The 69,369-nt window shown below is 41.0% G+C and overlaps 6 protein-coding genes across 11 annotated transcripts; all 6 read left to right on the top strand.

Annotated features, from left to right (window-relative positions):
• Positions 1–16,414: 16,414 nt before the first annotated feature.
• On the top strand, positions 16,415–18,801 carry LOC125016544. Of its 2 annotated transcripts, XM_047599085.1 has the most exons (5): positions 16,415–16,547; positions 16,646–16,704; positions 16,848–17,558; positions 17,922–17,997; positions 18,082–18,801. In XM_047599085.1, exons 1-5 carry the CDS (start codon positions 16,519–16,521, stop codon positions 18,137–18,139), a joined length of 933 nt encoding a protein of 310 aa, XP_047455041.1. In that variant the 5' UTR covers positions 16,415–16,518; the 3' UTR covers positions 18,140–18,801. The 2 variants fall into 2 exon arrangements, with proteins under 2 accessions (XP_047455041.1, XP_047455040.1); XM_047599084.1 differs by having other exon boundaries at positions 17,922–18,801.
• Positions 18,802–24,006: 5,205 nt separating this feature from the next.
• Positions 24,007–33,948, top strand: csf3r (colony stimulating factor 3 receptor (granulocyte)). Of its 3 annotated transcripts, none has more exons than XR_007113794.1 (17): positions 24,007–24,165; positions 26,687–26,786; positions 27,545–27,610; positions 27,764–28,060; positions 28,561–28,693; positions 28,830–28,996; positions 30,127–30,290; positions 30,379–30,520; positions 30,806–30,888; positions 31,008–31,215; positions 31,323–31,511; positions 31,716–31,817; positions 32,083–32,229; positions 32,312–32,452; positions 32,549–32,649; positions 32,770–32,851; positions 33,235–33,308. XR_007113794.1 is itself a non-coding variant. In XM_047599713.1 (17 exons), exons 3-17 carry the CDS (start codon positions 27,556–27,558, stop codon positions 33,715–33,717), a joined length of 2,493 nt encoding a protein of 830 aa, XP_047455669.1. In that variant the 5' UTR covers positions 24,008–24,165; positions 26,687–26,786; positions 27,545–27,555; the 3' UTR covers positions 33,718–33,948. The 3 variants fall into 3 exon arrangements, 2 of the variants coding, with proteins under 2 accessions (XP_047455669.1, XP_047455671.1); XM_047599713.1 differs by having other exon boundaries at positions 24,008–24,165; positions 32,549–32,651; positions 32,773–32,851; positions 33,235–33,948; XM_047599715.1 differs by lacking the exon at positions 24,007–24,165 and adding an exon at positions 24,836–24,880 and having other exon boundaries at positions 32,549–32,651; positions 32,773–32,851; positions 33,235–33,948.
• Positions 33,949–34,362: 414 nt separating this feature from the next.
• On the top strand, positions 34,363–39,421 carry mrps15 (mitochondrial ribosomal protein S15). The gene is made up of 8 exons (XM_047599642.1): positions 34,363–34,607; positions 36,845–36,913; positions 37,001–37,070; positions 37,176–37,224; positions 38,003–38,087; positions 38,176–38,234; positions 38,679–38,870; positions 39,106–39,421. Exons 1-8 carry the CDS (start codon positions 34,475–34,477, stop codon positions 39,205–39,207), a joined length of 759 nt encoding a protein of 252 aa, XP_047455598.1. The 5' UTR covers positions 34,363–34,474; the 3' UTR covers positions 39,208–39,421.
• A 1,355-nt stretch (positions 39,422–40,776) lies between these two features.
• LOC125016887 (cornifelin-like) lies at positions 40,777–42,689 on the top strand. Its single transcript, XM_047599643.1, has 4 exons — positions 40,777–40,928; positions 41,802–41,954; positions 42,061–42,197; positions 42,410–42,689. Exons 2-4 carry the CDS (start codon positions 41,843–41,845, stop codon positions 42,512–42,514), a joined length of 354 nt encoding a protein of 117 aa, XP_047455599.1. The 5' UTR covers positions 40,777–40,928; positions 41,802–41,842; the 3' UTR covers positions 42,515–42,689.
• Positions 42,690–43,974: 1,285 nt separating this feature from the next.
• On the top strand, positions 43,975–50,362 carry oscp1b (organic solute carrier partner 1b). 2 transcript variants are annotated; one of them, XR_007113635.1, is made up of 10 exons: positions 43,975–44,320; positions 45,708–45,862; positions 46,251–46,418; positions 46,994–47,074; positions 47,193–47,296; positions 47,667–47,795; positions 48,337–48,406; positions 48,573–48,716; positions 48,795–48,858; positions 49,398–49,482. XR_007113635.1 is itself a non-coding variant. In XM_047597586.1 (10 exons), exons 1-10 carry the CDS (start codon positions 44,209–44,211, stop codon positions 49,515–49,517), a joined length of 1,143 nt encoding a protein of 380 aa, XP_047453542.1. In that variant the 5' UTR covers positions 43,981–44,208; the 3' UTR covers positions 49,518–50,362. The 2 variants fall into 2 exon arrangements, 1 of the variants encoding a protein (XP_047453542.1); XM_047597586.1 differs by having other exon boundaries at positions 43,981–44,320; positions 48,573–48,712; positions 49,398–50,362.
• A 1,993-nt stretch (positions 50,363–52,355) lies between these two features.
• stk40 (serine/threonine kinase 40) lies at positions 52,356–68,764 on the top strand. 2 transcript variants are annotated; one of them, XM_047598266.1, is made up of 11 exons: positions 52,356–52,582; positions 55,831–55,957; positions 56,438–56,523; positions 57,159–57,302; positions 58,358–58,582; positions 58,913–58,965; positions 62,659–62,774; positions 64,389–64,533; positions 64,688–64,807; positions 64,968–65,052; positions 65,264–68,764. In XM_047598266.1, exons 2-11 carry the CDS (start codon positions 55,840–55,842, stop codon positions 65,480–65,482), a joined length of 1,311 nt encoding a protein of 436 aa, XP_047454222.1. In that variant the 5' UTR covers positions 52,356–52,582; positions 55,831–55,839; the 3' UTR covers positions 65,483–68,764. The 2 variants fall into 2 exon arrangements, with proteins under 2 accessions (XP_047454222.1, XP_047454223.1); XM_047598267.1 differs by lacking the exon at positions 52,356–52,582 and adding an exon at positions 52,609–52,893.
• The last annotated feature ends 605 nt before the right edge of the window (positions 68,765–69,369 follow it).

Below are 69,369 nucleotides of genomic sequence, written 5' to 3'. Positions count from 1 at the left end.
AAATTTCTCCAGATTAATCAATTTAGCCAATTAATTCTCAAATTCTCAAAATAAAAATGTTGTGCAATAACCCCCGTACCTATTCCCCAGTCCAAATGCCCTCTATAGACTGTTGACTGTTTTAAAATGCTTCTATACCAGTTCACTGTCGATTTCTGTGCCACTTTCATTCACCACTGTACTAATTACATTTGTGTGCTTTTGTGTACTTTTACTGTATATATTGATAGATGTAATAGTATTTTTTACATTTATGCTGCTGAACCAGCAAGCTGCTAACCTGTATTACGATTTCTACCAAATAATGACAATGAATCTTCTTATTCTTACTATCAGTGATGCCCAGCACTCTGATAATGTAGATTATACTTACTATGATTTTTTGTTTATTATATTGTATTTGACATGCCATTTACTTGCATTTGAATTTATTTGTTAAAAAAATACTTTTACGTTTTGCTTTGAATGTACTCCAGTGCAGCTACTGTTGAGGAAAGACCACCTGCCTGAAAGTCAGTTAGGTTCAGATAGGACCCTTATCAATAATGCCCACCACCGTCTACATGACACTGTACTCAGGTACAGTAGCTCGTCTCAGTCTGTATGTCCATTTATAAATCTGGTTTGGATTCCAACATTTTCATAAAATTTACACACTTTGGAGCATACATGAACACGTATATTTACTCATGCATCGCTCGCTGTACATATGGGTGTGAGGTACTTCTGCTTTACTTGAGTATTACCAATTTATGTATTCTAGATGTTCAGAGATTTTTGTTGTATTCCACAGCATTCATGTGATTGTTTGAATTATTTTTCACAAACCCCTTAGAAATCCCCATGCACAACAGAAGTATTCATATACAGTATATCCTGTCCAGACTCGTGCTTTCACAGCCGAGCCAGAGATCATGTCAGGTTAATTCCACACAGGGCAGAAAGTCACAGGACATGACATGACATGACAGAACAAGGTAGGTAGACAAGAAGAACCGGACACAACATGTTGTGATGACGCAAGACACGACTGGGACATGGCAAAGCTGCGACGCTATTGCCTAAGGTCAGCGTGTACCTACCACGGCTTCGCGGTTGTGAGCTTCCCTACTTACCACTGTTTAATTGACCACTTAAGATGATTTTAGTAATAGCTGTGTTGGCAGACTGCTTATATTGAGCCACAGCAAGCTCAACAACAGTCTGTAAAAGTGAGTTTGCACTGATGCTGCTACAATGGATGTGTGCCAGTGTTTGCTTTTCTCAGAGGTTTGTGTTCTCCAATTTGTGTGTTTCTTTAGCTGCCATGTCGTGCATGCTGATGGATCTCCCCTCATCCTGTAGGACACACAAGGGTGGTTCCGATCTAAACTTAGCAGGATGATATTTTCATTAACAAAACAAAAAAAGCATGATGCTTTGATGATCATTATACAGTATGTGACTCAGAATCCAGACGCACACTTATGTGTCGTCATAGCATTGTTCTTTGATTCACTTTCTCTGTCTGTTGTGTTCAAGTTTTTTTTTTTTTTTTGCATTATGGGTACCGCTCTGTTCCCACTTGGTGTAATTTAATTACAGTGGACCTTGGCATGCCCAGGCAGAGCCCACGCAGAGTGGTGCAGAATGCCAGCCGGGAACATCCTGTCTTAGGCGACAGGAACATCAGATGCGACAGATGGCTCATAAATCATGGAGGTGCGTGCACAGTGTCGATGGGAAGCCTTCCTCTGGAGAGCACGCTGTGAGCAGGTGGGCAGTGGGAGCATCAGCTCAGCAACATGAGCCCTGGATGCATTACCATTGCAACTGGGTAACTGCTTGGTGTCACAGAGGCAGAGTCAGAGAGAAAACACAGAGGACTGCTTCCACTGTGTCACACTGTTCACTTTCAGTCAGCTTGCATCTCAGCATTTTAAAGTGTGATTTCACAGTGTGTAAGATTTTTTATTTTTTTTTTACTTGCAGCGTATCTGATCAAATTATAGCCACAACAACTTAGGATGTAAAAAACAAAGCTACAGTCTCACTTTCAGCGTGCACCATATGGCAGAGTTCACACTTAACAAACCGAGCATAATTGTCGCAGATCAAAAATCATGCAGCATCTATTTAAGAGAGATGTGTTTCCCTTGTACTGTATGACCCCTCAAGCTCTTTATTAGTTTTTGTTTAGTAAAATCTCTGCAGATCTATTCAGTACTGAAAATATGTGGTGCAGAGGCATTGTTTAGTTTAACAATCTGCTGTTTTAAGCATTCATTCATATTTTTGGAGACAATTTTTCTCTTCTTCTGACCTCATCTATTGCATCAGGTGTAGAGTCATCTTCAGACTACTCTTTGGCTGCAGAAAACAGTTTAAATGTAGGTGAAAATATGTGATATTGTTCTCCTTATAAGAAAATTTTACATTTAAATTATGACTTAGACACAGAGTAAAATGGAAGCTTCACAAAGTCACAGCTGGCGAAATTTACCAATTTCAAAACTCAACATTTAAGAAGAAACTGGTCCTGCTGATGTAATCAAATAACCTTGTACTCACTTCTCCACCCGTTCCCGCTAAAGCGCTCGTCTCCGCACGTATTAGGTTTCCCCCGCGCCGCATTTATTTATTCCTCATGTGTACTGAGTTAATTAAGACACCAGAGCATTAATTGATCCTGATATGCAATTCATTCACAGGAAAAGTAATTTCCTTTCTGATTGCTAACTGCCTTGGCTCCTAATCAACGCTTTACTTTGCATTCGCTCACATGAAAGAGTTGCTGCTCCTGCAAGTGTGAGGCGGGGAGCAGCAGGTGACAATATGCTACATCAATAAATCACAGCCCTCTTTTGAATCGGAGCCTGTTTATTTCTCTTTGAGTTTGCACGGGAATTATGCCTGACGGACTCTGGACAAAGCCGCGCTGTTCAAGGCTATTATGTGCATTTCATCTGGATTTCGATTTTCCTTGATAAAATATATATAACTTTAACCAACTTGATCTCGTTCAGCTCTCACAACTGCACCCAGAATCCAAGGGAACGGCACAGAAAATTGGTAATGTGGCGCAGTGCAACATAATGTATGTAATCATATTTTTGGTTGGTGTGAACACGTGTTGCCATGTCAGTTATTTATTCATAGCGGCCGAAGGTTAGGTTTTTCTTCCAAAATAAATGCGTTTTAAAAGCCAGACATCGCCGGCTGACAGCCTTGCAGATGTTTTACGGGCATTGTATTCTATCAGACAATAAATATCTTGGTTATTGCGCCTTTAAGCAAGGGAGGCTTTATGAATATGTATGCAGCGTGGCATGTTAATTATACTCGGGTCAAAAAGCATTTGCATACTATTAGTGTTTTGGAGGTTTGAACTCGCTCAGAGTAGAGGTTTCCTGAATCGGATTTTCCAGCGTCAAATAAGCTGGCAGCAAGTGAAGAATAAATTATTTTGGCATGGTGAATAATTTAGGGTATTGACTGTTTTGCTGGCGTGCCAGACAATGATGTCAGATGTTAGTCAGTAAGGTAAGCACGGGACTTTAGGTGCTGTTACCGAAATTAAAATGTATGAAATATGTCATTGTTTTCGTTATCTTCGAGCCGCTGTAATTTTCTGCACGGCAAGCTCGTGAAGGCTACAGTTTCGCCCGACAATGAGGAGACGAGCCTTCAGAAAGGTTATCACCCCCCTATGTTACACCTGCGTGATCAGTGGGGTCACCAAACAAAGAAGAGAGCGGCAAATGAAAAATTAAAGATGATTTCAATTAGGGAGGCCCTTTGATAAGCGGATGTGTGGCTGGATAAACACACTGGCAGATGACCTGATGAATAATACACTAATAGACTTTATGAGTGAGACTGATTCCTTCTCAGATCAATACTTCTCATACTTACCTTGATGTGAAAGTGTGTGTATCGTCATTCTGAATCAGAGCACATCACAGCACTCTCCGGGGAACCTTCGGTCTAAAAAGACTAGCTGAAATATTCAGCATTAACTCCACTTGAAGCCAGTGTCACTAGTTCTCCCTTCTCCAGCTGGCTCGTGGCACACGCACTCACCCTACTCTGTTTGCATACTAATTCCAGTGCGCTAAAAACTTTCCGTCATTCCTCTGATGAAATCTCCCGGCGACCAGATCCACAGTTGTTTGAATTGTTTGTTTGGAGTTTGTTATTCGCTTGTTAATGACACACAAACACACGCGGCATCTTGAAGAGTGGCACGCCGCCTTTCTCAGGCTGTAAACCAGAATAGTAACATCAGGACTGCAAAATCTCCAATGACAGCTTTTCACTTTGAAAGGCGAATGAGGACTGAAATTGTGTAAAGCAAAAAAAAAAAAAGAAAAAAGAAAAAAAGCATGTGGAATGATTTTCAGCGCCAGTTTAAAAAGATTACTCACTTAGACGCCTGGCTCCGGGGCTGCCAGTGACAGCTGGTCTGTCTTATGGTCCGTCCAGCACCACGGTCCAGATTGACATATCTCAAGAATGATGGATGGTTTGCTGTGAATTTTTGTGCAGCCATTTTTGATCGAGGAAGAATCCCTTCTCACTTCAGAAAGGCATCCTCTGACTATTCATCCAGCACCACTTTGTGGTTTCAAATGAAATGTCACAATATATGACACAACTATTTGGTGGGTGGAAAATTTGAGGAGAAGGAATTGCATTTTGCCATTTACTCATAAAAAAATGTCTTTAATAACCAAATGCTTCCAGATCTAATGGCATTCCCATGAGCTGCAGCTGTTTGTGCTTGATGAAACTGTGAATGAGTAGTAAACTGTACCACGTTGTACCACACGGCATGTTTACATTGTATGATAGAGAAAAACTAAAGTAGCGGAGGAAAGTGGACAGTAATTGAAACAGCTGGTGTTTGCATATCATTGAGTACATGTAAAATCTCCCAAAATCTGGTGGACTCGACACTCGACTAGCCAGTAAAATGCCAGAGCAGATTGCTGAAGATTGTTAAAGTTTGCCTTGTAACATGTCCCTTTTAAACATCAAGCTGAGCAGGAGTCCGAGCAACACTGAGGCAGACTACCAGCCTACGACACCCATCTGCTCTACATCATTTTAAGCCTTAATATCATTTAAATGAGAGGGTTACATAGTAAATTCACCTGCGTATTGAAGGAATTAAGAGGTTAAACCATTGTGTATACCAGATGGTAAACATGTTTAATTCTAGCTGGGCACTGAAATGTGGATGTCTAAGGGGAGTAGCTTGGTTTTGGAGCCAGACTCAAGGAGACTTTTTTTCCCCCCCACACTTTTTAGAGTTTTAACCAAGCAGTTTAATTTCCTAAATTTGACCAAATCACGACTAAAATTTGGTATAATGTCTCAGCTACAGGAAAAAGTAAGAAATCATTGCTGCAAAGACTCAATTTTATAAACTCTCCTTCAGCATAGACACAATTACAGCACCAGACATGCTATTGGAGGAAGTAAAAATAAAGAGCATTAAAACGGAGCAAACAGAAACAGAAAAGGTTGTAATAATATTGTATTATTTATATTGTGTATTGTGTTACGAGAGATACAACCGATATTTTATTTTTCTTCTTTTTTTTTCTTTTTACTTTCATTAATTTTCCTGTGCGTTTATGAGAGTGTATATGTATAAGTACAGGTGTACACATGAAACTGTATTTTTGCGTGTTCACATGAATAAGTTGGTGCGTGTGATTATATGTATGGGTATTTACGCTCATTTGCCACTTTATTAGGTACACCTGTTCAATTGCTTGTTAACACAAATAGCTAATCAGCCAATCACATGACTGCAGTTCAGTGCATTTAGGCATGTAGAGGTGATCAAGACCAGAAGGATGAAGAAAGGGGATTTAAGTGACTTTAAACGTGGTATGGTTGTTGGTGCCAGATGGGCTGGTCTGAGTATTTCAGAAACTACTGATCTACTGGGATTTTCACACACAACCATCTCTAGGGTTTACAGAGAATTGTCCAAAAAAGAGAAAATATCCAGTGAGCAGCAGTTGTGTGGACGAAAATGTCTTGTTGATGTGAGAGGTCAGAGGAGAATGGGCAGACTGGTTGGAGATGATAGAAAGGCAACAAACTCAAATAACCACTGGTTACAACCAAGGAAGCAGAATAACATCCCTGAACACACAACACATCCGACCTTGAAGAAGATGGGCTACAGCAGCAGAAGACCACACCGAAGAACAGGAACAGGAAACTGAGACTACAGTTCAGACAGACTCACCAAAACTGGACAATAGTTGCCTGGTCTGACGAGTCTCGATTTCAGCTGTGACATTTGGATAGCAGGGTCAGAGCCTGGCGTAAACAACATGAAAGCATGGATCCATCCTGCCTTGTATCAACGGTTCAGGCTGGTGGTGGTGGTGTGATGGTGTGGGGGATATTTTCTTGGCGCACTTTGGGCCTAATTAACATCCCCACCTCCACCTCTAAATATGGCTATGTTGCTTTTTATATTACCTCACCTGCCACCTCCAAATTTGGGTGGGGTCACACATGCATTTCTCCAACAAACAGTGATATACAGTGACCACTTTGTCACTGGCAGTTATGTTAATATGTTGTTTAGGTATAAAGACTAGTTGGAGACTGCTGAAAGGAGGCTAAGGGATCTTCTGCTTTCTTGAGTGCCACTAACATGAAATACCAGACTTTACTGAACTCTCCAATCACATCTTGAGGTGAATAGAAAAGAGGATGTTCCCAAAACAGACAATTTGCACCATATACAGTAATCCGCAATGTATTTTGTGGAACAGTGGAAGAGTGGAATTGAACACTGATCAGTCACAACATTATGACCACTGACAGCACAAAAAAAAAAAAAAGTTTAGGAACAACTCAAAAAAAAAATTAAAAACAGCACAAGGTGGTGAGATTTCCTCCAACCTACACAATATCAGAATGGTGGTTATAATGTTATACCAGATTGGTGTATGTTGTAGAGCAGTAACACAGTAATGCTGAAGATACACAGTTTGGGGTAGCACTGTAAAAGATTCCTTCCAAATAGGAGATAAGTGTATGATCTTTTGATATTCAGGCAAACCTATATGAGAACAACTAAGATAAGAATCATCACTAAAACTCAAATTGAAAATCTACTTTGCAAATGAACAACCCTCCTCCACTTCCATTCTTTTCAATAAATGTATGTTTTGTTTTTTTTTTAAGAATTAATATTTGAAGTGAGGTAGCAAAGCAAAGCCCAAATTGTAAGCTTCACATCAAGTCCCCTCCTGAAGTCACTCTTGTAATGATTTCTGAATACAGGGAGGAATAACTTTTCATTCTCAGCCCATTCAAGGCACCTAGCGCAATTTTAGCTTTGCTTGAATAGATCTGTGCGATACTGCTGAATGCTGAAAGGCAATTGACGGTTCTCTTTTTGCATTTGAGGATAATTTGATTTTTTTTTTTTATACAGGGACTATGTGGCAGCTGTGATTAGACACCACTTCAAGGCATCATACATACAGTGTTCACTCAGCAATCAAGGTCTGCTCTCTGTCTGCTGTGATATTTTCTTCTTTTTTTTTTTTTTTACCCCACTTAGTTTCTTTTGTTTGTTTCTACAAACATGAGGTTTTGCTGAGCGAGATAGCACACAGAATGTATTATTTTAAAGCCTTTTTTTTCTGTAAGGGATTTTGCACTTTTAACGGTGAATCTATTTAACGCAACAAACAACCTGATTACAAATGAATGATGTGTGGGAGTATTGTAGTAGAGTGCCTTGTTTCACCCATTTAGATTTTAATTAATGTCATTATTTTTCCAGCACTTTCATTGCACTGTACCCTAAATGCATTACTGTCAGCAGTGAAAGGAGGGACTCTGTGCACTTGCATACTATTAGTGTTCTGTGTCATTTTTGTCTCTCAGATCAGATTTCACTTTCCCAGCGTCTTTGTCTATGGTAATTTAAACCGAGTCAATTAAACGCTTCAGTAAACAAGGCAGTGTGATATTTCAAACTTTGCATATGAAAGGAAGCCACAACAAGTGTTGTAACCACATTGGTAAGCCGCATAAGACCAGTAAGATCAGACTATTATATTAAAATGTATAAGTCATCTCCTGATGTCATCCAACAGTCACACAATCACCAAGACGTTTGTGCCTCCAAGGCATCAAGGCACTAGATATATTCCTTTGTTGAGATGACCTCATGGCCAGCTTTCCTGACCAGACCATGTCTCACACATTGTGGATGACCTTGCACTTGCTGTCTCACCTGGAGGGGAGCTTCTCGTCTCCCAGCCGGTCGACATTATACCAAAGTGGGGGTTGAGCTGAACTGCTGTGCTGCAAGCTGGAGGCACCAAAAAAAACAATATGTAAGCTATAACATTGTCCATCCAACCCTACGCATGCATTCCTGTTGCCAATCGCCTCTTCTGTTTGACTTTTCCCGTAGATATATAGCACATTTGGTTTATGCTCAAGACGAGTGGTTGGTTTGGTGGTGTTGTTTTTAATCTGTCCATCAGTGCGACTTCTTAGCGCGGGTCTCAAGGCAGCATTGGCTTTTCTTGTCAGCACAGATAAGGCATTGCCTCCATGGAGCCATGCTTGTTGCTGGAGTGGATTTCCGCTGTATTAGCAGTACTGTCTGCCTTCACCGCAAGGATGCTGGCCAATTAAAAACTCAAAATCTGTGTTATTCAGCACAACCAAATGACTGTTGACTGCTGTGCAGAAACATGCAGTGTGGAGGACTGAACTTCTTAGGAAAAGTTGAGGCGGTTGGCTTCCATGTGGTCGACAGATCTGTTTGAGGCAGCTTAAGAAAGGATGTGACTACTGCTGAAATTACTAGTCATATATGACATTAAGCACTCACTACTATACTTTGGATTAGTTGCACGACTTAAATGATGATGATTTAAAAATAAGTGGTCCTAGGTTGATTTTAAGCATAAGCAGGAGCAAAGTACTGCTGGATATATAAAAAGAAATATAACAATTGTTGGTTTTTCTGAGGAAGATTGTGAGCGTCATCACTTAATTGGGGTTAGCGTTGAGGCCACTGACTGTGTATTGAAAACGTCGTCCAAAGATTTCCTGTAGAGCGGTTTTGAATCTTGGTGTGATGCTCGCCCTCTTGTGCCTACTTCAGAATGAAAGGCGGAGCGTGATTGCAGTTTAGGCAGGCGGATGACGTCTAGGCACATCTAGAAACTTTCAAGGGCGCCCACTCGTCACTCAGAGCCTTTATGTAATTGAAATGAGTGAGTTTTATGCCGATAGTCATGAATGTGTAAATTAGCTTTTGGCTTTTGGAGGCTACCTCAAGCGGCCAAGCGAGGACGTATATCTTTAATTTTTAGGCTGGAAGTTTCTTCTCCGTTGAAGACTACAAGTTAAAAAAAAATAGTGGAGTTAAGCTAGATTTACAATGCCTCGTCATTGGATATACGGCGTTGACTGATTTGCACCTTCTCAGAAATGTAACTATGAGTCGGTACAACCCCAAGAACCTTTTGCTTCTAACACTTCATCTTCTCTGTTTCCTTCATTACAGTGATTTCAATAAAAGTAGTAAATGTTCAACACCCATTAGCTCCAGCATGAACCGCTCAATTCCATTTGCCTTTGTATGACATACACAGAGAAACTTACTAGCCACTAATTAGAATTTTAACGGTGTAATGTAGAATGATGCCCACACACCAGCATGGAAGGATAAATGCCTACAGTGGCATAGACCACTCATAAACCAAGCTGCAGAAAGAGGCTCCCAGTGAGATGTTACATAAGGTGCTACTAGCTAACACATCCAAGTTTCTGATCCTATTATCAGTAGTCGGAAGGAAGAGGAACGTGTTACCGTGATCGTCTGGTTCTTCTACATCAATTACTTTCTCGTAAAATGCCTGTCATGAATCCCACTGAGCTGCAGCAGAACTAAGAAATGAAATTCAGTGCATGTGCATGACAAAATTTCTACATGACCAGTAGCATCATTGGGAAATTCCGCTCATTTCCCTTTCATGGTGTCTTAAGCGGTAAAACAGCGTGTTGTGCCAGGTCTAGAGGCAGAGGGGCAGGTGGGTGCTGACAGAGACGGGTGCACAGGCACCATGTGAAGAGGAAGAGAGCCAAGACCTGCCAAGCATACACAGACACCAGCAAGGCCCCAAATGACACAACATATGGAGTGCAGCTGAAAAATCCCTCCACCCTTCTCCACCCGCCATCACCTCACCCTCTTTTCCTGCCACACAGCAGCTCTGAGAAAAACAGGCACGGAAGCTGTGATAGCAAGCGGAGAATTTGAATATCTATTTTCGTAACAATGGTAACCATGTTCGGCATTCTCAGAAGACATGATAAATCGTATCCTGATTCATACAGAGAGCCCCTCAGTCGAAAACATCTAATTCTGTATAATAAGGGAATCAGTGAAGCTTGTTAGCAATAACATTTTTCCCTGCAGTATCAAAGGCAGTCGTGGGATACCTGTACGCTGCCTTCCTGTTGAGACAGAAATTATAAGAGGAGAGCAGAATGTGAATGGTATAAGGTTTATTTGTGGAGCATGTTTCCAGTGATTCGATCAATAGCATCAATGTTCACCCTCGATAACAGCTGTCCGCCCCTCATTAATGAAGCAGAGGCCAATTACCACTCAGATTGCCTTCCACCCTTTCATTATAGACACACTCGTTGTCTGCAGGCCACGAAAGCAGACAATGGAAGCCGTGGTTGACCTTGACTTGCTGTCACTCCACTTTTGTAAAGGCACCTCCCAAGGAGGAAAAACTTTCCGCAACGTCTTTGCCAATCTGCCGGGTTTCAATGAGATAGGGAGCTGATGGAGGAATCGAGGCATGGCGCTGTCTCTGGGATCTTCCATCACTGCCCAAGAGCACTCTGTCTTTTTCAGTTTTCTCTCTTCCCTTCAAGGCCAGTTCCCACCATCTGCTCGCCCTTTCTCTTTCTGTAACATTTGGCGCGGCGCAGGTTGTAAAAGCCTCCAGAACTTAACCACCAACCACACCTGCAGCTTTGCTATCACTGCGGGCTGCGTCCAGATGTGCAGTGGATCTCCACACCCACAGACATTTAGCTGATTCACCGGCTGTCGCAGCCAGCAAATACATGCTACCTCCTGGCTTGCCAGTGTTGAGGCAACCAAACCTGATCGAGAGCCAAGCTTCGAAACTTCAACGCTGACAGAACCCCGACCTGAACTGAGTTTCAGTGATTTGTACAGATGGTACATTACATAACTATGATAGTACCCCTGTCTGCAGTTGATCTATTCTGTGCTAAAATGTGACACCACAATGCCCAACTTCAGTATTCATGTGTTTTGTGCTAGAGAAATGCCCGTCGCCATCTGTTATCGCCTCCAAAACACATGGATCAAATGCCTTACAGTGGCTACGCAGAGAACATGGACAGAGTTTAAAGTACTGGACTGTGCTGACAATGCAACGAAGCTTATGAGCTGTGTTAGTTCTGTGACAGTCTGGCAGACATTCATTGGAGGTATGCTGGTTAATTGTGGCTTTGTTTTAATGAAAGTGCTGTTTGAAGTTGAAGTTGCTCTCACTGTCTCCATTGTTTTAAGTACACTACACTCTCATGAATGTCTGTTATTTTTTTATTTTTTTTTTTTTTTTACCTGCTCCTGAAGCTCACATTTACCATAGCAACCAGAGAGTCCATAATGATGAACTGAAGGACACAAAAACTGACTTCACTGATACCTTCAACTTAGGCTTGTGGTGCAACAGCAGTTTCAAGTTTGATTCCTAATTCTTCTACAATGTGCTCAGATATAAGCTGCTGGATTCATTTGTGCAACGTGGTGAAATGCTGCAGACAGCAACAGCTGCCTGCGGTGCATGGAGCAGGAACAGGGAAGGAAGATAGATACAGACAGGTAGATTAACATGAGCATAGGTTACGGACGACCATGACTGAACAAGCTTTTTATACACCATGGAGCGCCAGTGCTACAAGTTTGTGCTAAAATCCTTTAATGCATTACAAGTTGTAAAACTGATGCTTGATACCTATCTTGCCATTCCTCCAGAGCAAATCAGATTTTGTTAATTTTACCTCACTGTACTGCTGCTAAGATGATTGCTACGCTATGAGACAATCGTCGGCAAGACTCCAAGGGTAAAGTGACATTTCCCAGTGGAACCATTAATCTGTTTCTGTGGCAGCTACTGTACAAATCAAGGTAGTTGCCATTAAATCAAAGGTTAACCTCCTTAAATTTATTATGGTTGAGTGTTATATACTTTGTTTTAGCACATAATATACAGTATGAAAATTACAAAATTTAAAATGCTTCAGTAAAGGTGTAGCTCATAAAACTTTATGTGAAAAAAGTGAAAAATAAAATGAATTAAAAAATAAATCCCGAAGTTGTGTAGAAAGGAAAGGCAAAATAAACAAAATTCAACAAATGCAAAATTGTTCTGACGCTTCTTAAGATGTGAAAATAACATTGCTGTATGGAGTTGCAGCTTTTTTAGGTGTGGATCTCCAATGCATAATATGTGTAGTGGGAAAAACCTCAACACAACATGGAGAATGTACAGATACTGGGCAGATGAGAGACTTGAACTGAAGAAAGTTTGCAGGGAAGAATTTATAAAACTATGAACTGACTCAAATAATTAGTTCCTCACACTTAAACCATGCACCAGGGATGCATGTGGATGCATTCTCCTCATACAGTTCATCTTGTCAGAATGTGCTGCTGAGCATTATGCGAATTGCTTGGAGTGCTTCGATTGCAAAAACAAGGAGACACCATTGTTGATTCATTATTACTCTTCCCCATGCTTTCTTTTGAATTGCTTGTTTGTGCTTCTTGGCCCATGTAGAAAGAGACATAGCTAATTAATCCCTGACGCAGGGCTGAGCCTAAAGAGATTGTTTGGGGCGGCGACATGCAAAAAGACATCAACAACGCTGAAATGAAGCCTGACAGGTGACAGCGTCCCCAGTACAAGTGGTGACTGCATGCATGCTGGAACCACCCAGAAGGGGCATTTGTTTGGGACATCACAGGCAATATTTGCTGACTGTTCCCTTTTCCTAATTGGTGTGGAACCTGAAGGAGCCATCCCACTCGTGTCATTGTTAATTGTACTTTAGGCCTTACAGTATCTTGTTGTCACATTTTTTTTTTCTCTTCTAATTTTGGAAAGCCTGGAGATGTTGTGAGCAACAGTCTGTATTCAGTTTGGTAAAAGATGATAAAGGCAGGCTGCAGAAAAGGCTAAATTAATTGTTGTCTCAAATCGCAGGCTCAGATTGTTGCAGGCAAGTCTCTAATGGATGCTGTATGAACAGGAGATGAATTGGAGGAGCTGCTCATTTGGTAACAGAAACTAATGCTTTGCTTTGTCTTGTACACAGTCTGCCAGTTTTTGTGGATGGCTCACACAGTGTATATTCTGACCATTTCTTGGATTTTAAACATGGTGGGGGGCATCTTTGATCTCATTATTTTTACGCCAAGGCTCTCAGAACTTACATTCAGTCTAAATATTCTTAGTCATTATTGTGTGTTTCTGGGTTACTTGCATGTGAGCTTCAGTAACATGCTGCATCTCAGTTATTCAGGCTTTTCATCCCTCACAGCTTGAGCACCGTACATGCAACAGAAAGCTGGGATGCGCCAATCTGACGATCTGGGTAGAGCTGCTGTGGGTAATCTATGAGCTAGTTTCGTCGCGGGTGACTCGGATCCCTGTTAGCATGTTGAATGTCTGGCAGAGGGCGTTGGTGTGAGGTGGCTGACCTAAGCTGATTGGTTCAGTCAACCAGAGCATGTGGAGAGGAAGCAAGATGACGAAATTAAACACACTGATAAAAAAACTGCAGGAATTCAGATTCAGATTCAGAGAACCTTATTCATTCAATCGATTTAATAAATAAACAAGCGAGCCAAAGAAACAATAAGTGCATTGGCACATGATAATCGATCATAAAAATCAGTGCTCCTTAAGATCAATAAAATAAGTGGTAAAAATCCAATAAACAATAAACAAATCCTGTCGATAAATAGAATAAATAAATAGATAAAACCTTGAAAGTTTAATTTTAAATGAGTGGGGTCTGTGTTTAAAAGCTTTACAGCAGAAGGCACGATCATCTAGAATCAATGAACTCGAGAGACCAGATGATCAGCATGATTCACTTCTACCATTTCAGCCTTTGGACGGATGAACACCAACTACTGCCACCTGCTGGTATGAGGAGTCCACTGCAGAGGCCCCAGAGCTTAAACGTTAGTTGGCTGTATGCAACTTTTTGGACGCAGGCGGCCCCTCAGTCACCTGTCAGTCCACTGATGTCCACGCCTTATTGTACCACTAACTTCCCTCCTTTGTGTTAGTCATGGCACACATGCACTGGGATCAATGCACTACTTTGTCCTCAGCTGTTTTTGTCAACAAGAGAATTTGCTTTAAGTCTATTACACACATTAAAATAAGAGAACGCCTGCAACTCTCAGCTACCTATTCTCTGTCAGAAAGGCAGCCTCAGTAATTGGGACAGATTCTTCAAGATATGCTAATGTGCGAACGCACAAACCCCGTAGATTAAAAGGTGGCATGTATCCCTGTTCTTTATCTCTCCCTCTCTCTTGACTCATACATGTGAACATGCGAGCACGCACGCATACACCTACACACACGCCCACTGGAAAAGGCACTCTGGCAAATACTGTTTACTGATATGCGGATTGGGTTTAAGAGCGGAACAGTGAGCATTTCAATCTAAACAGTAAACACTCTTAATTGGATTGTGTGCTTATGTGCTTTGATGTGAATCCTCTAAGGATGGTATATTATTAGGCCTAATTGATTCTGATACATATTTACACGAGTTTGGAAAATTAGTGGAAAACAAATGCGAGGGGGTTTCATCATGAGCCTAATTGCTGAAGCGCTACATGCCACCTTTAGGTCGAAACAAACCATTACCGGAGCGCTGTGTCAGAGTTGGCCTGGCAGTCCGGCGGGGCTGCTCTGTCTGTGTCAACATCTTGTGGAAATGACACTGCAGACCTCCCGCTCGTCACAAATGAGGCCCAGAGGAGGCGATGGGAGAAGAGGAGGGGCGCCAGCCGTCACCCCCGGGGTTGAAAGGTGGACCACTGTTCCTCTATTGGTGACCTTGTACAGCAGCACCTGCCTCCAGAGGGTGTGTGTCAACCGATTCAACCCCTTCCACGAGAGTCTCCTTTAGTCGCCAGTGCAGTCGCCTTGCTGATGGACACAGTGTTTATTAGACGGTGTTTATCCGACCTGTGGACTCCACATAAATCCACAAGTCAAATACCAAAGTTCAAGGCAAGTGTAGTCCATCTTAAACAACAGACAGATGCTTTTTGAAGTGTAGGGGCGGAGGATTAGGTCCAGGGGTCTGCTTGAGGGTTGGTGCCACTTTTTAGCGTTGCCTTCCTCTGTGAGGATACTGTGGTGGGAAAATAACTTGATCTCCTTGTGGCCGAGGAGCGGGCGTTCACATCTCTGGTTTCACATCACCTGCAATTTGAATTCCATTACATCCCATGGCACACTTGAAATAAAGCTCCGGGCTATTAATTACCAAAACTACAGGTTCAGGGTAAAGGTGAATGTGCAATTACAGAATTAAATCAAGCCCCTGTTTAGCTTGTCAGTCCTGACAGAAATAATTTGGGTGAATTATTAAAGGCTTCCGCTGCTCTCACCTGCTTCATTGTGGCCTCAGACGTTCCTTGAAGCAAGAGTCGGAGCTCAGATATTTTCTCTCTAAAAAAAAGAGCTAATATTGCCTATTTAAAAGTTTTAAAATGTTTTTGCGTCACTTGTACTGGGGACGCCGTCACCTGTCAGTGTTTCAGATTTCTCTGAAGTCAACAATAGTTACAGAACCTTGTAATGGTCAAGCCCACTTAGATCTTCTCAACTTTGTGGAGGTTGTAATAATCATGCGGAAATTTTACATCATTATTATTATTATTTATTTATTTTTTTCAGTTTTAATGACACAACTTCTGATGTGGCGTTAGAGTTGTACTAGGATCGCAAATTACACAACCCAGATTTTCTTCCAGCCCAACTTACGCAAACTTCTGCTGCCGTGTGTAAATAAAGGATTACAGAAATACAAGCCTGTACAAAATTGCAGCGAACCATGTTGTTTGCGTGACTCACGCTGCCATCTTTAAATGCGTGTTTCACTTCTCTAAAATGAATGAAAAAAAAAAATGTAATGTCTTGTGATGTCGAATTCTGCTGCTGGCAAGCATTTTAACTAATTTCCTATAATGAAGCAATTTGCCAGCGGCTGACTGGATGTTGTGGTGGAGTTCTGGTCTCTATGACAACCAGCTGTCTGTAATTAGTAAATCAAGCCAGGATGAGGTTTTAAGCAGTCCGAGTGGCTGCAAAATAAAGGCAAGAGTGACAAGTGTTTCAGTAATTTTGCTGTCGTGAAATTTATGCTGACATAACTTCAGGAATGTGTACACTACTGGTGCTTTTTCTCAGGTACTTTAAACCCTGTGGTTAAAAACAATCCTTGCTGCTCTGAGCTTCTCCTGTTTGGCTTACAGAATTTTTTTTGTTTTTTTTCCTGTCTTTTGCAGCACTATTGTGCTGGGCTCCGTGTCAGCTGGAGGTGTGTATTGCGCAAAAACAGCAAGAGGTATGTAGTGTGCTTTGATTGATCTTACTGCTTTCTTATAATTAGCAATTAGCGGGTACGTTTGACATTTCAAAACAATGAAACTGCAAACGGAGAATAACCGCAGCCTAATAACATTCCTGCATGTTGCTCTGTTGCTGCAGCCCGTGCAGCTGCGTTGGGTTTGCCTTATCCTGGAGTCCACGGAGCCCCTGATCTCCACACACCAGCTCACCACGAAATGCATCCCCAATCTTATTATAAGAATGATCACGAATTGGCAGAGACTGAACCTAACATGGCCACCTACCTACAACATCAGCCAGGAGGAAGCCCCTTCGACGAGGCAATGCATAAACGAGCTCACCCCAGGAGTCCTGACAGATTCCTGCTGAGCCACGGTTCTTACAGTCCAAGTGAATACATCACGGACCGAGAGCTCGTCTTTCCTAGAGGACAGTGGGATAGTGACCTCACGCCCACTTTTGAGGAAGTCAAGCGTGTTGCCCTGTCAACACCGGCTGAAGCCCCCAGCCAGGCTGACCTTGTGAATTGGGATCCTCAAGGTCGCTACAAGCCGTTCTCATTTGTCTACAATGAACATGACCTTGCAGTTGATGAGTCTGGCCCAAATAGACATGGCATGTCTCTGAGTCGGCTCCGGCTGCCCCAAAGCATGGCAAGCAGGGGTCACGGCGCTCACCAGAAGGATCCGAGCCGATATGTCCTTGGTTCGCCGCATTTTATCAACAAAGGAAGCGGCGGAGCGACGCCCGGCCGAGGTCCCGCGTTTGGTCCTGGGGGGAGAATCGGATTTAGCAGCCAACTTGCTCAGCATCCACACAGAAGCCTCAATGTCAAACCGTTTGTTCAAGGTAAACCCCCTCTCAGACATCTGATGAAACCAAAATCGAGCCCAGTTTAGAAAAAGTCAGCGGACTAAAAGTCCTGGCATATAGCTCAGCTGTCTTGTCAGATAGTGTCACTGTGTCCTTAAAGTTAACAGCCAAGCACTTTGTGTAAGGGAGAAATAAAAACAGTCTGATTTCAATGACTGAGGTTTTCTTTTTAGCTTCACTGGGGGTGAGTGGGGGGAAATAACAAAAATTAAAAATAAATAATAAATGTCCATGTCCAATGTATCTGTGTACAAGGAAGACTCTTCTCAGCCGCTCTCTTTTTTTTTTTTTTTTTTCTCCTTTATCATAAACGACTCACCGTGGCCTGGATGTTACCAGAGTGCCATCTGTTGGCTGTGGCCGGTAGAGGACACTTTGGCTCACACTGCTTCACACAGGTGCTGCTTAACAGAAGGTCAGCCTTTGACAAATCCCATAATCTGTTTACAGTCTGTTGTTTGCAAGGACTACTAGTGGCTATGCTAATTTCTCCAAATAGCCTTCCCCGGACTCTTGGTGGTGGCCTGGAAATTCCAATGGAGAGAAAGAGTCGCTAAAATACGGATTTGGATCTTGAAATTGGTCTGAATAACACCTTTTATCATGAAGTGATTCTTTTTGTAATGCAGAGCACGAGCTCGAAGAACAAGTGCATTTTCTGCCCAAGATTAATTGAAGAAAAGCTTCACATTTTAGCCTCGGGCTTTGATTGCTTCCTAAGTGTTTTAGCACATGAAACGGTAGGCGGGTAAGGTTATACACTGATTGACCCATAAATCAATCAATCAGTGGCTGGAGAGTTGGGAGAGGCGGTTAGGAGCGCTCATCCAGAACGGGAATAAGGAAATGAGTGACGGAACAAAGTGAAGCAATCAACTGTTTATGGGGAGGAGGAAGGAGGCAGTCAGGTCGCAGCCATACATCATAAAGGACTTTACATTGGGCAGGAAAAAGTGGGCCGTTCAGTGGCAGCAGGCGCTTAGTCTGATGCCTGTTTAGAGACCACACATTTGGTGGTCGCACCTTGCGTGTTGGAACACGCAACGAGAATTCATTCAGAATGTTTCAAATGTCGTACAGCCACCCTGTAATTGTTTGCCTCTTTACCCTCGATCAATGACTTAATGACCCCTAGTAGAGTTTCTCAGTGCACACAGAACTATCAGCTGTATTTCACGTCACTTACTCCACGACCTGTTAATAAAGTTACTGACAAATACATGTGACTCCTTGAATGTCTTTACGTTAAAACAGTGCTTCAACTTTTGGTCATGGTCAGAAAACATGACTGATATCCAGCCTAGAGAATTAATACGATTAATGTAGTAGATGAATCATGGTTGTAGTTTATGTTGAGGATGAAAAGAACAAAGTGAAGCGCCTCCATTAGTCCATCGCTGTGACACTGTGAGATGTTAAGGCCCTAATACAGACTTGGATCAACACCTCCGTGACGGTCTCAACAACAGTTTAACAGGTATCGAGTTATATTTCACACATTTTCATCTCTGCACACGGTTTAATTATCTGCACTACTGAATTCACACACTCCCTTTAACTTCCTCTATTGTGCGTGAGGCCAAGTACTGCAAACCATTCGAGCCCAGCTTGGAAAAATGGCTCTATGCCCTGTATCATGTCTGCTATAGAAAGCCACTCTGCTTTTGTGTTTTTTATGAAATGAAACCATGAGTGTCTTGGTAGTATTATGGCTATGTTAGCTGCTATACAGGGAACCTTTAGCAATGAGCAGCAGCACGTAATCAATAACTGCAGACCACACAAGACACAACAGCAGACCTATTTCCTGTTTCTTTCAGTTTATCTAAAAGTTTTCTGGTTTCCACACAGTTACTCCTAGCAATCAGTGGAGCCTGCTCATGTTGCAGCATTAGGCGACCGGGTTTTGATGTGATTAACCGTTAACTAATACAGACGCTGGTTTGCGGTGGTGCTGTCACATCTGTGTCACATTGTTTTTGACAATTCTTTATCATCTACATTCACAACTGAAATTACATTAGCCTGTGGTGAAAGCCGTTTCTTGCATAATGTCAAGTTAAGCAAAATCAGCTGTTTTTGTGGCCCTGTGTATCAGTGTTAGCTTGTTTACTCAAGCACAGTCTTTTAGGTCCACATTCAGTGTGATCTGACACTTAAGTGTGATATGACATGCACTATATGTAACTCGAACACCCAAATCTTTATTATATTCTAATTTCTAATTTCCTGGAATATTATTTAAAAATGCTGATGACTCATTCTGCCCTCACAGATGTGTTGGATTTGCATGTCCCTCACACCACCTGCATCTGTCCTTCACCAGCATCATTGCTGCCTTCAGCTATCAGCTCAGCTCAGCTGGTAACAGTACTGAGCTGACTGCTCATGCCACAGGAACTGACCAGTCAGAGCAAACGGAGAAAACCGGGGAGGGGTGCAGCCTTCCTAGATCTGTGTTTACTGTATAAATAGTAAAAATGAAGTGAAGGTAAAAAATTATTCTAATCAGGTCATGACTGAAGGTATTTATCTCATTTGTTGCCATCTGAAATACTGCAGTTTATCTATACTGTAGACGACACAGATTCTATCTATCTATCTGTCTGTCTGTCTGTACTATCTTTATAAACACCTGACCTCAAGCTGTTACTAGCGATTTCTGCTAAACAAAATTTCATTGTAACTTGTTTGCAATAACAATTAAAGTTTTCAAATCTTAATATTTCCTTGTTTTTGTTTTTTTTGTTCTTCAAACCAGTTCCACCACAGTTTACACTTTGAATGTTATAAAGCAAACCTCTTTCAAACCAATGCTGATTGTCCTCCGTTAGCCAAGCTTAGAGGCGATGGTGGTTAATAAGAACGTGTATATGTGCTTGCGTTTCTTGTGAGGTGTGTATTTCCTTCTCGTGTTACTTCTTCGCTCCTCTTGTTGTCCCACGTCAGGCTCTCGGTGAGCCCACTATAGCCTGCCAACACAACTGACCTGCGGAAAAGGGGAAATCAATAGTCAATTCCATTTTGCAGCCAGCGTGTGACAGGTACTAGATAGGAGTGGATTGGGTGCATGTAAGGAGCAGGAGCGTGAGTCGGAGCTTGTCTGACCCTCTCCTCTCTCGGTCTCTCTCACCAGCGGTGTCTCACAGACACACTCGACCAGACCTCATGGTGGACACAGCAGTGAAGTGCAAGAGGTTACACTCCTTGGTGTACAACACCTTGGTAACTTGTAGACACATTAGGCAGTGTGTAATGTTTATTATGCTCATAATTGATCTTCTATAGCAAGTAACCCTAATGCACAGGGAATCTACGTATGCCATCTGAATACATGCAGGATTCCAGCTATACTTTCTATTACAGTAATGACACAATCTGAAGGTCATGCATCTCCTACAATAGATAACCTCCCAATCTCCTGACTTTTCTTTCAGTGGACATTAGACAATCAGTCATATCCCAGGTGAATTAAAACATTTGGTGAAACACACTCAGATTCATAGTCTGATCAATTTGAAGTTAAACTATGACGGAATCAATTGAGTCGAGAAGCTAACAGGACAGTCAAGGTTGGCGTGGTGAAGAGGGTAAGGTAAATATATGGGTATCATTGTACACATAACCTACAAGTGCTAGCATGGCTAACAGCCAACAGTCCACAGACCTGTAACTTATACAGCAAAATGTTTGTGTAATTAATTTCTGTCTTGTTGTTTCCCATTCAAATTAATGGGAAGTGCATCATAAAATGTGGTTTTATCAGGTTACAGAGCCCGCCCCGGTGCACCGTCAGGTTTCAACAGCGCCCCAGAATGGACAAACAAAATGCTCGAGACAGCCTTTTTTGCACTTTCACATTGAAATGGTGATAACCATAAGTTTTCCTTCACACTTGGGAAGGGAGGCACAAGGGACGCAGTGTTGGCTGTAGTCTACAAACTCACCATTACTAAATTACTAAATCCCACAAACTGGTCCTTTAAATTAAACACCCGTACAATTGAACCATGATTCCATGGGCTTGAGCATTTTCTCCATTGTCAGCTTATCATTAATAATAATTTTATTTCTGACACACAAAAATACTCGATATATCTGCCTAAATACATGAAACAACAACAACATGAACAAAAAAAATTCTTTGCCCACCCGTGAGTTCTTTCCAGAGCGTTTTAGGTTGACGTCGGCACAGCTGTCCTAGGAATTGATAAGATTTGATGGTTTAAAATTAAATTTAGATAAATAAAGTATGTCTAAAGCAACAGAATCACTGTGAAATACATTTATAGGCAAATTAATATGTGGTAATTTTAGGGGTCACATGGTTTCCTTATTCAAATTATTTTCCATAACACACTCTATTGCCCAGTTGATACTTTTAGTTTTTACCTCATATATTCCAGATCTGAAACTATGATCAGTACAAATCAGCTTTTGTTTGCTTTATCTTGTTAAATTCTCTAATATTCTTCACAAGAGTAACCATCAACACTTATCTTATACATTCAATAGCAAACACGTGACCATTTCTAGCAGGTCTGGCATCAGTTCTAGGTAGGTAGGTAGGTATTAAGTGTTTAACCCTTAATGGGTCAAGGGACCATATTTGGTAACTTCAGCACATATTTTAAATTGCGTCCCTGTGCCTCTCACTGAGGGTTAAAAGAATGTGGATTTCATCCAGTCAACCAGAGAAGATCAAGGAAACATTGTCAGGTCAAATGTGATCCGCTAGGTCCACCTCTGCATGAACACTGAGCCTAAACGCTTTATTAGGTACCACAAAGAAGTGACCTAATGTTGTCTAATGTGATAATGTGTATGTTGACAAGTCCCTAAATCAGCACTTGTATTCTAATGGTTTAAATACAAATTTACATTTGTTTACCTCTTAAGGGTAAGGGACCATATATTGTAATGATCCATTAATTTTGATTTTCTTCATGAAAAGTACAAAATAAAAAATAAAAAATCACAAAAGTAAAAAAGTCTTCTGATGTCCTACAGTGTCCTAAGTATTTCAGTGAATGCCCTATAGAGGGTTAATATGAAATAAATATACCATAAAAAAACTCACATAAAGATGATATTTTTTCAGTTATTGATTTTTTTATTTTAAATTGGTGCAATCAGTATTTTACTTGACTGCACTGTAGCCTCATTTCCCTTTATGTGGTTGAGTGTAGTAGTCAGAGGACATCGTCTGAGCTAAAGGCACTTATATTTTTGGCCTTGAATATAAGCATTTGTGATTAGCAGAAGCCCTGATTACAACCGTTGTGGCTGTATAGGGGCTGACAACAGTGAGATGATATTTCCAGCGGTGACTAATTTGGGGTTCATCGCATCGTTAATGTGAATAAGAATCTAAAGATGAGACAGCATTCTATTAAGTATAGTACAAGAACCATAATCAAACCTAGCAAAGCTTCATCAGTTCAACTTAGCTTCGGGGCCCTCAGCTAATTTTACTGCTCACTGAGACGTAGCATGTAATACCCAGTGGATGGAGAACACTTCGTTCATTACTGCTGATTAGGAAAAAAGATCAAGCAAAATATGTCAACTCATGATAACCAGTTAATGTATTTTTAATTAGTGCCCGCTTTTCTTTTCTCCCGTTGGTTCTTACTCAAAAACCTACCGCTGCGTGCATTTAATTCCTCCTCCAGCGGCCTCTTGATTAACAGTTAGCTTCTATTATGCTTTTGAGGGCAGCAGAGTGACCGAGCAGGGATGCAGCTGTTAGATTAAAAGTTGAGTGGGTGAGTGCTCATCGACTCACCTCGCGCACCATTTGAAATGAGTTCTCAGCCGCGGAATCATTTTACGATATAATAAGCTAATAAACGTGATACGGCAACTAGTTTCAAGTGCCCTTGGGGGGGTCAAGGCGCAGCTTACAATCTCATTTAAGAGCTTGTTCTATTACCACGCTGACAAAGGCTTAGACAGGCTCCGAGAGGGAGATGGCAGAATTTTGAAGCAGCCCTGGTAATACAGAAGATCTGGTACTTCAAAAGGTCACACTCGGCACTGAATGGTCAGTCTGAACCAGAAATACGTCATTCTTAATGCAAGAAAGCCCTCAAATTGCAGTTTTTTTGACAGCTGTGAGGAAACCATTGAATAAGCTTGAAATACCTCCGTCATATCATACAAGCAGCAAGGCTACCCCACATGTTGAAGCGTAATGACCGTTATTACTCCATCCACAATCAGAGCGCAGTGTGGTATGACAGAAAATAAAAACAACAAACCACTTGCAGAGAATTATGGATTTGGTTGTAGAGTTTAATATTTCTCTTGTTGGGCAATTTAACTCCTTTCTTTCTAAACTGAATTTAAAAACACCCCGCTTTTCCTTCCCACAGCAGGGCCCCATCAGTCATGTGTCTCTTCCTGGAAAACAGTGAAGTTTCACAAATGCAAAACAAGGATGTTGCTGCCGCCGCCACTTGGCTAACACACACACATATGTTCCCCAATCTGAGCCGCTTTGAGCCTCACTGTTTCATCTGGTGCTATCAGGGCTGATGAGAGCCTCTTGTCTTTCTGGGTCTGCTGCAGCTGCTGTGTGGTGAGTGGCAAGCCTCTCTGATGGCTCTCCTTTATCTTCACATCAAGCAATTTGCCGCTCTTTTCATTCCGATACTTGTGCCAGATTTTTCAAAAAACAACAAAGGCAAAAAATGGGAAAACTTAACAAAACTTGTTTTCTGAGTGGAACATGTTTGATCTAGATAGCTGCAAACTCATCCAAGATAGGGACCACTCAACTTAATTTCAAATAAAACACACATTTGATCATATTTTCTGGCCAGTCTGTATTGTACTTGTGCCATTTATCACTCTTTAATGCTTTATAACATCAGTATACTCTTGAAATAATGTGACGGTAGAGATTTTTAAATATATACAGTTTGATTAAAGGAGAAAAACCAAGATAAGATAATCACATTAAAGTGGATGTATTTTAAACTGGATGCTCAAAGTGTATAAAAAAGTATTTTCAACCGGACAATATTTTGTGTATAACTGTTCAGTAAACAATAATTTTGACTGATTTCTTTTCAGTTGTTTTGTCATTGCGATATTCTCCAGGGCGCAGTGTTAGCAAGTCAACGTATAGAAAACACATTTATGTTCTGGTCGTCCATTAGAAAAACAGGATGTGAAACAGATTGCTTTCTTCCTTCTTAGATTTTGGGATTTTCTGACGTGCTGACACGTAAGGTCGCTGTGCCTGAGACCGAGGGAACTGTTCCAAAGTCCAGATAAAATTATTTACAACGGTAACAGAGATTGGTCTTTTTAACGCGCAAGGCCTGGTGTGAGAAAAAAGACCAAAAAGGGGAAATAGTGGGAAGTGTGTCATAGAGCTGTGTGTGAAGGATATTGCCAAACCCTGAGAGTGTGGGTGTTTTGTAACCCATAACAGCAACGGGAAAGGAAATGTACGGAGGCTAGAGCAAAACATCCCTTTACACATAGAGACTCGGCTATCTAAAAAAATAATAATAAGTATCCAGATAGCATATTTTCATCTGCATGTTAGGACTGTAATCGACCAACACACAAAGCCAGACTTAATTTATGCTGTCTTTAAGTATGTCACATTGCATTTGTTGACAAAATACACTCCAAATTTAATGCACTTTTCTGCTCCCCCCCTTCTCTCTCCCTCTCTTTCTCTGAATTGCCTTTTGTCAGAGCCAGAGGCAATTACCTATTAGTAGTAAGCAGAAATTCTAAAAAGGAAAGCGAAAATGGAAAAAGGAGGCCTTTTTGCAAACTGCTGATAAGGAACAGGGAGAAATTCCATTTCTCACTCATTGGGGAAACGCTGCACGGTTATTATAAACTGAGGGCAGTAATCTGACAGTTTGAGCGATAGTAATAAATTATTCAAATTATAAGTAATGCTTCCTCGTCGTTTGGGGTCGTTGCAATTTGACAGTCTAGACGTAAAATTTCTGCCCAAAGGTAGAATGTTGTCCTGCGCCAAGACTCTTAGAAAACTTGCTAAATGGAAACATAATAACAAATAATTTCAGTTTTAAAATCTCAACATTTCCAGTGTTCGCAGTTCGCCTGGGGTACACCAGAGTTCAACTGCTGTAGTTTATCACAACAATCGGGCAGGGAGACAAACGGGGAGGATTACGAGACCACAGGAAGTTTCTCAATGCTGTGCTGTGGTCTCATTTACTGGTTCTGTATGCATGTTGGCGTGTGACACACGTTTGGGTACGTGTCTTTGTGAAATGACTCTGATGGAGAAATGAATCAGGGTGATCTGCCCCCAGTCACATAACACGTGAGATCGTCCCTCTTAGTAGTATTTAATGATTATGCTTCTAAAATTTCTAAAAATGGGATGATTCACCAATAACTGATTTAATGTGAATTAATAATACCTGACTTTACACTTTAAATTGTACTTAAAGTGTTGGCTGTGACAAATTTTGCCTGCGATATTGTATTGATGTAGTTGCAACTCACTTTCCTAACAGTGTAATGTGATGGCTATTTTTGCCCTTAACCAAATACTTTAAATGTTTCTCAGAGGAGAAACTGATTCGCACAGCATTCAGATTCAAAGTTACAACTTCAAATCCGACGGAACCAGAAGGAGGTTTTGGTTTTGTTTGAAACAATGACCAGATCTTGCAAATCTGTGATGATGACGAGAAGAAAAAAAACGTTTTGAAATGTCTAAAAACCACATGTACGTACTCGTTTCGTGATAATGAATTTCCATGAAGATGTGTCCATGTGTAAATGACGCACATAAAATTTGTAAATTTGAGAAGCTGGAACCAGTAGAAGATTTTAGGTCTTTTCTGATAAATCAGTGAAACAATGAACAAACAATAGATAGAAAAAATTGTTACACATCAAAATGTGATAATGCATGTGTGATTCACTGGAGGCTTGCACCATTTATAAAGCCTAATGCTCCTCCATTCATTTGAAGTAGCTACTTTGCGTGTGCTTTTATTGTCAGGGTGAAACTGGATTCCGTAGTTTTTCCTCTTACTCAGTTAATTGTTGAAAGTTCAACTCTTTCAAACTGCTTTGCTTTCTCCTCCATGTAGCACATCGAGTCTCAGTCATGCTGTGAAGGCATGTTTGGCTCTTGTCCGTGAGCCAGCAACCAGATTTGTGTGAATTTTAAACTTCCAGGCTTGTGTTATGGTGAGTATTTCAAAAACACAAGACTTGAAATTCATTTCAAGTTTTCCGACACCTGTGCTGGTAATGTGAAGTCCCAAATGATTCTTGCATTTAAGAAGCAGATTGTTGACTTAATATCAGAAGTACAATATGTTGGAGAATTGCTACCATCTGCTTAGCCTACAATCTCAGCTGAACATTGCTGCTAATTACACATGACCAGTCAACTATGGAGTGTGTGCCCAACAAGGCACGTTACCTTCAAACAACTGGCGATCACAGTTTCCAAGAATTCTCTCTCCGGAGTTTTAACTTTCTAATTTAACAGTGTCAGAGGAGAAATATAGCATGTACAGAGAGCTGCTATCAATACCAATTTATTCTGTCTGCAGGGAATTTAAATTTGATTTTATCACCTAGCAGAGCTTTAAATGTTAAATCTTCAGTGTGATCGTGCTGCGTCAATGTGGACCCAAGCTGCCACGAATGTTGATTTTTAGTATTCCTGAGTGTGTCATGTGTCAGTGCTCGGATTTGTTCCGTGTGCGCTCTACAAACACAGACAGTGCTGCAGAATTTTCATCGCTAGAGTTGTGGGAGGCAGCAAATGCATATATGCGTTTACACTGAAATATTGTGTTTCACAGAGATCACTTGAAACGCCACACTGATGATTTCTCTCGAAGCGACACTCCTTTGGAGAGGAATGGCCGTTCAAAATATTGTTTTGAAAGTTTGCAATTTAGGACTAACGCATTCCATTTTTTGCTGCCTAACAGGTTTTGTCATCATGATATCCACAGTGATTGTTGTGCTGCTGGCATTTGTGAGTGAGGCGAAGAATGGTGAGCACTGCTGTCAACAGCAAATCTAAATGGAAATACCAAACCAGCAGTTACAAAAACAAGTGTCATTGAACCTCTTCTCTGCTTGCCTTGAAGACCCTGCCCATTAAAAGGCTTGTCAGCATGCTGTACTTAAAATCTTCTCCTTTTCAGAGGATGACATACAGCCATGTGCCAAAGTCCAGACATCCAGCTCAGTGGTGCTTCTGGGGTCACCTGTTACAGCCACATGTGTCGTCAGAGGGGACTGCCCTCTGGTGGCCGGACAAGCTGTTCATATAGAGTGGCGCCTCGGCAACCGCTTTATTCCCAGCAACTCCACGGTCAATGGGAGTGACACTGTTTCTGAAGCCGTAATATCAAACTTCAATCAGACCAGGGAACTTCTCACTTGCTACATCCAGAACCCTACTCCCCAGGCTGTTGCTGGAGTGGTGATTCGAGCAGGATGTAAGAGAGCTTTAAAGTTCCTTTACATATTTGGCAAAATTAGAAATTAAAATTGTTATTTTAATGTATTTGTTTAAGCTAAATGAGACCACAAAATTCAACATCGTTAGCCTAATAGTTAGGCTTAAGTTGCTCATAGTTGCTTAAGTCATTTGACTTCCTGTTACAACATCAATAAAAATGCCAATGTGCATACAAGAAATTTATTTTTTTCTTGTTTAACAAAAACATTCAAATATGACTTAGACAATTATGCTACTAGGGTAACAATACATGTGCAATATATGTATTCCTACTTAATTCCCATGCAATGCACAGGTCCTCTTATAGTGAAATTTTTATTCAACTATAGATCCACCACTAGCCTCCCTGAAGCTCAGGTGCCAATGGATTAAATCCCCAAGTCAGCTGATCAGACATTGGTGTGGACTGTAGGACCTTAACAGCTCACCGGAAAAAATAAAAATAAAATTACTTCACTTTGTTTTTTTTACCTTTAGATCCACCAGAAGCCCCGCAAAACCTCAGCTGTCTGACAAACCTCACCAAACCTAACACAATGACCTGTAGCTGGGACCCTGGCCAGCGGGAGACACACCTGCTCACTAACTACAGCCTCCACACAAACATATGGTAATACCCTGCCTGGAAATGTGCTGAAACAGCAGCGACAAAGTGGTCCTCATTTTAGTGTCAGACAGTCATTTACAAAATATGCCTGCAACATTGCACCACTGCGTTTCTCCACATTGTGATTTCGTCATTTCAGGGATTTGAACATAAACCGTGTTTATGAGCTGCCGTCAGGAATCCACCACTACACCATTCCTCGCTCTGGCTTTAGTCTGTCCGCTGAAATGAAAATACAAGTGAAGGCTGTCAATGAGCTGGGAGAGGCATCTTCAGGAGCTCTGATTTTGGAACCCCTTGGTGCAAGTAAGAAATTTATATAAAAAAATTAAACATACTTATAGACAAGTAGTGACTACAGTCAAAACAACATAAACTGAGTTTATAGACACCTTCATGGCGTACGTCACTGTGACGTTGCGATGTTAGCTGGAGGTAAAACAGAGGGAAGCTTGAGAAAAAACATGAAAATGTCGTTTTGCTATATTTTTGCCTGCAAAAACACTAAAATACCAGTCACTGCCAGTTGTAGACAACTTTGGTTTGGCTTTGGTGATAAAAAGGGAATTAGAGACAATCAACAATGCGCAGACTTCATATCAGATCAGATTAATATGTAATGCATCATCAGTTTCAGTCTGAATAATGTTATTTGTTAGACTAAATCGTGACTGAAATTTCTTTAAGTTAATGCTTATTTAGGGGATTATGTTACTCGTTAATGCTAATGCTAACCGCTTGGTAACGCAATGTTAGTTGCGTGTTTCAGAGGGGTCCAAGCAGAAGTTGCATTTGCCAAGTTACCCTCCGCAGTGGTTCTGCCTACTTCTTGTAATATCTTTGTATGAGAGGCTTCACTTGATAAAGACAGACCAGATTGCATTCCCTATGTGTCCTCCTTTGGTCAAATTGTCCATCCAGTGAGTGAGAGTGTAGGGGTCGATGAATATAGTCCCATCAGTCAGAGTCAACTTTTTAAAATAATACTTACGGTCTCAGGAGTGTATTAGTATATTCTCTAAAATATGCGTTTTCCTTGTCCATTCTTGCCAAAAAGGTCCATTCAAATGTGCTAACCGACATTTACAGGATATAGTGTTTGAGATGTTTGGCCTCCGGCTAAACCCCGCCCCTCGAAAAACCTTGCATTGTTTACAAACCATGAAGGGGCCTTTAGTCCTTACCCCAGTGATGCTGGTTTGGATCCAGCCTGTGCCCTTTCCCACATGTCGTTCCTTCACTCTCCCCCTTCATTTCCTGTCCTTCTCCACAAATAAAACCATCAAATAAAGTCCACCACTTAAAGTCCTCAAACCATTCTACTCTCAAATAACAGTGTGTCTTTACAATGGAACTGAAATATTTTGAAGAAAATTAAATTCCATGTGAACATTTGTTCTCCTAACTGTTTTTTTGTTTTGTTTTACTTTTTACAGCTAAGTTTGACCCACCTGAGATTCTGAATATGGAAGCGGTGGCTAAAAAGTACGGCTGCCTGAGGCTGAGATGGAGTATGTCCAAGGACCAGGCCTGGATACAGGATAGTCTGAACCTACAAGTTCGGTTTAAGACAGTTGACAGTAGCCAGTGGAGTGAACAAGTGAGTTTGAATCAGTTAAGTGTTGACATCCAGATAGAAGGAAATCCTGCTTAAAGTTATACAATATGTGTGTCTTGGGACGTGTCAGATCTTTGAGAGCCGTGTCAGAGCTGTGAACCTGTGTCAACTCCTTCATGGGACTCAGTATTTGGCCCAGATTAGAGTGAGGTACAAGCAGAGCCCCTGGAGTGATTGGAGCGGCAGCCAGTCCGGAGTCACCTTGGAGACTGGTATGGCTGTGATCAATTCATAGTGACACAATCAGTCACTAACATTTTCTAATCTATTGCCTTTTCTTCCATTTCCTGCTCTTTTCAATATATGCTAATGTCATGTCCTGCATCTCCCATTGCTTTGCTCTACAGTGGAGGCTGAATTGATGTATTGAGTTCTGTCGCACACTCTGGCAGCGAATCCATAGGCCTGTCTAGTAAAGAAAAGTTTTACTTTCTAAAGAGTGAGAAGTGCAGACTTTTGAGGAGTTGCCATGCTGACAGACATCTCTTTCTTTTCAGCTCCCACTGGACGCCTCGACTGGTGGATGAAGGTGTCAGGGGATCAGATGCCCAAACAACTTAACGTACAATTGTTTTGGAAGGTACACACATTCCACTGTTTGCTTGACACTTGTCACAGATCGGTGTGTATGGGGTCTGCTTTTAAAACCTGCTCACTTGTTTTTTTTTCTTTCCCTTTTCTGTTTTTGTGCTGCTTTAGCCATCAAAACAATTCCGTGCCAATGGTCAAAATGTGTCATATATCGTCACAGCGCAAAAAACGCCGGGAGAAAAGGGAAAGTTGTGCTTTACAAGAGAGAGTTATTGTTCTCTTCGGGTTCCTGGAAGAGCAAAGAAAGTGTATCTGAGAGCTGTAAATGCAGCAGGGAAATCCCCACCCACTGAGGTTCGGATTTATCAACCCAAAGGTAACTGAGTTCCTTTTTGTTCCTTTTTATGGTTTAAGAATATACAATTTTTTTTTGTTTGTTTGTTTTACAGCAAAATGTACAATTCTATCTTGTTTTGTGTGTAGCGTATACTGCAGTATCAGAAGTCACGGCTGTTCCTTATGATGACACATCACTGCTGGTCTGGTGGAAAAGTGGCGTTACTCCTGGCCTCATTGGTTACGTGGTGGAATGGATCCCTTTGTTAGAAACAGGCCCCTCCCACTCCCAGTTTGAAATCGCTGACAAAAACCAATCCAGCCTTGTTATAACGGGTATGTGTTATAGTAGTTGTATTACACATTTTCAGATCCATTCTTATTTAAACACCTTTCATTTGGTTTTCTTAATCGGGTGATCATCTTTTACAACGAGAATTCAAGCAGTCACAAGCAAAGCAAGATCTTTTTTTTTCCTTCCTGTGCACACTTGCGCTCGCGGGCACTGATCCACTCTAACCTCTTCACTCTCATCAATAGGCAGCTTTGAGCCCTACAAGCCCTATGGGATCTCTGTATATCCTAGATTTAAGGATGGGATAGGCCTTCCACAGACTGTTAATGCCTACTTGAGACAAAAGGGTAAGTCGCCAAAGACACAAAGAGGATCACACAAAGAGCAAGCAGAGGTGTGAGAGTAAGGCAGCTTCAACTTTGAAGAAGTGGGAACAGAGTTGGGACATGGGTTAAATACATATATGCTGTATACTGCAATGTCTCGGGAACAGCTGATACATGATGGAATCATGCCCCCTTGTGGAGAGAAATATTTAATGTTTTTTTTTCTGGCTTGAAGAATTCCAACAGCTTGCTAACTGTTCACCTCTGCTGATATTTCTTTTTGAAGCTCCATCCATGGTTCCAAAAATGAAAATGAAAAAGTCTTGGAAGCCATATATTGAGGTTACCTGGGATGAAATACCGTTAGACCAAAGGAATGGATTTATCCAGAACTACCAAATCTTCTACTGGGAAGAGGAAGGACCCATCAACAGTTAGTTAAAAGCCATAAGTTTTACAGTGTTAAGCATTTTTTCATACCCTTGAGTCTATCTAATGTCTGACTCCTCTTTCAGTTGTGAATGCAGATCCAGATGAGAGGAAGGTGACCCTGAAAAACATCAACACCATGCATCTGTATAAAGCTTTCATGATGGTTAGCACGTCTGGTGGGAGCATAAATGGATCGACATTTGAATTTCAGTTTGAGTCTTTTGGTAGGTATTATCATTTGACTGTGGCTTCCTAGAGAAATTGATTAATTGAATGTTTTCTCAAACACAACATCACATCATGTGCTTCTCTTTTCTCAGATGCAGTTACTGTTGAGTTTATTGCAACTGGAGCTGGTGGACTGATATTTGTTATGATCATTGTCATTTTTCTGGTGCTGACTTGTTTCTCCAAACAAAAAAGGTGAGACTGCCAACATGCTGTCTTATGCTGTTAACCTACGTTGTCTTTTCTTTCTCATATGACAAATATCACTTTTTTTTCTCCTCTCTTTCTTTTGTTTTTGTTGTTCTTTTACTTTAAGGATTAAGGGTCATTTCTGGCCAGCTGTTCCAGATCCAGCAAACAGCAGTGTCAAACGATGGACATCAGAATCAACTCAGGTGTGGAGAGTTTACATCCAGCTGTGCAAGATCAAATGTCTTTATGCATTCTATCTTATCCAGGTTAAAGCTAGTCAAGTCAATATCTTCCTATTATAAATAGATGAGTCTAACAACAGAGTCAACAGCAAAGTGGATAAAGGACAAATACAAATAAATCAAATGAATGTTTTTTGAGCGTGTAAGGAATAAACTGTGTACTGTACAACATAATTCTGGTTGTCAATCTTGGATGTTCACAGCTTATTTCACTGCCCCAAATGACATCAAAAATTAATACAGCTAGGTTTAGCATTAGGTTTAGCTAGCAGAGCCTATATGTTGACATTTACTGATCAAAACTAGTTAAATACATTCATGACTAATTTATTTTCCTTTTACAGGATTCCTATCCTTCCTGGGACAACGAGGAGCCCAATCCAATATACCTGTCCCACCTCAGCTTCCTGGACCTCCCTATGAAGTCAGACAAAGAAGAGGATGATCTTTGGTTAAACAATGCAGAGGACACCAGTGACCTGGGGGAGTCCATCTGTGGCTCACCATTCATCCCTGGATACTCTGGGTCAAATAGTGACTCTATTCCCTATGCTACTGTGATCTTCTCTAGTCCATGTAACAGCCCACCACCCAAAGAACCTCATGTGTACTTGCGCTCTGAATCCACACAGCCCCTCTTGGAGGCAGAAGAACCCTTCAGCCCGAAGTGCTACCAGAACATGACGCCTGTTGGGATGTCAGGGGAGCAGTGTTTATTTGGACCGTCCCATGATGGTGTACCTGAAGAAGGGCCAGACCCTGTTGCTCTCTGGGATGACTTTCCTTTTCTGCGAGCATTAGCCATGAATGATACTCAAAATGACTGAATGTATTCTGCTGATTATAAGAGTAGCCGTTCTGCAAGATGTTTATGAAAAGCTGAGTTTTGTGTAATGAGCTTTGTCTAACAGGTTGCATAGCACCAATCTGTAAATGCAAACGTGATTTTATGCTTTTCATTTTTAAAATTAACGATTATTATGGCCATGCTTTGTTTGTACCACAATTTGTGTAAAAATCATCTTTTTGGAAAATAAAGTTTTTTTAACCATAAAAAAGTCTGTTAATATATTTACTGTCATGCCATTATTTCTTTACCAACATTGTTTGCCTTTTTGCCTTTTTATATGATAAATGATGTTAAAAACGGAAGCAGGGTAATGTAATACAGAGACCACCTATTAACGTGCCTACAGCAAAACATATAGCAAAAAATTGTATATAACCAAAACTTCAGGTTAACTCTCAATGAACTTGCCTTAGTAGAATGGTGAAGTTTTAAAAGTTATTAAATAACTAAAAGCAGAGCAAAATGCTGAAATGGTCTGTTTATTATTATTATTTTGTGAAAGATCAAAATCATAGACTATAAAAAGACCAAAATCCATTGCCTCTATCGGAGTCGTCCTATCGATGTGTTCTGAGATCGTTAGCGTAGCCTAGTAAATTATTCCTCTACAGTCGCTCATCAGCTACTTTGGTCTAACCAAAATGGCGATCCTTATGTAGGGGTCGAGTGTGGATACATGCCATATTTTCTTTACTTTTAGGCAGCGTATTAACGTATTAACGAGTCTGAGAGCCATGCTCACTAACCTAGGACTGCGGGCCGCTCTGCGGTGGTCGGCTGGGGCTCTCCGTCAAAGCTCCGCTCTGTGCTCGGCTGTGTCGCTCCAAACGCGAACATGCAGCCCATCAGGACCGACAGTGAGCCGTGGTAAGTGCTAGGAAGCAAGAAAACGGTACAAACTTTCCAGCTGTGTTGAGGAACTGGCTGTCAAACATGCTGTATTGTTAACTGTGTCTGCCAGTGCCTTGGAGTGGCCTTAACAATAGATGGTAACAACAAGATCAAACACAACGGGGTTGAGACAGAAATAATGCCTGCTGTCAAATCACAATCCGCTGTGCTAAAAAAACAAAACAAAACATCCATTCAAATTCATAAGCGTTTTACAGGGGGCGTTGTTATGATATAATGAACTGTTTGTTGTTGATTTTTTGAACTTAAGTCATTAGGCCCAATATATGATTGGAGTAAGTGCTACATGTACACCCAGAAAACACATACCAGTGCCTCTAGCATTAGTGTTAACGTTGAAAAGTGCTGTTGATAGTATTAGACTTAGATCGACTTTAATTATCCACAAAGGAAGTTGCATGGTCGCAGTAGCTTAGTTTGACATAAAAGTAACACTCTTATATAACCACAAGTAAAAAGACAGATACATAAAATAAGTTTAAAATAAAATAAAAGAAATTAATATCTAATATCTAAAAGTAATATACATAGTACATGTATTTATTACAGAGTACGTCAGAGTACAAGAGTTATCATGCTCATCAGTTAGCGCAATGGAAATTAGCATTTGTTGTATTAGCATCACATTAGCCTCAAACTGCTAGTCTAATGGTTAGCTTGGCTAGAAGTGAACTGGTGACAGAAAAATAACTTATAGTTATTGTAGCTTTAAAAAAAAATACCCAGACAAGGGCGTGTTTTTACTATCACAAAGGACAATTTAATAATTAATTATATACTCAAAAAACATCTTGACAGCTTGCAACAACGTGCGATTTTAATTGTATGTTCACTTGTTGTGTCACTGTGACACAAAATGAGTTCAAACTTTGAAGTCAGACTCTTTACTGCATGTTGCGTCTGTGCAGACATACACTTCAATGTCAATATATTTTCGATATTAAAGAACTGAACGAAATCGCCCTTCATGACTGTTAGTAAAATAAGATTTATGCTGAAAAAGTGTAAGAATGGTGGTAATTCAACTGTATAATTCTTTTGGAAGATGTAGTTTGCAGTACATACCACAACCTTCAAAAAAAAGCTCAGTTAAATCAACCTTTCTGAGGATTTAGTGTATGACTGTTTTGTAAGAATGCATCTGTTTTCACTAACACCTAATGAACTGACAAGTGAGTGTAGATATGAACTGCAACTGGTTGGTTGATGCATACAACCTCAGTTGTATGTGCGGTTGCCTCTCCCCGTGTTCATTATCTGCTTAATCTGATGCATCTTCTGGCTCCATATCGTAATATCAGAGGCTTCTACAGAAGCTAAGCTTTCATTTCCCTTTGAGTCTAAAATGTGCTAACTCGTTTTCTCACTGTTGCATCCCATGCACACATGTACCAACCCTCTGTTAACAGTCCCGCCCAGGAACAACTTGGTTTGCAGGCAGCTTCTCTCCCCAACTCTGTGACAAAATGCATTTGCATCATAAAACGTGTAGATGTGTATACATTAGCTGGTCTGTATAATATCATATAAACTGTACAGTGTTGGGTAGCAGAAAGTAAATTTCTATCAATAAAACATGCCTTCAGTTATTTTACTATCCTAAATGGTGATAACTCAAACATAATACTGTCAAAGAACTATTATGACACCTCTGGTGGACCACAGTGTTGGTGTATGTATTTATTTTTCTCCTGAAACGGTTAAAACTGTTTTGAGGAAATAACATCATTTGTTGATTTGGAGATAATAAAACCCACACCCTTCTTATCATCTGATATACGCTTAGTCATGTTTTATCTGATGTGTAGGAGAGCCATTTTATGCTGAGTATCTTGGTTGCACTATTCAAATTGTTGAATCAGTCACGCAGTTTAAGCAGCAGCTCAGTTGCATCATTATTGTGAAACTCGTCTCGCAGCTAACCAGTGGTGACGGCTTTACACTTTATAGTGTCATCATTATGATGTGCATTTTTGTTGAAAGCATATCTTTGTTGAATTCTTGACAGCTTTGAATGTCAACTACCTTTCTACCATTTAGTTGTTGTTTTTTTTTATCCACCCCGCCTTTTGGCACCAAGTGTTTGTCTTTAAGCACAATGGCAACACCTTTTTTAATAAATATTTCCATCTACTATTGAAGGTGTGAATATGCAAGATTCATTATACATGTTTTTTTTTTTCTTCCCCCAGTTGCAGGAAATTTTGTGGTTCTGCCACCGCTAAGACATTATGCTCGAGGTCAAAAGCAAACAACATCAGGTATGTTATGAAACAGTGCCATCACCAAACCATGATTGGACATTTCTCAAATACTCAAGTGGTTTAAAAACAAATATTTTCATCCAGAGAGCCAGCTGAGTGATCTTCATCCAACAATGCTGAAGAAGGATTATGCGGCTGTTCCCATTGTTCAAACGTAAACATACCTATGTCCCTAACCTTAAAACAATAATCTAAATATAATGCATGTGGATTCAGATTTAGATTTATCAACTACTCTACTATATTGTTCTGCCAACAGGACTGATGATCTGGTCAAGCGGCTTCTGTCTCTGGAGCTGGCGAGTCATGTAAGTCTGCATATCTCCTGTTTATCTTGCTTTTTCTTTTTTTTTTTCAGTCTGCTTCTCTGGAAATTGTGGTATGTTTATATGCTGCTTGATACTAGGAATCCACCATGGTTCCTTTTTTTTTTTTTTATCAGACCAGATGTTGCAGCTAAAAATGGACGTCATTGTTTTGATGTGAACATACTTGTCTTTTTTTTTAGTCTGAAATCTCTGAAACACAGTCATAGCAGGAATTGCATCTGATGCCAAACCAGCATAGGAGCTCACTATTTGAGTTAATTTCCTCAAATGAGACCATTTTTTTTTTAACTTGCTGCTCACATATAGAGCATTCTCTCCTAGAGGGTGGACACTAGTGTCTTGCTGACTAGGCCGCACCTGAATGTCCTCCAGGCTGGAACAGCCTAAGGCACAAGGCCCTATTAACATCAGCCTGCCTCCAACACTTCTCAGAGCCAAGATGCTGTTATTAACAGCCAGCACACTTACTCATACTGCCTTTTATCAGCACAGCTAATGTTGTTTAGAGTTTATTGTGAGCATAGGTGAAGAACGTTGCTGTAAACTGGAATCAGGTGAGTTGTATTGCAGCTGTTTTACAAATACAGGGGTTCAACTGGTATCGGTGCATTCTCACTTAATATGAATAAATTATAATACTACCATCTGTGAAGATTCTTCAGCATCCAGTTCATGGTGTATCAAAACAATATCCCATACAAGTTTGATTTCCCTCGGTTTCTTAGATGTAAATAAAATAATGTTTGTTTGTTTTCAGAGTGAAAAGCTAAAGCTGAAAACGGAGCAATTGGTTGCAAAAGTCCAGAAGGATGAGTATGACCGCAGCTCAGTGGAAGTCCGGGGTGAGATGCTGTTTGTTCACCAGAACAAAATATAACTTGTACTGACTGCATACTTATTAAATTCCCAGTGTGGTCCTTCTCTCTTCAGTGGCTGTTTTGACTGCGAGAATCCGAAATTATCAAGAGCATTTGAAAAAACATCACAAGGTGAGAGTTGATTTTTCTGTCTCGGAGGCTTAACACAGACTAGTTGTTTGGACAAGTTTTGCTAAAATTGACATGTGTCAGGGGAGTTTATGTGTACCACAAGAACTTTCATGTATGAATATGTGTCTCCACATTTCCTCTCTGCTTTCCTCTGGTGTGAGGCATGCATGTTCTACAGGATATCCTGTTTACTCCCCCACATAAAATAAAAACATGCGTAGAGCGACCATGGTCGGAAGTTTCCGTGTTGCATCATATCTTCTTTTTTTTTTTTTTTTCAAAATTGACTCATGGAATAAAGATAGTAAATTTGTGTTCTGTGTTATATTATTAACAACTGCCTCCTTATAACAAGATGAGTGTATGTAGTGGGCTTCAAAATGAGTCATTTCTGCCCTAAATGAACCACATGTATAGTTTAATCTGTTTTTTATTTAACCCCAGGACAAAGCTAACAAGAGGCGGATGCTCATGGCCATTGACCGGAGGAAAAAGCTTTTGAAAAACCTTAGGCTGGTTCGCTATGAGGCCTTTGAGAAAGTGTGTGAGCAGCTGGGCATCACCTACACCTTCCCCCCTGAATACTACAGACGGGTCACCCGCCGCTGGCTGGCCAAAAAAGAATTCTGCAAAAAGGTAGCATTATAACATCTGTTTGTTTTTTGGGCAGTGTGCTATATAATAATCACATTACCACACAATACCTTAAAAGGGTATCATTACACACCAGTAAAACAATGTTGTACATCCTGCTGTATTTACGGTTATCACTAAACTTTCTGTGGCTTCATCTAACTGACAAGTTGAGGTGTTATTTCATGCCCCCACTAACACTTTTGTGCTGTGTGGCCATGTGTGTGTCTCTCCTCAGGTCTACAAAGCAGTGCAGAAGCAGAAAGCAGAACAGAGGCTGAGGATGAAGCAGAGTTCAACACAAATGAATGCAGCTACCACAAAAGCAGAAGAGACTTAATAAAAGATAATATGATTAGGATTGCAACAGTTCACTCTTGATGCTTGTCATGACCAAATTCGTGTGTGGATAAATTCACTTGTCGACAAATGGGCTCTTCTTTCTTTCACTTGTTTCCATCTTGTAATACTGTTTGCTTTTGTCTTCAAGTCAATGTCAAGAATTGTCTGTAAATGTCAGGATTGAAAGCAAATAAAATGTCCCAGAACGTTAAGAAAGAAGTTTCCACAAACCTTTTAGGGATACAGAATAACAAATCTGTATGTTTATATGGTACATGTGCAGGCACACAGTTTATATATGCAAATGTGCAATATCTGCAGAGGTGGAGGAACGTAGTGATGTGGCATAGTGGAGTCAGATGTCTGTGAGGCAAGAGGGATCCCAGTAAACGCCTAGAACCACGAGCCTTGAGGAGGCTTTGGCACTGTGAGCTTCTTTCTAACTTCTACACCTTCCAATAACACCTGTTTGGCAGACATGGTTCCAACACTCATGCACCCCCAAGGTACAGAGTTCGGTTCATCCTTTACACTTGTGACTTCTGCTTCAAGCCTGAACCGCGCCACTGATGTGTCATGTTCTAGGTTGATTCCTCCCTAGCTGAGTATATCACAGATGGTGATGAGACCTACTTAAATAGAATGGTGAACTAACAACCACATTCAGCTCAACACCAGGAGGAGGGTGGAGAGGAGTTCTGGTGCAGCAAGAAGACCCTGACCACTCTCATTAAGTAGAGGAGACAGTAGACAGCTACATGTTCCTGGTGCAGCTCTGGTCAGACAACACAGAGACCCTCTACAGGAAAGTACGATTCAAGTTCTTGTCCAGGAGGCCAGCGGCGTTGTCTTTGCTGTGGTGTGCTGGGGAAGTAACACTAGTACTTGTGGTACCATCCAGGATATAGCACTATGCTTAATCTTTATCAAGAACTGTTCAAATGGCTTCAAGTCACGGAGGAAAAGCTGTTAAATGGCTGTAACCCTGTACTGTGTGAACACACACAGATATGATAGATCTGCAACAAACCTCCTGCTATGTATAGGCACACAATGTCATAGTGAAGCCTATAATGTCAGAATGTTTTTGTGATCATCTACAACATCCCAAGAAACAAAAATATCTTGCAGATAATTCATTTTCATAGCCATGTAGCAGTATAACAGCATCAAAGAGCTCTCACCAACACTATTTTCTGACGTCATTTGAAAAGTTCTTAGGGAATTTCATTGACGTTTCAAGTTTCTTCACACAGACAGTCAGTCTAATGTGAAAAGCACTCCCTCGAGGTTTTTACTCATTGTGAAAGGCTTTTCTAGCTGATTTGCGGATTTTTGCTGATTTGAACACCTACAAACTGCAGCGGTGATATTATAGGTGGGTAGCTTAAAACCTCAAGGTTTATGAAAAGGGACATGATGCATTCGTGGGTGTTGTATGAAAGCACGGTCTTTAACGATTCTGTCAGCAGCAAATCAAGTTCCCTGAACTGTGCTCATCTGATGTGAATCTTTGTCAGAAACATGTGACAGTGGCCAGTGGACCCAGCAGTTCTCGTCGAGTTTGTCAGTGTATTACCACAGATCTTTGTCATCCTCAGAAACAGCAGTTTGTTGGCAAACCAGCATTTCGCAGCTCGAGCTCGTCACAGTTTCCTGTGTGGTGTGCAGCTCGTCAGTTTCATCAGGAGGAGTTCATACTCTTCACAGACTCTTCTGGTAAGTGACACTTTCTTTTCTTCTCATAGTAGACTAACTTTAACTTTAACGATTAATTCAATTAAACCAGCTTTTGCTCGCAAACCATATCTAAAAAAATTCTCATGCTATAGCTAATCCAAAGCCCATGCATTCTCATTAAACTCCTTAAGTCTGAAATGATACAAGATAATATGGGCCTTCACAGTTTCTTAAAGTAATAGTGTTAGTGATATTCATCGTCACTTCATGGTCAATGCTTTGCATGCCTCTGTGACAGTTTTCAGTGTTTGTTGTAACACTTTTTGTAAAATGTTAGCGTTCGTGTATTTCAACACTATTTACAACAATATTATGAACAGAACAAATATTAATAAAATCCTGAAGTGGGAGAGTTTTCAAGCCAATTCTTTCCATCTTGAAGCAACTACTTTCTGAACAGTGTTTTGCATGACAGGCTAAATCGAAACATTGACTGTGCTCATGACTGGTGACTCGTGACAAACGAAAGATTCATGCAAAACAATGGACTTGCTACGATTTGCAATTAAGTCACAAAAGCTTTCAAAGCCCGCAGGCTCGCTTCGGTGTTAACGAAGGAGTTCATAAAACAGTGGTTGAGACAATAAATACTTTGCTGGCACTTACTGAAGGGTTATTAAGTGTGAAGTATGACTCGACACAGTGAAACTATGACATTTCCTGCTGCGGAATAATAGCATCATATACATATATATATACATATCATATACATATATATGCATATATATGTATACGTATATATATTTGTATACATGACAAAATGTGAAAAGAAACAGTGACACATGGGAAGATTTAGGTATTTAGATCATCGTTCTTTTTTCCTCCTGCGAACCATCTGTGCTCTTGCTGCAGTGCCAACAGCGGAAACAAAATCAGCAGATCCAGAGATCCAAATGTCAAACCCAGTGGTCACCCATCAACCAGGAGCTGGCGGCTATGGGACAAACGTCCAAACAGGAGAATGGAGCACGGGCTTGTGCAACTGCTTCAGTGACTGTTTGGTCTGTGAGTACAATTCACACGTTTTTTGCTCCTTTTTTTTCTTTTATTTTCAGACAAATTATGTTTTTTCTGTCAGAAATTCACAACTAACTACATTTCTGTTGCTCAGGTGCCCTTGGCTGTGTCTGTCCTATTGCACTGAGCTGCTACACAGCAAATAAGTATGGAGAAAACTGCTGTTTGCCTCTTGTGCCAGGAGGTTTAACAGCCATGAGGACTCATATGAGACTCACCTACGGTATTCAGGTAGGTTATTATCTTGTCAGATTGATCATTCCCATGTCTTGGGTGAAGTCTTGTGTCACACGATTTCAACCTGATCTTATGAAAGACAGAGGTTTCATGAACATGGGAAATTTTGGATGTTAACTGCAATTGAGGAACCTAAATTGCAAGACATTTCCCCACAAAAGGTTGTCGTTCCATGTGTGATTTCTTTTGCAATCTTTTAACCACAGGGAACAGTATGCAACGACGCCTTGATGAGCTTTTTCTGCGGATTATGTGAAGTGTGCAGGATGGCACGAGAAATCCGCATCAGGAATGGCGAGATTACACTGTAAGCAGATGAGATATCCAGCTGTCCAGCCTGGATCTTGCATACCGACTAAGGGCCGCTAATGAAACATGCAGTTCAGTGTATTAACTGTAATTTTTCCCTCCGCCTCACATCACTCTGTGTAATGGTATTAAGTATTAATCTGCATATCTGTAAATAAAATGCATTTTCCACATTCATTCTTCTTGGAACACGATAAAGAACATTTCTCAATTCTAAATCAATTTATCTTCTTTTACACTGTGAAATTCATCTACATTTCATTTACTTTTCAATACAAGAGACTACATAACATTTCAAAATGAGAAGTTGTGAATAAATGCCCTTTTATAAACCAGTTGTAAGCAAATGTTCTGAGATGTGCAAATGTCCCCAGTGTGGGATAAATTAAAGGATTATAAGGATGAACATACTTACATCCTTATCCTTGCATACATTCTTATACTTATACATCACACCCCTTCATGGTATCAACAAATGCATAATAGCCAGGAATTGTCAATAGGAACAGATGCAAAGTCGAAGGTTGTATAGGCTATGTGCAGACAAACAAGTTGTTTTTTTGTTTTGTTTTTTTCACACTTGAAGTGGTGGGCAGCCATGCAAGACGCACGTGGAGCAGCCTCTGGGGTTTAAGTGCTTGAAATAGCCACCTCAGCTATGGACATAGTGTGGGAAAGTACAGCACTGAATGATCATTGGTATTCATACAATATATTTAACTCTGCAAGAAGTGTACAGGATATCTGGAAGTACACCATCTAATGCATGCTGAATGAACATTGTTACATTATGTTACATAATATTGTTATCCATACAAGTAGAAGAAATTCTCAACACTGACAATGGGTCATAATATTCATAAAAAATAAATAAATAAATAAAAAATACAGGCATACACAAACCCCCCAAAAAGAGAGGACAGTGCACAGGGGTCAAGCATACGGAGCCAAAAGTGGACCACCAGAGGGTCTAATCAGCATAAATTTGCATGAGTGTGAAAGTGCAAAAATGATATAGAAGACTGCAATTTCTCAATTAAAATCACTGCTATTCCTAATTTGTCCACTGTTTTAGTAAGAGAAGTGGACAGAACACAACACTGAGACCCTGGGCTATACAGCAGATGACAGTGTTCCCAAATTACACATTTTTATTTTATTTTATTTAACCAGGAAGTCCCATTGAGATTAGAAATCTCTTTTACAAGAGAGACTTGGCCAAGGTAGCAGCCATGCAAAAGTCAAAATCAATATAAAACGGGTACATGATATATATTATTATATTTCTTATTTTTTTTTAAAGATAGTTTATTAAATGTAAACATTCTCCCAATATACTTATACTCAAATAGAAAAAAAAAATCTGGAGTTGTCGTCACTTGTAGGTTCTTATGCTATTGTGTTACTGTGTTGCTGGTTCGGCCTGCTTGAGACCAAATTGGGCTGAATGCGGCCCCTAAACTAAACTGACTTTGACATCCTTGGCATAGCGGATAGTGCGACGTGATTTCCTGCCCGGCCACTCCTTCCTTCCTGTTGCGTCACGACTTCACATCGATCTGATTGGCTGTTTACTTCGTGGCCTGGCAACCAGAAGAGGCTTTACCAAACAGACTCCCACAAGGAGCATTGCAGCTAGCGACACTCGCTAGCCTTGTATATTTTCTGGAAAAGATTCAACGGTTCATATACCATCATGTCTTCACGGACTCTACCTCTGCTCTTTATTAATCTCGGCGGGGAAATGCTGTACATCCTGGACCAGCGTCTCCGTGCTCAGAATATACCTGCTGACAAAGCCAAGAAAGGTAGCTAACTTAGCAGCTAGCCTGCTAACAACACACAAATGTACCCCTGCGGCGGTGAAACGTTAACCTCACACCGTCATAAATGCACCTTCAGGTTGGTGAGTTTGTTCGCTTACTGATTGGTGCACAGGTAAGTGATTCGGGAAACATTAATAGAAAGTCCAGTCAAGGTTAACATTAATGAGTTATTTTCATTTAATAAGCTACATAGACCACAACTAATGGGACGTAGGATGTTGGAACTGAGCCCAGAGCAGATTTAAATGTCTATTTTCCACTGCTCAGTTTTCTGTAGACGGGACACTGTTATATATGGCTATAAAAGAGCCTGACTGAATGCGAAGTGAAGCCTGGTTTCCACAAAATGACAGTAGAACTTAATGTATGTAGTGTACAGAAATATTAAGGAAAATTAATGAATTAATAGACTCGTGGGATGTTATTCATTATCTGGCTTTCAGAGCATCTTTTTATTTAACAATTTCCTTTTAACTAAGTTTCTACAATAGCTGCCTGGATAGAGGAGGACAGAAAGAGAGGTATTCTTACCAGACTGAGTATCATCATGCACTAATCTATTAGATGCCTTTGCTCTGCTTTTCCGTAGTTGGAGCCCATTTGCTGCATAGGCAATATGATTTCACAAACGCACAAAAGATGAGACCTCACATGCACAGATCAGCCAACAAGTAATGTGCTCAAGTTGTTTTTGCATGCAGATCCCCAGTGAAAGTGGCTGGGCCAGTCATGTGCTCACACCTTATCCTCATACTTTATTATTTATAAGGGTTTTTGTTGTGTAGACAGGACAACAGCCCTAAGGAGTCGGAGGAGGAAACAATCAAAACATGTCCAAATTCTTAGTCTCAAACTGAAGAGTGTTTCCAAGCTTCCAAGCAGGCTTTGATCAAGAAATCTGCTTTATAAAAGCTTTACTTTCAACCATATTTTATCAGTCTTATCCAGTGTCACTTCATCATTTTGGGAGGAATGTTATTTTCACAGTTTTGTGTTCAATCCTTTATTTGTGTTATTTGAATCTTGGCTTACTACATGGTAAGTAGCACTGCTGCTGCAAATCCTACTACAAATACATCAAATGTAGAAATGTCGCTGATTGTGATTAGTTGCAACAGTTCATAGCCAGAAGTGATAACAGCACGACACACATTTAAAACCAAACTATTTCCAGACTGCCTATAGGCCTGCTGTCAAGTAGAACAAACTGCTGCTGCTTGTTAGGGCCTTTGGGATTAAGCTCTGGTCAAATGTCACCTTGGCCAACACATAGTATAAAATGCTCGCCCGCCTGCTTCTCAGCCTACAATATGGAAAGTACATTTGTCTGATCTCAGTTAACACTTCTACTGTTCGTTTGATTGACCAGTTATGAATGACATCATCACCACCATGTTCAACAAAAAGTTCCTGGAGGAGCTTTTCAAGCCTCAGGAGCTTTATTCCAAGAAGGCTCTGCGGACTGTGTTCGACAGGCTGGCCCATGCATCCATAATGAGACTTAACCAAGCTAGTATGGACAAGGTAAGTTGTTAATACTGTGTTCACAGACGTAGTTTGTTTTGTTTATGAAATGCAAATTTGCAGGTGGTTATCTGACAGGTGATTTTTATCTAAACATCACATCACTTTCCTTCATTATCAGCACAGAGATGTCAGATTGTCTTACAGCTGCTTTGTCATACACATTATAGGGGTGTTTTACAGGCCAGCTATACTTTTAGCTCCTGTCGAAAAACTAGATACCAATAAATCTTTGATGAAACAACTTTGTAAACATTTTGTTGTACTCTAGTGGACTTAGTATCAAGCAGTCACAAGATGTGGCTCCCTCTACTGTCCAGCAACGGCCTACGTTTATTTATGATGTGCTACGAGACAATGAGGTTGTTCATCTGTTCCTCTTTCACAGCTCTATGACTTGATGACCATGGCTTTCAAATATCAGGTGCTTCTCTGTCCCCGACCAAAAGACGTCCTTCTTGTCTCCTTCAACCACATGGATGCAATCAAAGAGTTTGTGAAAGACACTCCCAGCATACTCAGCCAAGTGGATGAAACTTACCAACAGCTCATAGGGGTACTACACGACTCTTCCTGTTTGTTACGAACTGGAACAGCTTTTTACACTGGGCCCTAAATGTTAGAGGTTTTGTGTTAATGTGGTAAGAGGTAAAAGGCACCCAGACTTGTTAATTTACAACGAAGGTTGAGTTTAGCCTACTTGCATGGCCAGCTGTGGAGCACGGCTTGGTTTTAGTGATATAGTTGGTGATACGTTGTGAGTCACTACTTCGCCTTGGGCAGGATTTAAAAAATAGCAGTGTAGTTATGTGACCAAGAAGAACCTCATATTATTGCCATGAGGTCATAGTCTTATGACCAAATAAAATGTGAATATCCAACCATTATGAATAGGGCAGAGAAAACATACCAAGGTAAAAATAGGCTCTTAGTCAGATGTATTGGTTCATGGCTGACTAGTTGTGCAACTGTTGGGATAAATTAAATGATCATTTTATATATATATATATATATATATATATATATATATAAAAAAACAGTTCCTGTTTCATTAATCAGTAAATCTTTCTTTTTTGTTTTTTTATGACTGCACACTTAGTTTTTCTTTATTTTTACTTGTTTACTCTCTAGATGTATACACCGTTGTCCAGTGGTGAATTCCAGCTGATTAGACAGACTCTTCTTATCTTCTTTCAAGACATGCATATAAGGGTAAGCTTCTCATTTGTGACATTTAATCATGGGGACAGTATTAATTGCAGAAAATTATTTTTTTGTGTGGTCTTTTATTTTCCTCACGTCTTTCTCTGCATGTCTCCCTCTATGTCAGGTGTCTATTTTCCTTAAAGACAAAGTGCAGAACTCAAATGGCCGCTTTGTACTTCCCACCAGTGGTCCAGTGCCCCATGGAACTCAAGTCCCTGGCTTGATAAGGTACCACAGTATGCAGTCCTCATGCCACAGATCCAATCTTTATTGGCTGAGGGACATAGCTGCAACAGTAATAAGTGGCTTCAAGATTAAACTTCAACTTTGGATGGTCTTTTATGTTTGCCTTTGTGTCTTACACGTAGTCTGACTTAAACATCTATGTAAGACATTTTGTCTTATTACTGTTTTTATTGTGTCATATTGTAATGTATTTGAACAGTGAAACATCAGTGAAACAAAAGCTGATATGTAAAACAGCAGAGCTTCTAGTTAAGAAAGCAATTTTTATCAACAGCAAAAGAAATCCAAAAGAAAAGAAGGCTTTCCTCACTTTCTTGTTCATACTTTTGTCTTTCCTGTCTGATACTTTCAGGATGTTTAGCTGTACTGGTGAGGAGCTGGCCAGGCTGCAGTTCAGTAATGGAGGGAACTACACTGCTGCTCTCCGAGAAGGGTCTTTTGAGATGTTTGGAGATAGAGTCACAAAACTAGGCACTAACATGTAAGACACTAAAAACTGATGGGAACATGGGGACTCATAATGTACACAACACATCACTCTTCCTTCACCAGGTTTGATCAAGATATGCAAATAGTTGAACATATTTTTATATTCTGAGTTTTTGCCATTTTAGCTTTTTAGTGAATATGAGTATGAGTATGAATATGGACTTAAAGTGAAGACTATTAGTGCATTTTTGTATCGTTGACCCAAAACATGCTGTAAAAATCTAACCTGGGCTGTATGACTTCATCACTGAACAGAAAGGAGGGAGCCCATGGTGATTTTTCTTTTTTTTTAACAAATGAATTCATTCAGTTACATCTGAATCCCTTACAAATTCAGAGCTTCAGCTGCTCATATCCCATTGTATAACTAATACGTTCTAAAACTACAATATTTGACTTAGTCATTCAAACTGATCCTACAACAAAAATAACAATTTTAAAAGCTTTTTAAAAGCTCTTGGAAGCTATTGTTGACACCATTAGATGAACATATACAGTGTATGTGCTCATTCTCTTTTCTTCTTTTCAATCAGGTACAGTGTAAGCCGCCCAGTGGAAACTCACATGTCTGGCACATCAAAAAATTCAGCTCAGCACACAAAGGTAAAATAGAAATGATTTTATTCATACACAACAAATAATTTGCTTTATGCACAGAAGTTAAAACTCTGAAGATGTCATGTCTGTAAAGTGCCCAAACCACATCCAGGAGTTTGGTGCTGATTCAGCTTAAATATACTGAAGTGAACCTGCTGTTGTGTGTCAACAGGTCAACACTGCTCCCAACCCTCTCGCCAAAGAGGAACTGAACCTGCTGGCTAGGTTAATGGGAGGGTTAGAAGTTCAGAAACCAGGAAACACTGATAGTGGCTTCCGAATTAACCTCTTTGCCACAGATGAAGAAGAAGTGTGAGTGAGTGTTGTGATATTTCAGACTATGTAGCTTGTTTTAACTTCTCAGAAATAACACTCTGCCTCTCCTTTATCACAGGGAGGCATTAAAATCAAGACCAGATGAGCTTTCATATGGAATCATAAACATCCAAGCTACAAAGGTAAGCACTTCGTTATCTGTCCTCACAAACTCTTTGCGGGAAAAGAACTACACACCAAGTATTTTTTTAAATAATAATCCTGGTTTTACTGAATGACAAAAATGCAGGAATTTTTCTTCTAAACTGAGACTACAAGTCTGCTCAACTGCAGGGTATTTTGTCCCGGTCATCACTGCAAAAACCACACAACAGCTGTCATGCAAGGGGTTATGATAACAAGATTAGTCTTTGCAGCCATGTTTGTTTTGGCCTAAACGTGCATTTGACATTTTACCTCAGATCCACAAATCTAGTAACAGCAAGTCTGTTAAAAACTTCCTGGTTGCCCGAACACGTCACCCTCACAACCGATGGGTTCATTCTTTTTAAAAAACCCACATGATCAGACTGTTGGAATGTCCTTCGTGATGGACTCAAGGCTATACAGTCAATGAACAGAGATGTGAGGCTTTTCCAGTCTAACAGGATTTACTGTAATGAGCGTACTGAGTAAGTCGCTCTCTGTTGATCGCTCTGACTTTGTGATTGGTGTATGTTAGGACCAACAGGCTAATGCGGAACTCGCCAAGATCATGGGAGAGTTCACGGAGTCTGGAGATCAGTCTCCCGGTGCCAGCAGCAAAGGAGACGACCTTCTGGCCATGATGGACGGTCTGTGACCAGCGGTTTTAGACTCAAGTCGGAATCAAGAGTCTGCACTTCTGAAGATCAGTGTCAGTAACTGCAAACACACCACCGCAACCTCATATGGCGAAAGAAAACCTCCATCTTGCGGTGCTTCTATTGGTTGTCAGACAACTGAATATTTGCATTTCGCAACAAAGAATGTGTGGCGAGACAAACTCTAAGTGGTAATATGCTGTAATAGAACATTAAGTGTAAACGGAGAAGAGTTTCAGGGCAGCATGATATACGGTAGGCCTATATGAGTGTGACACGTGCAGTAATAACAAAACATCTGTTTATACTGTAAGCTCTTTGTCAATTGCACATTCCTTTAATGTCACAGTGTCATTTAATCTTAAACATACACAGTTACAGTTGCATTACAGTTTTAGTTTTGGATTTTCAGGTTTGTAGCGTAATTTCAGGACATTTGTTTATTTCACCATATATCTTATCACAAGAATATCTTCTCTTTACATGGTGTGAAGAGGAAGTTCATTAACCTCTTCTGTATTTTAATGAAAACGTGATTAAATCATATTGTGGCACAATCAGAGGGAACCCAAGTGCTCTTTCTGTTCTCCCTCAGTTCTTACACCATGCTGTTCTACTTTAAAAGAGTTTGAGCTTATTCCACTAACCTGTGATGTCTATGAATGTTACAGTACATGCAATATAATTATTTGTTGTCTAACATGTAAATTTGTTTGTTGCATACTTTATTTACTGAATGTATTATTTTGTGTATAGAAATAAGAATATTGCTGCAATTGTTGAACGTGCAACGTAGTATTTTTAATAAATAGATTTTAAAAAAATCCTCTTTTTTTTACACACATCGCATTAAGTACTGATGCAATAGAGTGTTAATAATGGCATGAAGCTTGTAACAGTGTGTTGTAATCAATAAGGTTTCTCAATAGGGGGCGCTGTCGGACCTTTTTTTAAAGTCAGCTGCTGTCATGAAACGAAAATGTAAAATGTATTTTATTGTACCACTATGTTCCTTTATTTAAAAGGCAGCAAAGATGATACATATGCCCTTTAGATCAAGTTTCTTTTATTGATTTTCCTTCCACAAGGGTTTTGGGACACCAAAATAAATAAAAACACAAATATCACATATATTAAACCACCAAACCAGAGCATTAAAAGCATCATGTTTCAGCATCTACCATGTTAAGACTCCCCTCTACTTCCCCCGACCTACAGTACAATCAGAATTGCTACAGCAACGACAATGTGCAGTGTGCACAATGTTTGTGTGCAGTTTACCTGCAGACGAGTCAAAGTGAGACTGTGATAGTCTGCTCTCTCCCACTCAGCCACTCACACACACGAACACGGTGCATACCATGCAGGCAAAACATGCTGAGACATTTCTCTGAATTGATCTGGGGGAGGAAGATTCTGGTGAGCTTTTCCCAATAATCTTGGCAAAAGAGAGGCAAGAAACACTACGTACCCTCAGGACACAGTCTGTACTTGCAAAAGACAAACAGAAACCAGAGTTCATGCCAGTCACCTTTCATGGGATCAATGGATTAAACAGAGCTTGCTGGAAAACAGTATTTCACCATAAAGCTTTGTAAACTTATTTGTGTACCGAATTACAAGTTTAATTCTTTTGTTTTTAATACAAAAGCTACAGCTAGCTATGAATTTACCAACAAGAGACTCCACTCAACCTTTCTCTTAACATAATAAAATCATCTCTAAACTGTGTTTCTTTCTCAGACATTGCATTTTAGTTATGATTCAGTTTCCTTTTTAAAGGCTGTGGGCAGGACACTGTAAAGCCGCACCGTGACATGCTTTTCATGTGGGTGAAGCATACTGTGCTGATTCAAGGCAGGAACACTAGTGCAACTCAGAAAAGGCTTTGCCATTTAGGCTGCCCTCTCCGTGTCTGACACATCTGCCCACTGGTTTGAAACTGGTAGCTGTGGGTGGAATATAAGGTTAATCAGTCAGTCTAAATTGGGAACATAAGTGGGCTGAGCTAAATGTCACAGTCACTGAAAACTATGCTGAGTAAATGAAACAGACTTTTTAGAGAGCTCAGATGGTAGTTGTACATCAGATTAAATCTTGGCAAAAATGCTGTTAAAACACTCAAGTAGCACTCGTGACTAAAGCTTCATTTAATCCATCCAGAAATGTTGCGAGCAGACAAATATTGCAAAAGTGTTACGTATTTATCAGATGAAGACGTGATTGACTTCAGTGATACACGGTTTCACTGAGTCATATAGTTAATCCAAATGAAGCAATACCCCATTTAAAAGCTATCTATCTATCATTACCAGTCAAAAGTTTGGACACACCTTTTCATTCTGATATTGTATCTACTGAGCAAAATTTCCAACATCCCCTTTAATATACTCTTTGGCATTAGTTTGAAGAAATGTGCATATGTGGTTGTTATTATATATAAAATGTTCTTTATTTGCAATGCCGTGTTAATGTAAATGAGCAGCTAAATGGCAGCATGTTTTGACTGACAATTCTTATTTTATTTATTTATTTATTTTGACTGACAAATATTTAACCGCCTGAACTCTCTTTTAAAGTCTTGGGGAATTTAGATGTTTTAGTATCTGACAAAATACGTAACTAATGTAACTAAATGTGACACTACATTTGCGCGGTGACGGCATACTCGTTTTTAATTAAACAAATGCTACCCTTGCAGACAGCCATGATGTAATGTGTTTCATTTAGCAACTTTTTATTATGCAAAGAATTTCATCATCACCAGCCGTTTACTGGGGAGCGAGTGCAGGCATTGGCCGAGGCCAGCTGTCAATCAAAAAACCGTGTGCGTCATTTCCGTTGTCAGGTGGCGCTGTCGCTGTGGAAAGATGCGATCAGCGAAGAGCGAAGGCTTTCCCTTAATTGCTCATTTCGGTAACAGAGGCTAAACAACCCGAAACCGAACCTCTGCGGTCCCTCCTGTTTGAGAGAGACGCTCCGCGCAACCACCGCAGCGTGTACCCGAGAAATGTCCGTGTTTTAAGGAGGCAACGCAGACTTTAGCCGGCGGTTTTGGCTCGAGGTAAGCGAGGTGGTGACTACGTTGCTGTCTAGCTTCCTGGCACGGCTAGCCAGCTGTAATGTTACCTAGTTTGTTTAAATGGCCTCGCGGCTGCTCTGTAGCCTCCGGCTCGGCGTTAGCTTACGACGCTCTCCAGCGACCATATTTAAACCTCTCGGGTAGGCGAGGAATTCAAGCGAAGGCGGCCGTAGTCTAGCTAACAGCTGCCGCGTATAGTTTGCAGCGAGAGCCCAACTCCTCGCTGTGCGGTGTGCCCCTTTGTGTGGCCGGTGAGCCCGGAGCAGCGACAGCGTATCGAGGCGAGGATTTAAGTAAGGTTTCCTTTTCCATTTGTGTGTGCATTTTCACTTTGGTTGTACTTCCCTTCGTTAATATATCACGTAAAATAAGGTGCGCGGAGATGTGTTTAATTCGCAGTTTCACTCAGACGTCGTCCTCACAAACTCGGTCCCCGTTGAAACCGCTCCAATAGTTAGTAACGGGTCCAGAACGCATGAAGTTACGAGCTGCCCGTGAAGTGGTTTTTGTCCAAGTTGCAGAGCATAACGTCAGCGTCGTAGCCGACTCGTCGGCTCTACGCTGCTGGCTGCCGCGGCTGAGAGGTGGCCAGGCTTTGTGGTCGCAAAATGGCATCAAACAACGTGTGGCAGCCCGTGTGCGTTTGTGTTTGTTTTTTTTTTTTTTTTTTTTTTTTTTACAGTGTGACCTTGTGTCCGCAGGGTTGTCGTGTGGTGAAGGGCGTCCGTTATTGCAATAACGCAGTCGGCGACTGCAGCTATCGGCAGGACAGTATGACATGTGTGAAGCTCGTATGACCTTCGAGTTACTTTGCCTTTTCTTTCTTAATTTTTTGTATCTATTTGTGCATTCATTGATTTTTTTTTTAATCATACTATCTCAATGGCTTCAATTTCTTATCTGTTTGTTTGCTACCTGGCCAGGTGCCATTTTGCTTTCTTTGTCCATCTTGATACTACCTTGATTTCGCAGTTGAGCTTTTCTTGCAGAGCCAGACAAGTGGCATGCGGTCTGGGTGGGTGGATCCTGAGACACCTACGTGGTTGTTTTGTTCTGATGCTATTTAAGGAGCCCACATTTCTCGTGGGCACAGGCAGCGTGTCTCTTCTCCTCCTTTTGTGTGATATGATTCAGCGGCTGTATCTGTTCCTGTCCTCCCTCTGGTACAGTCGGAGGCAGAGGCAGCCTTGCTTGCCAGATCACTTGCTGTGCAGAGAGGCATGGCAGTGTCAGAAAAGGATAGCCGTGTGGTGTCATCGCGCTGATGTCATTTAGGTCAGTGTGCATTAGTTGGTTGCACTGACCTTTGTTTTTTTTATATGTGTCTGGGGTTGGCTCCACACTACTGCAGCTGTAGGTAGATGGATCGCCTTAGGTCAATTTGCCATGTGTTACATAGCAGTTTCTTTTAATGAGTCACATTTACATTTAAAGCCCAAGGTGCTTGATTTACTGTGCTTTATTTGTTTGAACTTATCATTTGTCTGTAAGGAAATGCATATGCAGTGCAGTTCCTATCAGTTCTGGCTCTCTTTGTTTATGTTTCTTTCTATAGCAGCCTTTGTAGTGCTGTTTAAAAGGCATTCATTTGTCAGCATTGAAAGCTGCATGCACATTCTGCATTCTGTGAAACCGCTTTGGCTGCTGGATGACAAAAGTTAAATAATTTGCCTCCCCAGGAGCCTCATGAATTGCAGTAGCTCATTATTTATTGCTTTGCATCCTCTAGAGTAAGATGCTCTCTTACTATTGGCAGCGTGACTCTGTGTCACTCTGGCTTGTGCCATAAATGCTGTCAGAAAACCTCAGCTTATCAGACTCAGCGGGTGATGACTAGTGGAGATGGAGACAGATGGGCGAGAGACATGATGATGACACTGTCTGCTGTCTGGGATCACAAAAAGCCTCATGGAAGTGAGAATTCATACCAGCCCATACTGACTGCCAACTGTCCTGGCTCCTATCTGCCCAAAAACGCCAACTGGCGAGTGGAGCACGATTCGTTTTGAAACAGGAAGATGGCCTAATTCATTAAAAAAAATGAGTTTGCTGCACTTGCATGATGATTATTTATTCAGATTTGTTTTGGAGCTTGTCAGCTCCCCCTATAACTTTTGGATGTAGTTAGCCTCAATCACTCCTCTTGTTCAGTTGGCTAAAATATGCACACCAAAGCCATCAGTTCTATTTATACTTAAGCATTATCACTTTCTTCTGCCCTGCTTGTGTACATAACTGCAGGTTTTCAGACGATATGATGCACATGCCAGAGTCTTGAGGGCACTCTCTTATCTGTGTCATCACCTGGACATTTATGCATGTCTGTCCAATGGAAACTCGGGTCAACAGTAGAATGAATCATCCTTCTCAGTTCGGGGCTTTACTTCCCTGTTACGGGAAACAGATGGAGTTTCATCACATAAGAGCTCAGTATCGGTAAACAAAGCATACCTCTTATAACTCTGAATTCTGGGAGGTATTTCAGATCTGCTGCGGCAGTTAAAATCCTTTTGTGATGACGTGTCACATTGTGTCACAGGTTTTTCTGGCATGTGGATCTTGCTCCTTATCGCAGAGTAAGGACTTGTTTTGTTTCTTTTTTGTTCCAGCGTTGCTTGAACGTATATGTCCTTTCAGAGGAAGGCCTGCACAGATTCTCAGATGAAACATGCAGATTAAGAGCCAGGGGATTTTCTAAATCCACAACCACTGCAGCAGGAAAAGATAAAGATTGGAGAGTTAAATTAAGGTGCTTCGGTTTAAAGAATCTTGTCCTAGTGGTGTTGTGCATTAACATGAAAGTACTGCCCATTTAAATTGCAGATTATGTTGCATACACTTTGGCCGTTGGGGAGATTGAAAATGAGGTGTTAACCATGACACCAGCAGCCATTATTCTGAATGGAGCTGTAATGGCCTCACATTGACACTTAGGTGTTGGTAAATGTGAGGGAGGGATATTTAAAGTAGAGGGAGGAGCTGAAGTTTAACTCCTTTCACCTCTGTTTACTAATCGGTGTACTCTCAGTCAGCGTGTAGGACCACTGCTAAAGTGCTTGGTATAGTGTTGATTTTTACACGCTATTTATTACTGTTTAGAAAATGATCGTGTTCTTTACAGGTCCCTGATGTTTTGTCATTCATTTGCATATTTCCAGTCACGTGTATGCACTTTCCCTTTAACCTGACTATCTTTATCCCATGTACTAATCAGATTTATTCCCCCGTAGAGCTCCAGTATGTCCAAGCGGCGCTCGTCGGAGAGGGGGGCTGGAGAGACATCAGGCAGAGCCAGCAAGCTGCAATGTTCTGGGATTTCCGGCAGCAATGCCAAGAGAGCTGGGCCCTTTATCCTTGGTAAGGAAGCTACCAGTGTTTGCTAAGCCGCTAAATGTATGGAAATAGCATCATTTCAAAAACATCTGTGGGAATGAAATCGCATTGTGAACATAGTTAACCCATATGTAACTACAAGAAACAGGGAAACGTTATTTCTGTATATGAATTGTGGGGTGTCTCTGTGTGTATGCACGCCTGAGACAAGAATGTGAAGAATTTTGCTGATCCCCATGACATTGGCCTGAAAGGTCTGTGGCGAAGCAAGGTTATTTCCTCCCTGTGGGAAATGTGTTTCTCTCCTATACTCTTGAAACATGTATGTTTTCTGCTGCACAACTCCTCCACTATTTGCAATACAGAGTGCCAAAGAAAACATTACACCAGGGGTGTTAATGGGTGCATGCACATACAGCCTTTAATGAGTTGCAGCGAGAGCACACACTTCAGCGTGTAGCCTGCCTTTTGGTCATGCAGCTGTTCCTTTTCTTATCCTTGCAGGGCCTCGCCTGGGCAACTCACCAGTGCAGAGCATAGTGCAGTGTCTGGCCAGGAAAGACGGCACCGATGATTTCTATCAGCTCAAAGTAAGTGTTTTTCTATCTCATGAATGTAATGAGTAAAACACGGTTCAAAACAAAGCATATCATTCAAAGGAAAGCTGTCATGTCCCTGTAGACATGTGAACTTTGACCCTCCTTGGTTGGTGTTCATTTTATTGCCCCAAGTTTCAGTCTGGCACAAACAACAAAACGTCAGCCAAGCAGTCAGTTTACTGGGGCTATCTAGCATCTGTTAAACAAGGAAAGAGGGGCTATAGAGCTATAGAGGGGGAGAAAGGAAGGGAAGAAGGTGGCGCCCCACCTGGAATGTCAACTCTTAACCCCTAAAACCATATGATGAGTCAGTGCGGGACCCTCCTCTCATACCCATGACTACGGCACTTCAGTTTCTTCTGCACAACTTGTTGATTTCACACTGGGTTATGAGTTTGAAGAAAGCTATTGATCTGCTATGACACATCTTCTCCAGACTTAAATTCCATACACGTGTAACTTAATGTCATAACTGCACGCATTAAGTGGTTTAGTGTCAGGTCTAACAGTGACTGACAGGGAATATTAGTTGCCATAAGCTCTCTTTTTTTGCTCTCTGGTTTTGTATGAGCTCTTGTCTTGTGACTTCTTATGTTTGCTCTGTGCTCATGTGTGGTTATGCGCAGATCTTGACACTGGAGGAGCGGGTGGACTCTGCTGGGGAGACGCAAGAGGAAAGGCAGGGGAAAATGCTGCTGCACACAGAATACTCCCTCCTTTCTCTGCTTCACAACCAGGATGGGGTGGTCCACCACCATGGCCTTTTCCAGGTAAACCTTCACATATTTGGCAATTAAGTTCCCTTCCCATTGGCAGGTTTTTAATATATTGTTTTTCAAATAATTAGCATCATAATAAAAAGAAGTGCTTCTAGTATATGGTGTATTACTCAGCGTTGTGTGGGTGAGTATTCTGTATAACTGAGCTTGATAAATACAGCAGCATCACCATGGAGAAGTTTCTGTCACTTTCTGTTCAGTTTGAAATATGGTGTCACCATGCAAGTACAAGTAACGGCATGCTCTTATCAGCTCAGTAATAGCTGCAGCAAGCTTGTCATTAGTCCAGCCAGCTGCTTGTATTTTCCTTATCAAGGTTGTTTCAATAGAGAAGTGGGAGTACCATTAAAAGCTATATTTATCTGCAGTCGTTTTCTGTTCACAGCCCCATTCATTCACAATGATCCCCCTCCCTCACCTGTCTTCCCGTCTGCCTCCTCCTCTAACTTTGTTATTGTTCCATCTGCCTTCTTTCTCTCTCTGCGTTTTCCTTCTTTGTCCCTCTCTCACGTCCTGTCTGTTCCAGCGTGCCGGTCTTCTCAGAATAGCAGTATTGAGCCGTGCACTCTGATTCATTTAGACCTGCAGTATTGATTGGATTATAATAGTGCATCGCCACTGTGAGATAACCATCTAATAATGTACTCTTTCAGAGGTACTGACTACATCTAAAAAAATAAAAATAAAAAAAACACTAACTACCTGATAGAAAAATCAATAATCAACAAGTGGTGAGTGTGCATGGGCTGCTGGAGGAAGAAGAATGACCTTTGTTATTTAGATGAGTCTCATTCATATCGGTTACATGTAGGTTGTTGATTGATGGACTCTACCCTCCTTGAAAATGTCTTTCGAAGCTGAATGATTATGCGTGCTTAACTATTGGAATTGGTTACTACAGAAAAACTATGGTGTGTGTGGATAACTCACCTTTATATTAATTGGATACTGGCAGAAAGAGCTTCTGAAATACATCAACTCCACGAAGTAAGCACCATTTCAAATGTTTTTTTGTTTTTTGTTTTTCTCTCACAATTGTTCTTAAGGATCGAGCTTATGAAATCGTGGAAGACAAGGAAGCCAACAAGGTGCGCAAGATGAAGAAGCGGATCTGCCTCGTGCTGGACTGCCTGTGTGCTCATGACTTCAACGACAAGACGGCAGATCTAATAAACCTGCAGCATTATGTCATAAAGGAGAAGCGACTAAGCGAGCGTGAAGCGATTGTTATCTTCTACGATGTGGTGCGTGTAGTGGAGGCGCTACATAAGGTGAGTCTAGGGTAAAATTTGATAATTAGCCCCAGAACAGCAACACTTTTTTGAAAAGGGCATTTTTCATTGTACTGCACCCACTGTGTGCCTGAAAGAGTGAAGGCACAATTTTCTCTTTTCATCAACGGAGAAAGCTTGGGTACTACTGCGCCTTTGTCAGCTGCAGGATAAATTGCTTTGTTAGTGTTTGCTATTTGCACATCCCTTTTGATTACTCATTTCCCATGCTCGCCTGCCCCTCCCAGAAACAAAGTTATTGTTATGATAGCAGTGATTCAATGAGAACAATTTGACGAAACTATTTTCTACTCTCTTTCCTCCTTGCAGAAAAACATTGTGCACAGAGATCTCAAACTGGGAAATATGGTGCTGAACAAACGGTAAGACCATGCACAATCTTTCATTTGCCCTTGTTGATTGGTTAGCTGGCCAATAACCCCTCTCATTATACTGGATCAGTCATGGTAGTCTCCCAGTAAGTCGTTCTGTCTTAGCTCACGTGTGTGTGAGAGGCCTCTGCAAGGCCTGGCAGCTTGTACTGGTGAGTGTTTGGCTAGAACCCAAGCAGAGGTCACATTCTTAGACTAAGAGGGAGATCAGTCTGAGGAACCTAAAGTCCTTCTCGCTTGTGCCTGTCTGTTGAGGAAAGGCTGATGATTCATTCCCAATGGTTAGAATTTTGGGGAATGGAGGGTAAACTGGGCCGTGGTGCAAAACAGAACAAAGAATGTGCCACTGCTTTGTTCTCAGTGGGAGTGTGTTTGGGGTTAGGAGGTATGAGTGGTGTTACACAGCATGCGGGACCCCATTGAGTGCACCTCAGGTCACAGAGTACAGGAGTTCAGATGAGCCGTGCAGAGTGGAAAACTACTCATCTGTAAACCCTCTCCAGCCGTGTATGAAAGAGATGGTTTGTGTGTATTCTGGGTTGGAAAACCACCCTTTCTTAAAATAACAATTAGTCTTTTATTTGTTTAAAACGCGTTTCCCTGGAAAATTAGGAAATTTTGCATCAAAAATATGTCTGTCTGATCTTGATACACTCTTGTATCATCCTGCATAGCCACTAGCCTTTATTTTATTTGGAAGGACTAACTGACTAAACCTGTGCTCACTTACATGCACCTTCCCTCCCAAAAATGGAGTGGAGTGACCTTCATCGCTGAGTTTTCCTGTCGACTATTCATAACTACTTGCCTCCACACGTCTGAGTTTGGGCATTGAGATGTCCTGTTCCTGCCTTATCTCTTTACCACATACACATGCTACGTTTTATGCATCAGCAGCCATAACTCCAAACAGGAGCAGCAGCAGTCGTAGTGGTAGTGGTATTGGTATTGGTAGTGATGAAACAGGAGAGTGTTTTGATCAGGGGAGGGGGGGTGACGGGGAGAGGAGCAGACGAGCGGAACACTCCGTCCCAGCTGGAGACAAAGGAGAGGCCTGCCAAAGGCCCCATAGCTCAGAGCTGACTCACATGGCAGTGCACGTCACGGACAGACACACACACACACGTGCACAGAGTCATGATTTATTTACCCGGTACTCTGCTTTTTGTCCTTCTTTTACGCTGCAGTCTTTTTCCTACACCCATTGTCTTTCCGGTTTCATTTTATATGTCTATTCACGTTTCATAATTGCACATTCAAATCTCCTTGTCACCCCGCTTTGCATGAATCTGCTGTCGATATGGTCAGTTTAGAGGGATACCACATCTAAAAATCTCTCTCCTCTGCAACTTGTTGTAACTCAGCAATCCACTGATGCCATAGAAAAGCTCAGCAGTTTATGCAAGAATGATGCGATTTCCTTTTTCAGAACCAGCTGTTATGAAAGCAGGATGTTATTAATCACTCTGCAGGGCTGCTGATGATGCATGTCAGGGTTGAACAGACTTCCTAAATGTAATTCTATTTGTGAGTGTACATAGCCATATATGGACTCAGGCTCCATCAAGGCGTGTTTCACTTTTTTAAACATTGAGAAATCCTCCACTCTTGAGTCGCCCATTAGATGTGTCCATGATGCAGAACCTTACCATCAAAAACAGCTATGCTATAGCCTGGGTCTCAGTAAAACCATTCAGATGCTTGGTTCCTAACAGTTCAGAGAAATTAAATTTGCTGGTCTCTGTAGAATCTGCCCTGCGTTTAACCTCCCCTCTCAGCTGGTGTAGTTTCCTCAGAATGTTGCGGGTATGAAGGTGGGGGGGCTGTTTAGGTTTCTGATTTCCTGACTTGGCTAAGGTCACATGACCAGGAAGCTGAGATAGTGTGGTCTCTCTTCAGTCCTCGGGGACCCTTGCCTCATGAGGCAAACATGCAATTTCATTTACCCAATCTCCGGTGTAAGAATAGCAGCCTGGGTCGTGATGCACACAGACAAAAGAACAGGCTTCTCCATAAAGGAAGCTTTTATGTTGAGGGTCCTTGAAGCATTGCACTCTGTTCCTCTGGCCCATCCTTGTACAGATCAGAACGCCACTGTATGGCTGGAACACAAAAGATGTTGAAGGGGCTGGATCACATGAGTAGCTGGAAATTATGTGGAGTGAATGTTCTATGGGGAGGCTTGGGATTAGGGCGTTTGGTTGGAAAGTGACTATTTAACAAGAATTGGCTCCGGACACTGTAATGGGAGCAGTGAATGTGTGTGATCGAGCAGGGTGTGAAAGTGAGAGAGAATAAGGGAAGCTGTTGACCTCAGGCTTTTTAGAAAGCGGATGTGGGAGAAGAGCGTGATCCAGAGTGGACCAGGCTGCAGACGGTGGCTGATTTTGTGTGCTCCCATGTGCTTTTAAGTGCATTTTTGTGTGTGCATGTTCAGCATGGGAGTGAATCGTGTGGGTGCACTTGAAGTTGCGCATTTGTGTACATATTTTAAATCTTCTTGAGCTTTATATATTCGTCTGCCAACCCATCACTGTGCAGGCTTAGTCATCAAGACAATTATCCTAAGCCACAGGTTGACTCATATGTTTGTCAAAGTGCAGCTTTTTTATTTTCTCTTTCTCTGCTAAAGCAGAGGGACTATGGACTGTGCTCTTTTAACAGAGTTGGGTTTCTACGTGTAATAAGCAAAGTAAATTTACCTTGATGACTTGGATTTTGTTATGCCGTGTTATTTCCACAGAAACCAAATAAGTCAAACACACTGTTGCATATTTTGCTCCTTCTTTCTAAAACCCTCATTTTTTATCTTCCCATCTTTTCATTAATGTTATATCTTTTTTACTTGTGTAACTTACTTGTGTACTTTATCATGTATAATTTTTTTCTTTGAGGCACACAAACCTATTTCTATTGCGTGTGTGTATATATTCTAAGACCCTGGAGTGCCAGGGGTTGTATGTCTGGGTAAAACCATAGTGCTAACTTGTGTAGACAAAGTACAAAAGCAACAACACAGGGGAGATAAATATATGGAAGTGTTTTAAGAGGTCATTTTATTTTGGAGGTTATTGACAGTGCAAAGTAATTATCTTGAAATAGGTTTGCAGTCTGTGCCAAACATGTCAGGGACTTATAGAAAGTTTTACTGAGAAGTCTTCTGTACCGTGCCGTGATTGTGTTCTTGCTGGAAATTGATCTATATATATTTCTACAAGAAATCAGGCTCTTGATTTAGAATGAGGAAATCATAACAGAGGAGGGGTTTCAGGGATTCCAGTGGAGAGATGCAAGAAGAAGGCTGACATCTACTGAATCAGGGTTATTAGGGAGGAAGTTGTGTTAACATTGTGTGGTTATCAGGAATGTTGTTTTGAATTGTTTTAGAGTAACAAAATGTACATGTGTAGCCTGTCTATATCTTGTCACAAGAGATATTTTAAAAGCCCAGTGAACTGTTCATTTAGTTAAACAACAAGGCATCCCTGCAAGTTCTCCCTGTCTCAGCCTGTGTGTGGTTCTGTGTCATAGTGTCACATTTTAAACTGAAATTTTTTGAGTCATTTTAAGTGGAAAATACTTGGGAGGTTGTTGATTAGCAGTGTAAATGTTTAGGTGATTACTTGATAGGAATTGATTTCTGTTTCACAATCATTGACCTAGTTTATTTGTGTGTATTTGCAGCACTCACAGAATCACCATCACCAACTTCTGCCTGGGAAAGCACCTGGTGAGCGAAGATGACCTGCTGAAAGACCAGAGAGGAAGTCCGGCGTACATTAGCCCTGATGTATTAAGTAGTGAGTAAAAAACAGATGCTGTTTGCACATGCTTTAAAAGACACTGTGTAGATCAAACGCAATGCTTTTCAGACACTGAGAGGAACTACTGTTTAGAGCAGGGGTGTCACACTCATTTTAGTTCAGGGGTCACATAGAGCCCAGTTTGATTTCAGGGGTGCTAGACCAGTGACTCAATAGCATATTAACTAAATACTTCATAAAATTCAAAATGAAACTTACTTCTAATGAACTACAGTATTACAAAACATTTTATGAATAACCAAACAAATTGTAAGAGAAGGAAGTGCAGTTCCTGTTTAGTTCTACATCTGTTATTGGAAAGATTGCAGTTAATGTCTTTGATGTAATTTTTCCACTTTGCAAATTTTTCCCGCCATGGGCCAGATTAAACCCTCTGACAGGTCGCTTTTGGCCCACAGGCCGTATGTTTGACACCTGTGGTTTAGAGTCTGCAACGTTGCTTCTGAAGAGGCTGACGTTGTGTGCATAGGTGTAAAAGAAGTGAAATGGCATTGAGATTTATGCTAACTAAAACACTAATGTATCTAATGTATTTCCTTAAATGCCAGATCAAAATGGTTAGAAAAGTGACCCTTATTGATCTGGGTCCAGACAGGATTTTTAATTGCGCAACGTTCAGCCGTCAGTCTTGTGTTTGATTTTCCGGTTATTAAGCAACAAGGAGGTTATGTTGCAATCTTGGACTGACAAAAGCAAGAAATAGCTTTTTTTCTGCTTTTGTTTGTGTAATCAGAATGATGTTGCATTTTCTCATGTATGGTATGTGTGTGCAGAGGAAGCTACTTTGTTCTTACTAAAGAAGAAACTATTTTTGTTGTTCAGCTGTGTGGTGTTTATATGTCACAGTAAATGTTGTACACCTGAGCACTGCACAGTAGCAACATTGGCGCTTGACGTGTTTTCCTTGGAATTTCCACTAGTCATTGATTTCCAGAGCAACATCCTTGACAGTGTAAATAAAAATGTGAATCTTTCACGTCCAACCAGTTGAGAACCGTAGATGAAACCCATTGCATGTATATCAGCATAACGTGACAGGCACACAATTACACAGAGCTCCAGTGACTCATGCACTGATGACTCACGGGAGGGAAACTACTCCCATCTACCCCTTCCCGTCCCATCCCCCGTGTGTGTGTGTGTTTGTGTGTGCGTGTGTGTGTTTGTGCATGTGTGTGTGAGTGTGTGAGAGACGAGCTTTAACATAATTGCCTGTTGCTGTTGCTGCCGCCTCCCTGACTGTAACAACACTGCCTATGGTCATGCACAGCCTCGAAGCTCCACCCTCTCCAGCTCCATTCTCTTTATTGTCAGTGTACACCTGGTTTAATGTCTTAGGGTTGATTTATAAAAACTGTTTTAAAAGTCAGTGTGCTGGAAAAAAGGCTAGGAAATATATGGATGAGGACTCATTGCTTGCGTTTGCTTGTTTTGTTAATCATTAGGCCTGGTGACTTAACTGGATTTAAACTTGTTAAAGGGTTGATCATCCTGAGTCACACTGAGCAAAAACTGCCATTGCCATTAAGTAAATATCAACCTCTATGTCTACCAAACAGACACCTGACTCCCTCTCCTTCCTGTCCTCAGGTCGGCCGTACCGCGGTAAACCCAGTGACATGTGGGCTCTTGGTGTCGTCCTGTTCACCATGCTGTATGGCCAGTTCCCCTTTTATGACAGTGTACCTCAAGAACTCTTCCGCAAGATCAAGGCTGCTGAGTACTCCATCCCAGAGTGAGTAGTGAACCTGGATTTGCATAACGCACTGTGACCACACTGCTCTTATGACGTAGCACATTTAAAGCACACGGTTTCATCTGTTTATTTTGTTGCAATTCTGTAATACAAAATGAAATGAACCGTAACGGTTGCCTCCATTTTCTCACAGGGACGGCCGTGTGTCAGAGAATACAGTATGCCTCATTCGAAAACTGCTGGTGCTGGACCCTCAGCAGAGGCTGACTGCAGGAGAGGTGCTGGAGTCCCTCAGTGGCATCATAGCCTCATGGTAATTGCACCTCCTGCTGGATGTTTGAAAAACTACACCATTTTTATTTACATTAACTGCTTGCATTCAACTCTTGGTCATAAAGTAATTGCTCGCATGCCATTACAACCTCCCAAGCCCATCATTGTGTATTAATCATATTGTGTGTACTTAATCACAGGCAGTCTGTTTCATCGATGAGTGGCCCTCTACAGGTGGTTCCAGACATTGATGATCAAGTCAATCATCCAGAACATCTGCAAGAGGTAAGGTCTTGGAGGAAGGTGACATCCCACATGTGTGTGTAGCGGCCCAAATTATAATGATGTGTATGTTATTGTGGTTAACGTTGGTGTTAGTGTTAACTATTAAAGTAATACTAAAATAAACAAATTTGCCTATAGCTAACACATTGCAAACCTACATGTTTCAACAGCAATAGCAGCAAATTGAACTGAATGTGTTGTCTTTCCCTAGGCCAAGGCGATAGAAGAGTCTTCACAGTACGAATTTGAGAACTACATGCGTCAGCAGCTGCTGCTGGCGGAAGAGAAGAACACTATTCACGAGGCCAAGAGCTTTCTCTCCAAGCGGCAGTTTGGCAGCATCCCACCTGTAAGACGTCTAGGCCATGACGCCCAGCCCGTCAGCCCGCTAGACGCTGCCATCCTGGCCCAACGTTTCCTTCGGAAGTGATCCCCAACTACCTATACTGCCTCTCTGGCCTCCCCAGAAACTAAAGAAGCCTGCAGAGTTCAGAGAAGACTGAGGAGGATAAGCCCCAAAACTGACCCTGCATACAGGAGGCCCAGCACCCGCAGGGGTACAGACAGCTCCATATGTAGGGGGATTGCAGCAAGCTAGGTGGAGTTGATCAGATCTGTGCGCCACAACAAACTGCCAGGTGAGACGGAGAGGCCTGCAGGAAGATCTGAACCAAAGGTTCCTTGCCCTCAGGTTTCCCATTGTCAGATCTCACTGTGCTACAAACCTGGCAGCATTCACACAAGGCGCTAACAAAGGTTCTGCTTGGAGTGTTGAAGAAACTATTAACCATATTCCTCCTCCTCCTCCTCCTCCTCCTCCTTTAAGGTCTCCCTACTGTAACACTTCCCTCATCAGTTCTGGGAACCCTGAGAAATACAGGACCAGAACCATGTAGCAACCCCTTCTCTAGTGGTTAATGGTATTGCCTCAAGTCAGATCACCTGTTCACAGATGTCACTTCTGTATACCTCCATTCCACCCTCCTCCTCTCACTCCTTCCTTTTCCTCTCTACTGTTCTCCTGTATAGAAAATAACCCTGGTCCTGTCTGTAATTCTGACTTCAAATCAATCTACCTCTCTGTCTTTCTTCTCTGTTGGTAAACCATGCTCACTGTTCTGAGACAAGGGATTGTAACAATTGAGTTTTGATGCCACCAGTGACATAAAGCATTAATGTTTTCTGTCAGAGTGATGCTTTGAAACCTTTTGAGTGGTTTCGAAAAATCTGAATAAGCTTTTTTTTTTTTTTTTAAGTCATACCTACCATAAGAAGTAGCATTTTATCCCAATATTTGCATTGAAGAAAACGCTGAATATCAAAGTATGTGTACAAGCATCCTTGGATATTTGCAGAATGCATTGTCTCCTACTTTTGCCCATCCCTGTGGAAATCTATTTTTAGCATCTAGGCAGCTAGTGTGAGGTACCTGGAAGTCACATTGCCAAGAACTGAATGGGAAAAAACTGTTGGATCCTCCCTGCCAAGGCATATTAATGGTAACACTTCCCCGGTGCCACTGTAGTGAAGATCAGGCACGGTCACGTTTCTATTGCCAAAAATGTTGTCTTAAATTTATTCTAAGCCAAGGAAACTGGTACCCACAGTCCCATTCAGAATCAAATGGCTTCCAGGTATTCTAACTTCCCTGTTTTTCTTTGTCAAGACAGATCATGGGACAAGTGTTTCTCAGTATGAATGTGAACAGTCACTCTATCCTTTTAATACGTCTGCAGTATCCATGAGTGTGTGTGTGTTCTTTTGTTTTGGGCCAGGCAAAAAAAAGAGTCTGTGGAGTTGTCAAGCTCTTAACCTCTGACAGCCTCAGACCTTTTAAGCTATCCTCCAATCATTGTGTTCTGTTATCTGGCCTGCCTCAGAGGCAGACACTGTGAAAACCAGAGCAGGCTTTACTAAGACAGGGCTTGACTGAATGTTTTAGAGGATGACATGAATGCTTTGCGATTGGACATGATCACATATCTGTTGCCATTCTCAAGCCCTCTCTTGAGCTTAACTTGTACATGCTTGTATCATCTCACCATGTAGGCTCTCCTAGAGACTAGCTGGTGGCTGGTAATCAATACTGTAATATTTAGACAAAGGAAAATACAGATAGACTTTAATTTAGTTGCTGAGTTATCTTGGCGTTCTTCAGTTTATGAAAGTGTTTCTTCAAACCATGGCAAAGCTACTAACCAGTGACTGTTAGGCATCTGTACACTGCAACTTGCCTTTGCGTATTGGTACCTGCTTTAGGCTCTAGACTTCTTCCTATTTATATTCAAACTGATTGCATGAACCTTGACTCTGGAATATTTTTCAAATGTCTTTACTTGTTCTCCTTTCTTTGTCATTTTGATTTATTTATTCACTTGTGTAGACTTTTCCCCTAAACCACTGGGGCTTGTATCACAGACATTGATTGTAGACAGTCAAAAACCTATGCCAGTGAAACAGGCCCCATATCACTTTGCTCTCTCAGCTTTAAGAAATCCAACAATAGCTCAACTTCAGCCATCGAAGTTTGATCATTTTCAGCCTCATTCATGAAAGAGTAGCATTTTATTTCCTTTCTGTGGATTACTAAACCATTTTCTTGCCATTTTGCCACAAAGTCTGTGGTCACCTTAAGCTACACTAATAACGAGACTGACTTTTGCATAGTTCTATTTTTTAAAGAAAACGATACTCGCACGTTATCTTGATTTATGGGAGGGGGGGTTTTGTAGTGTTTTTTTTTTTTCTTTCATTACCCCCAAATCCCCACGAGTCTGCGCTCTCTGGTCAGTATGTAAATAATGTACCATCATGACTGCGCCAGTCATATTGTAATGTAGTTCCACGCAGTGAGACACCAACTCTGTTTCAACACATGCCGATTGACGTGTATTTTACCACCACATTTGGAGCCTAAAATATGTAAAGAGAGCTGTCGGCTTTCTCCCACCTCAATGTGAATTCTATGGGTATACAGCAGTATTGTAGTAGTCTAGGTTCATCAGAAGAGGGTGTTTTCTGAACACTGTAGGCATTGCTGAATGTTCATATTAACAGTGGCCAGTGGAAAGTGTCCAATGCCATCTTCCATGAGACACCACTACAGATTACTAACTAGAGGTTAAATGTACATGTTATTATCTGTACCCCCCAAACAAAAAGTGTTTCACTTCCTAGCTAGTGGATTGTACCACATTCAATGTTTGTTTTACGGAGTTGTATTGGTAGACTGCATTGTGGACTGAAAAGCATGGAAATAGTGTGAGGTAAAACTCTGTGTAAAACATGTGAGTGTTGCATGATTTTGAACTTGGAAAGTTTGATAGAGCGAATACAATTTGAAGTTAATTTACCCCTTTGGATTCTAGGAAAGGTAAATCTAAAGAAAGAATGATCTACTCCCCCGACTGGATGAAAAGTACAGCTTTATTAGTTTTTAATTATTATTTTTTTTCCACCCTGGTTGTCAGTATATAACTGATATATTACTGACTGTTTCAACTGGAAACTTGGTGTAGGATGTGAAATGTGGCGTAGTTTAAACCCAATGGGACAATGTGTTGTAAGCTGCTTGGTTGGACATGGGCATCTAAATACAGAAAACTGCATAATTGTACAGATGAAACACACGTTTGTATAAAAAAAAACATATTTTTCTACTTCATCAGATCTCTACATGCATGTCAGCAATAAACTTTGATATGGAAGCATTGAACTGTGTCATTACATAAATTCTCCTGTGTTGCCACTAGGTGGAGCAGTTTCCTATAAAAAAAGAAGCTGAAAGCAGTAGTTGGAGCAGTAAATTTAATGTGGACTCCTCTAAGACATAATACTGGATGTCCTTTTTTAAATGTTACCAGATGGCAGCAATCTGATGTACAGTAAATGATCAGTTTTATTTCTGTGCCAGTATCAACTATGTTTACTTGTGTAATTTACCTGTATGAAAAGGGAACAGAATAGTTGACTCTTTGTGTGTCTATACTGCTTCACTCTTGTGGTGAGTCCAGTCTTGGGCCAGAATGAGGTAGACGTACTCAAACAGGAAGCCTCCTGCTGACTCTTGACACTTCAGGGTTTCTCTGCTTACCGCCCACCTCACATCAGGTCTTTGAATGAACTCCCTCTCTTGAGTTGAGCATTGATTCCATTAGAATTCATTGGGGCCAAAAAACACACAGATACACATGAAAATCCCATCATTAGCAGAGTTAAATCTGTGATACTGGCGTATGGTCAAGTCATCTTTATACCCCAGTGATACACTGACAAAAACTGAGAAGAGAATAATTACTCTGACCCACTCAGAAGAAG

The sequence above is a fragment of the Mugil cephalus genome, chromosome 11, assembly GCF_022458985.1.
Source record: "Mugil cephalus isolate CIBA_MC_2020 chromosome 11, CIBA_Mcephalus_1.1, whole genome shotgun sequence".
In the NCBI taxonomy this organism is placed as follows: domain Eukaryota; kingdom Metazoa; phylum Chordata; class Actinopteri; order Mugiliformes; family Mugilidae; genus Mugil; species Mugil cephalus.
Note: the sequence above shows the minus strand (reverse complement) of the source record. Positions and strands in the feature narration are given on the sequence as shown.

Excerpts from the sequence above, each read along its gene's own strand:
- LOC125016544 (XM_047599084.1), top strand. The coding sequence starts at position 16,519 with ATGTGTACACTACTGGTGCTTTTTCTCAG. Across the intron at positions 16,548-16,645 it reads CTACTGGTGCTTTTTCTCAG|CACTATTGTGCTGGGCTCCG; the intron begins GTACTTTAAACC and ends TGTCTTTTGCAG. Across the intron at positions 17,559-17,921 it reads TGTCAAACCGTTTGTTCAAG|AGTGCCATCTGTTGGCTGTG; the intron begins GTAAACCCCCTC and ends GGATGTTACCAG.
- mrps15 (XM_047599642.1), top strand. The coding sequence starts at position 34,475 with ATGCTCACTAACCTAGGACTGCGGGCCGCTCTGCGGTGGTCGGCTGGG. Across the intron at positions 37,071-37,175 it reads GCTGTTCCCATTGTTCAAAC|GACTGATGATCTGGTCAAGC; the intron begins GTAAACATACCT and ends TTCTGCCAACAG. Across the intron at positions 38,088-38,175 it reads CAGCTCAGTGGAAGTCCGGG|TGGCTGTTTTGACTGCGAGA; the intron begins GTGAGATGCTGT and ends TTCTCTCTTCAG.
- oscp1b (XM_047597586.1), top strand. The coding sequence starts at position 44,209 with ATGTCTTCACGGACTCTACCTCTGCTCTTTATTAATCTCGGCGGGGAA. Across the intron at positions 47,075-47,192 it reads TTCAAGACATGCATATAAGG|GTGTCTATTTTCCTTAAAGA; the intron begins GTAAGCTTCTCA and ends CCTCTATGTCAG. Across the intron at positions 47,796-48,336 it reads ACAAAACTAGGCACTAACAT|GTACAGTGTAAGCCGCCCAG; the intron begins GTAAGACACTAA and ends CTTTTCAATCAG.
- csf3r (XM_047599713.1), top strand. The coding sequence starts at position 27,556 with ATGATATCCACAGTGATTGTTGTGCTGCTGGCATTTGTGAGTGAGGCG. Across the intron at positions 30,291-30,378 it reads GTAGCCAGTGGAGTGAACAA|ATCTTTGAGAGCCGTGTCAG; the intron begins GTGAGTTTGAAT and ends GGGACGTGTCAG. Across the intron at positions 31,512-31,715 it reads ATCCAGCCTTGTTATAACGG|GCAGCTTTGAGCCCTACAAG; the intron begins GTATGTGTTATA and ends TCTCATCAATAG.
- LOC125016887 (XM_047599643.1), top strand. The coding sequence starts at position 41,843 with ATGTCAAACCCAGTGGTCACCCATCAACCAGGAGCTGGCGGCTATGGG. Across the intron at positions 41,955-42,060 it reads CTTCAGTGACTGTTTGGTCT|GTGCCCTTGGCTGTGTCTGT; the intron begins GTGAGTACAATT and ends TCTGTTGCTCAG. Across the intron at positions 42,198-42,409 it reads GACTCACCTACGGTATTCAG|GGAACAGTATGCAACGACGC; the intron begins GTAGGTTATTAT and ends TTTTAACCACAG.
- stk40 (XM_047598266.1), top strand. The coding sequence starts at position 55,840 with ATGTCCAAGCGGCGCTCGTCGGAGAGGGGGGCTGGAGAGACATCAGGC. Across the intron at positions 56,524-57,158 it reads ATGATTTCTATCAGCTCAAA|ATCTTGACACTGGAGGAGCG; the intron begins GTAAGTGTTTTT and ends GGTTATGCGCAG. Across the intron at positions 65,053-65,263 it reads ATCCAGAACATCTGCAAGAG|GCCAAGGCGATAGAAGAGTC; the intron begins GTAAGGTCTTGG and ends GTCTTTCCCTAG.